This window comes from Protomyctophum bolini (genome assembly GCF_963924005.1).
Source record: "Protomyctophum bolini genome assembly, chromosome: 20".
Classification (NCBI taxonomy): Eukaryota; Metazoa; Chordata; class Actinopteri; order Myctophiformes; family Myctophidae; genus Protomyctophum; species Protomyctophum bolini.
Window position 1 is genome coordinate 25,073,843 of NC_137881.1, and position 71,648 is coordinate 25,145,490.

The 71,648-nt window shown below is 41.2% G+C and overlaps 5 protein-coding genes across 6 annotated transcripts in view; 1 reads left to right on the forward strand and 4 right to left on the reverse strand.

Moving 5' to 3' along the window:
- Window positions 1–2,318: 2,318 nt before the first annotated feature.
- On the reverse strand, window positions 2,319–6,248 carry LOC308335794 (bolA-like protein 2). Its single transcript, XM_080792996.1, has 3 exons — window positions 6,052–6,248; window positions 4,314–4,411; window positions 2,319–3,045 (listed from the first exon to the last, which is right to left on the reverse strand). Exons 1-3 carry the CDS (start codon window positions 6,112–6,114, stop codon window positions 2,943–2,945), a joined length of 264 nt encoding a protein of 87 aa, XP_080649122.1. The 5' UTR covers window positions 6,115–6,248; the 3' UTR covers window positions 2,319–2,942.
- A 477-nt stretch (window positions 6,249–6,725) lies between these two features.
- Window positions 6,726–16,565, forward strand: slx1b (SLX1 homolog B, structure-specific endonuclease subunit). Its single transcript, XM_080792995.1, has 6 exons — window positions 6,726–7,225; window positions 9,321–9,372; window positions 10,315–10,487; window positions 11,884–12,058; window positions 13,460–13,678; window positions 15,696–16,565. Exons 1-6 carry the CDS (start codon window positions 7,053–7,055, stop codon window positions 15,723–15,725), a joined length of 822 nt encoding a protein of 273 aa, XP_080649121.1. The 5' UTR covers window positions 6,726–7,052; the 3' UTR covers window positions 15,726–16,565.
- Window positions 16,566–16,702: 137 nt separating this feature from the next.
- On the reverse strand, window positions 16,703–31,182 carry LOC308335792 (lysosome-associated membrane glycoprotein 1-like). Of its 2 annotated transcripts, XM_080792994.1 has the most exons (7): window positions 30,848–31,182; window positions 26,965–27,292; window positions 26,727–26,928; window positions 24,597–24,716; window positions 22,825–22,891; window positions 20,906–21,076; window positions 16,703–19,047 (listed from the first exon to the last, which is right to left on the reverse strand). In XM_080792994.1, exons 1-7 carry the CDS (start codon window positions 30,894–30,896, stop codon window positions 18,908–18,910), a joined length of 1,077 nt encoding a protein of 358 aa, XP_080649120.1. In that variant the 5' UTR covers window positions 30,897–31,182; the 3' UTR covers window positions 16,703–18,907. The 2 variants fall into 2 exon arrangements, with proteins under 2 accessions (XP_080649120.1, XP_080649119.1); XM_080792993.1 differs by having other exon boundaries at window positions 26,727–27,292.
- A 30,372-nt stretch (window positions 31,183–61,554) lies between these two features.
- On the reverse strand, window positions 61,555–68,842 carry ing2 (inhibitor of growth family, member 2). The gene is made up of 4 exons (XM_080792030.1): window positions 68,562–68,842; window positions 66,990–67,198; window positions 65,794–66,094; window positions 61,555–62,993 (listed from the first exon to the last, which is right to left on the reverse strand). The coding sequence occupies exons 1-4, from the start codon at window positions 68,710–68,712 to the stop codon at window positions 62,623–62,625; spliced, it is 1,032 nt and encodes a 343-aa protein (XP_080648156.1). The 5' UTR covers window positions 68,713–68,842; the 3' UTR covers window positions 61,555–62,622.
- Window positions 68,843–71,581: 2,739 nt separating this feature from the next.
- Window positions 71,582–71,648, reverse strand: part of LOC308335456 (FHF complex subunit HOOK-interacting protein 1A-like) — a 15,256-nt gene continuing 15,189 nt past the window's right edge. Inside the window, exon 16 of the mRNA XM_080792497.1 lies at window positions 71,582–71,648. This exon is cut by the window's right edge and continues 252 nt beyond it. Coding sequence (XP_080648623.1) covers window positions 71,593–71,648 — 56 coding nt within the window. The 3' untranslated portion in view covers window positions 71,582–71,592.

Below are 71,648 nucleotides of genomic sequence, written 5' to 3' on the forward strand. Positions count from 1 at the left end.
TGAGGCGCCGCTACCTCCATTAGTACCATGGAAGCCCCTCACCACAGGGGATAAAGTAGTGGAACTAATCCTCCACACACACACACACACACACACACACACACACACACACTGTCACATTCTGGACTCGCTGTATCCTCGGCTGTCAGGTGGAAACCTTGTATGTCAGAAAACTGTATACCTTTCAGGAAAAATAATAATAATCTGTTTTGCGATGGCCCCAAGTTAGTTCTTTAGTCACAACAAGCTCTTGTGTTAATCGAAATGTAAAACCCACAGGCGTATACTTTCCCTTGTACTTTAACCCATTCAAGATATGAGGCCAATTCTACGTCGTCTTATGAGTTACTTGTGTTTCCGTGTCGGTGATGCTCAAACTTTTTCATGTCAAGGACCCCCGAAATTATATATATATTTGGCCCATTTCAAAATATTTAGTTCCAGGGCGATTTAAAAAGAAATGGGAGATCTACAAACTTGTAGCACAGCACAAAATAACGTGCAATGAGCTTGTAGATCTGCTCTGTTTGAATAGCTTTGTATAAATAAATAAATAACGGATTTTAGCTCAAATCTAAAACAATTGTGGGACATTTATTTTGTATTTTGGTTTCTATTTGGAGATACAAGGTTACAATGATATGCTCTCTCTCTCTCTCTCTCTCTCTCTCTCTCTCTCACACACACACACACACACACACACACACACACACACACACACACTGAAGGCTAACAACAAACAGGTTGTTTATCTTCCCAGATTATTTCAAGGAGACTGACAAGAGGAAAAACATCGCTTGCGTTCAGGATGGTATATGTTGCACAGTCTGAAATAATACTTCCGGTGATGTCAGATATTCCAAGCTAATGGAAACAATACTGCCTTTTCTCTTCCTGCACAATTAGCATGCTGAAATAGAACTGCTCTTGCATTTGAATCAGTGGTTTTCAACCCTTTTCATATCACGGTCCATTATTGAAGGGTGCAAACGTTGATCAAAATAACAATTATTCTACACTCTCTAATTGTGTAGACTTCTTGTAAATTAACTAAGTAATGCAGATGTTTAAACTAAAGGACAAGTTTGTTTTTTATCAACCAAGGTTCATGTTTTAGGTTGTTATTAAGAAAGTAAAAGATGAGTATTTATTTTTCTTTCGTTTTAGCGAGTTTAGCTATTTTTGACAGGTGGCTAAATATGTATTTCTTACGAAATGTTATGGCGATTTCTTTATTGTTATTTACTTTAGTCCTACTAGACCCCAGGGAATTACTAATCTACTAAATGTAAATTGTGATGTATTATAAGAGTGCCCCTCACTTCACACAAGTGTGCTTTTTTACTGTTGCATTTACCTGAGTAACTTTTTTAATACATTTTTCTTTAAGAGTTTCTCAAGTGCGTATATTTGTGAAGACAAATTGTTATTCTACCCCTTTGGATGATGGGCCAAATCTAAAGGAATACAAGTTCAAATGATTTGGCTACTTCTTGTTACTTTTCTTTTTGCATTCAATTTTCTTTTAATGAATGCACATTCTCAGAGACGTCGGCCATTTGTTTGTATTTCTGTCGAACAAGCACTTGTCAAATAAATAATAAATAAATCAAATTGTATGAAGTATGGCTCCGTCTGTCCTAACTTTTGTAGTAGTCTACAATCTCACAACGCACGTTGTGAGCTTGCCCAGCAAGCCAAATGACGTCATGATGACGTTATGATGACGTGCTCCGGTAACTCCGGTGACGTTCAGGACTCGGCCAGATCACAGCCCATATGGGGATGATCTTTATTCTTTACGTCATTTCCAGGATGTCTTCACCAGTTGAAATAATGTAGCTTATTCTGGTCCAGAACTGACTCGTTATGCAATGACTTAAGTGGATCTGGCCTCGATCGGACTCTCTTGTGAATCATCCAGGGACATCCGTCTTAGTGGGCAGAATGTGCTGTATGTTGGTTGAAATCAGGTGATATTCTTATTTTCTGGGCCAGATATGACTAGTCTTGGTTCGACTTGATCTGGCCACAATCAAGACGTCGCTAATTTGTCCAGGTCCTCACCGTGCATGCATGCTGGGTGTAGCCTTGAAATATGTATGTTAAACTATTTTCACTTGGGGGCACAAAGTATTTTCAGATGGGGTCCATGGCCAAGTACATATCAATTTGGGGGTGCTTGGCATGATTGTAGAATCACTAGGTTTATTGATCATGTGCCCAAAAAGCCTGCCAACCCTTGCTGTGAATGCTTACCAACAACAAACACTAGTACACAGACAACAATGACCTTTAGATATGATTTTATTTGTTTATTGTTTCATGACATTTAACTGTAGTATCTCTGATATACAGATGAGACAGCTTGTAGTTCTCTTCCCAAGCACTGCAGGTTCAGTATTTTGGGCCTGGCTTTAGCTTTATATACAGATAAGGTACATTTTAGCGCGGAATTGTAAACTTATATGAGGGTAATGTGGTTATGCACGCCTTAATGACACACACGCTGTTCCACTACAATGGTGTGCGTGTGTACACAATGTGTGTGTTGTGTTGCGTAGGGTTGAGATCTTTTAGGATTTGAACGATTCCGGTTCCTTAACGAACCTCTCAACAGTCCCATTCCTTAACTGTTCCCTTTAACAATTCCTACATGGGGTTATAAATGCACCCCTTAAGCTCCCTAACTCTGAGTGTCCCAAATGGCACCAAATGGGTCTGTAATGCTTGAGAGTGTACAAAATGGAACCAAGGAGTGTACAAATGGTTCCATTTGTATACTCGCAGAGTTATAGTGGCTTGAGAACCACTATTGCAATTGTATAGCAGACGTGTAGTCCACATAATGTGTGTGTGTGTGTCACTGGGTCTTCTGTTTTTCCCATTGCTCAGGAGTCAGCGTCTTCTGTTCTGTGTGTGTGTGTGTGTACATCAGTGTGTCACTGGGCTGTCTTCTGTTTTTCCCATTGCTCAGGAGTCAGCGTCTTCTGTTCAAAAGCATGGATCTCCTTCAGTTCTTCTGCTAGGCACGTGTTCACCAGCCTGTCACACAAAGGGTTAAAAGGTACAAGACACACATATCACACATCCAGCCATGTACTCTGCACTATTAAAAAAAAAAATGTGAAAACATGTGCAAATCTTTGAATATATATATTCTTTCCCAGTGAACGGATTTTCATTTTGTTTCACTTCATTATTCTGCGTGGCTAGCGATTCAGGGCTGGAGCCAGGCTAGACAATTACATATAATGCTGGGGGTCCTTGACATGAAATAGTTGAAAACCACTCAAATTATAGAAACATAGGTTTTTCTGAAAACTCAGGATTTAGAAGATAGTTTCTAGAATCTGGTCTCAGTCCTAAATGGCTTAACTAATAGAAGAATACAATCGTTTTCATGTTGAAAAATTTCCATAATTTTCAAAAAAATATATAGTATAATATATAGTGTAAATGATGTGTGCCATTGATTTATTTGTATGTTCTTTCTATTCTGGGGGGAAAAACCCCTTGGCGAAAAAAGAAAATCTTTAAGCTCAGAACGCGAGTTTGTAGATCTGCTATCTCTGAAGAGATGGTAGGCCTACTATGTTGAAAAGAGAGGGAGCCTAGTGATTAAACGTACGGCAACAGATAAGGGACAACTTCAGAATATATAAAACCTCTAAAACAATGTCAGTTGATCTTTTATATAATTATTATATGGAAATGACTTAATTACTGTTCTGTAAAGGCAAGTAACTGTTCAGGTGCTAGGGATGGATGGGTCAGAAACTGAATTATTATTTTTGATGGGCTATACTGCCACCCAAAGGCTGACCACAGTAACTACACATTAGGTTATGTGAAGTGAGAGTGTAATTATTTTGTTTCCATTATGCATTATCATCATTGGGGTTTTTTTAAGATATGTTTTGGGCTTTTTGCCTTTATTGATATTATATGCATGACTCACAAATGTGGTCATATTTCTTGAAGCTGGTGTTTATACGTACTGTATATGCACAGTCTTGTGAATGTTTGTGTAACTCTGAGAGTGGTTCTACTTCTATTTGTACACTCTCAGACTTACAAACAGCATAACATTGTTACTATATAGGCAGTGGCTCAGGAGGTGGAGCGGCCACTTGGGTTCCAGGTTAGATCCCGGGCTCCCACAGTGTCAGTGTCAAAGTGTCCTTGAGCAAAACTCTGAACCCCTAATTTCTCCCGATGTGCAGGTTGGTGCCTTACATGGTTTCCGGTGTGTTTGTGTGTGTATGCAAACTTGGGATAAATGTGCTATATAAATGCACCATTAATCATACCTGTGTCTCTGTAGCAGAGGTTTCCCTTCGAACTGTGACGACACGATGAGCACCTTGAAGCTAGCGGCACATCTGTTGGGCGAGGTGTCTTCCACTTCCTGTGAAACACACACGGTCAGTGTCACACTGGTCATTGCGCGCAGTACCACACCGTCCGCCCAGAGATGTTTTCAGGAGCACACTCACGCACGTGCATCGATTAAGAACATCCTCAACAGAGTTTACAAAGGCTGCCAAAGAACAAGACTCCTGTAGCTGTATTTTGCGTGTCTTAAGTACCAGGTTTTATTCCCTAACTTGAGTAAACTAAAGACCTGGAGGCGTGATCAATGCTCTTTGGCCACTCAGAATAGCCGAATGGCATTGATCACGCCTCCAGGTCTTTAGTTCACCACTGACTGCATCCCAGCAAGCACGGTCAGGAGTGGACCTGGACGAATTAGTGACGTCTCTATTGGGGCCAGATCAAGTCAAACCAAGACTAGTCAGATCTGGCCCAGAATATCACCTGATTTCAACCAACATCATAGATTCTGCCCACTAATCGCGGGAGGAATCAGAGAGTCCGATAGAGGCCATAACTTGTCAGATCTGGCCCAGAATAAGCTATATTATTTAAACTGGAAATGACGTAAAGATCATCCCCATATGAGCTGAGCTAGTCCTGAACGTCGTAGGACGTCATCGTGACATAATTTGGCTTGCTGGGATGTAGCAGTGTCGGAAAACAAGGGAGTGAGTTGATACATTTTTCAGGTACTGCTTCGTCTATTTCTCGCTCAAATGTTTTCAAAAACATTTTTGATAGCAATGTTTAGCTGTAAATGACATTGTGTGTGTGTGTGTGTGTTTTGGCTGTCATGTTGGAAACAGCAGTAAATCAAGCGGGCGCAGCAGGTGCTCCGAGGGTTTGATTAATTAGGCATCGGTCTGTTATAGAGCGGAGCGGTCATTATCAAGAAATAACAGACCACTGAATTCAGCGATTGACCAATCAGTATCAAGCATTCAACCAAGCCATGTAATACACTGTTATAACAACCATTATCACAGTAACACTGGTAGTGGTGGAAAGTAACTAATGTATGAGTATTTTTTACGTTTGTAGTGGTACATTGTAAGAAGGCAATATTTTGATTTGCAAATGTTTGAGAGCCAGTAATGTATAGGCGACAGCTGATGTAGGCTGTAGCATCAACACTTTCTTCCTGCCAGGGCTTGGGTGTGATTGCACTGGTTCTCAAAATTGGCTATTTGGAAGCTTTACAAGCTTTATAGATCTGCTATTTTCTACAACATTTAGACATTTACATGTGGAAATCACATAAGCTTGTTAGGGCAATTTTAGGGGGCATTGTTGACCATTTTCAACAACATAATTCTTCCGTTCCGGGGGTGAGTCCCTGGAACTACACTTAATTGTAAGGACTACAACTCCCATGAGTTTTGTCACTGACATTTATGGCACATACAGGTGTGACACATTGGACAATCAAGTGATGACACCCTGACCCCTTCACATTCACTAACTGCCTGCAGAAGGTCTATGACCCAAAGATACACGATCTGATCTCTGCTTTTAGTTTTACTATTCTAGTGGTTCCTGGCAAAAACTTATATTTCCAGATGGGGGTCTGCCAGCCTGCAGCCAAATATATATTCATTGGGCGGTCCTTGACATGAAAATGCTGGAGAATGTGCTTCTATGACTATGAATATAATCAATAAGTCGTCATACCACATGCACTGCTTCCAGCTCCTTGGTGAGTTTATCACGGATCATATCAGCTGTCACAGCCATGATGACGTCAGAAATCAATTAACAAGATGTTATCCTTATTGTTACAATGTTTTACACTTGAATCTGTCAAAGTATTGTTACGATCAATTCATTCCATGGAAACATTTGTATCCGTTGGTGTGATTCAGTGTGGGGTGGGGTGGATGGAAGTTGTGGGGGGGAGGGGTCGATAATCATGCGTCCAATCTCATTGCGGCAGCGACGAGCGTGACCAATGACAATCGTTTCATTGGAACGCGGAGGCGGGACGTGTGTCGGCGATGTGGCCAATCACGGGAGCCGATTCCCGGGGTCCTCCTCCACGCTGCGAGATGGCGTCGAATATTTTGCCTGACACAAAATATAATAAATAGGCTAAACAAACTAAAATATTTCCAACGCCAGCCCAGTATACAAAGTGAGTTGCGAGCCCCTGCTTTTGTCGATCTTTGGTTAAATGACATGTTCTACAGTTGAAAGTAACTAACTACATCCACCACTGGTTTTCAGTGTGATCTGTGAGTTTCAGTTTCAGACAGTAGAGTTTTAATCAGGCAGAGCGGCGGACAGTCCATTTGAAAAACTACAGCAGCATGCTAACGTTTATTAGCATTTAGCAGCAGATATTTGTGTACATTAAACCTAGTGGAGGAGAGCTATAGAGGAGAGCACCTTTTAAATCCAATTACATTTTATTTAATAACATGCATATCATTATCAACGGTTTGTGAAGGGTGAGAACACAGCTACAGAATGATAAAACGTGTTTTTTTATTATTTTAAATGTGTTTAATTTGTAACGGTAGCTCAACTTCACACATCTCTAACAGTTTGTTTACTAATTATACCGTAATGTCGGTACAATATGCCCAGCCAATATTGGGCTAGGTTTAAAGACAAAAGGGTTTTATATGACTCAGACCCCTCGGTGGTATTATTAATAATAGTAATAATAGATCATGGTGGTGGAGGTGGAGGGGTTCTTCGGGGTGTACATGCTGTACTGCACCAACCCTAAATTCAAGGGGCGCATCTACATCGGCTTTACGGTAAACCCGGAGCGGCGTATCGGCCAGCACAACGGAGGACGTCACAAGGGCGGGGCCAAGAGGACCAGTGGGCGAGGACCATGGTAATTTAACTGAGTACATTTACTCAAGTATTTATTGTCCTTGAGTAAGTAGGCTACTAAGTGGGGTACAGGGACTTGATTGATTGAATACTTTATGATTTGACTATGGACTGAATCTGTTATGACTTCTCCTCTGCATGCTGTAGTGTTTAGATGGTTCTGTTATGACTTCTCCTCTGCATGTTGTAGTGTTTAGATGGTTCTGTTATGACTTCTCCTCTGCATGCTGTAGTGTTTAGATGGTTCTGTTATGACTTCTCCTCTGCATGCTGTAGTGTTTAGATGGTTCTGTTATGACTTCTCCTCTGCATGCTGTAGTGTTTAGATGGTTCTGTTATGACTTCTCCTCTGCATGCTGTAGTATTTAGATGGTTCTGTTATGACTTCTCCTCTGCATGCTGTAGTGTTTAGATGGTTCTGTTATGACTTCTCCTCTGCATGCTGTAGTATTTAGATGGTTCTGTTATGACTTCTCCTCTGCATGTTGTAGTGTTTAGATGGTTCTGTTATGACTTCTCCTCTGCATGCTGTAGTGTTTAGATGGTTCTGTTATGACTTCTCCTCTGCATGCTGTAGTGTTTAGATGGTTCTGTTATGACTTCTCCTCTGCATGTTGTAGTGTTTAGATGGTTCTGTTATGACTTCTCCTCTGCATGCTGTAGTGTTTAGATGGTTCTGTTATGACTTCTCCTCTGCATGCTGTAGTGTTTAGATGGTTCTGTTATGACTTCTCCTCTGCATGCTGTAGTGTTTAGATGGTTCTGTTATGACTTCTCCTCTGCATGCTGTAGTATTTAGATGGTTCTGTTATGACTTCTCTGCATGCTGTAGTATTTAGATGGTTCTGTTATGACTTCTCCTCTGCATGTTGTAGTGTTTACTGTTTAGATGGTTCTGTTATGACTTCTCCTCTGCATGCTGTAGTGTTTAGATGGTTCTGTTATGACTTCTCCTCTGCATGTTGTAGTGTTTAGATGGTTCTGTTATGAGTTCTCCTCTGTATGTTGTAGTATTTAGATGGTTCTGTTATGACTTCTCCTCTGTATGTTGTAGTATTTAGATGGTTCTGTTATGACTTCTCCTCTGCATGCTGTAGTGTTTAGATGGTTCTGTTATGACTTCTCCTCTGCATGTTGTAGTGTTTAGATGGTTCTGTTATGACTTCTCCTCTGCATGTTGTAGTATTTAGATGGTTCTGTTATGACTTCTCCTCTGCATGTTGTAGTGTTTAGATGGTTCTGTTATGACTTCTCCTCTGCATGCTGTAGTGTTTAGATGGTTCTGTTATGACTTCTCCTCTGCATGTTGTAGTATTTAGATGGTTCTGTTATGACTTCTCCTCTGCATGCTGTATAGTATTTAGATGGTTCTGTTAAGACTTCTCCTCTGCATGCTGTAGTGTTTAGATGGTTCTGTTATGACTTCTCCTCTGCATGTTGTAGTATTTAGATGGTTCTGTTATGACTTCTCCTCTGCATGCTGTAGTATTTAGATGGTTCTGTTATGACTTCTCCTGAGCCCCTCTTATGCCCAGCTTTGTGTGTGTGTTTGTGTGTACCACGGTAGTGATGATTTGATTGGCTGACCACGGAATCTGATGTTGATGATAAGAGCGTCCCTCACTTCACACGAGTGTGATTTTTGAGTGGCCTATATCAAGCTGTTTGTGCGCACAAACTTTGTCCTCCACAAACATTACATTCTAGGGGTGAAAAATCGATTTTAATTTCAAGAATAAGAAGAAAGTATATCGAAATGAAAACGGCAACATTGACTATGTATTCATATCTTATCGTTTTGCAATGGAAATAATCGGTATTGAATCGTTTTGCTAAGCAAATAGCATAGTGTCTATTTGACGTCACGATGATGTATGATGATAAAAGCGCCCCTCACTTCACAGTCACACGGGTGTGATTATTTTGTAAATTACTCACGGGTATCTGATCGGTACTCAATATTCCTTTTATTTTTACACCTCTAGTTAGTAAACAGTGTATTACTCATGATCTCCATGGGTGTTTTTTATTGTATTAGATTTTTACATCTCTATTTTGTTAACCTAGTGTATTGTGTGTTTGTTTGTTCCTTTCAGGGAGATGGTTCTGATCATCCATGGCTTTCCATCGGACATCGCAGCTTTGAGGGTGAGATTAATTGTCATTCGTCTCTTTATAATCATATTAAATTTCAATTGAATTGAAATCGAATTGATGTCAAATGTCAATCGGCTCTCATTATTGCCGCTTGTCACCGCAGTTATGGTTGCCGCTCTGCGGATTCGTCTATAGAGGGAAATGATTGAAAAACACTATAAGTAACTACTTGACCACTGACTGAAGCCCTATGTTATGCTTTCAAAGATCTTTAATACAAATATAATGTTCACCTACAATGACATGTCGAAAACATGAACACCAGATTCATATAATACTTCCTCGTACAACAGCGTTGCACGGAAAATCCGATCAGCTTCCAAATCTGCTTTTTGAAAAGAGTTGGCCCATGTGAAAAGTCCTATCTGATTGTATTAAACTGCGTCAAACTCACCCACACTGCAGCTGTGCGAAAAGCTTGAATTATCCTCTTTCTATCTGCAAAGTGTTTGTTTCATAAAAATCCACTGTAGACTTGTTATGATGTGCTACTTCCTGTCCCCTAAGTATTAGAGTTAGTAAAGCAACCTCCTGCTGCCTCCTGCATTATGTGCAAATTCAAAACAGCTGGTCAGTGATATCCAACGAGCACTCCCAAACTCTGACACTAAAAATAACCAGCACAGAATTTCTTGACAGGAAGTAGCTCATAACATGTCTACGGTGGATCTTTATGAAACAAAAACTTTACTGGTTGAAAGAGGATAATTCATTTCAAGCTTTACGTATAGCTACAATGAGATACTTTTCTGTTTGGATGAATGGGCTGTCAATGGGAAGTTGCACCTAGTCAGCACCTTGCTGGCAAGATGGCCGCGGTCTGAATATCGTCAATTGGTAGTTTGCCTGGCCCATGTGACATGTCTCCTCCTGTCGTTCTATTGGTAGTTTGCCTGGCCCATGTGACATGTCTCCTGTCGTTCTATTTGGTAGTTTGAGTGGGCGTGGCAGCACCCCCACTCCTCCAGGCGATTGGCCCATGTGACGCGGCGCTCTAAGAAGGAGTCCAGCCTGCAGTTCCACTGGCGCGTGGTCTCCAACATGCTGCGGGTGGCGCCGTGGAGCCGCCTGCCCCTCACCACCCGCTGGCTCAAGCAGGAGTACAGGTAATCGCACTTACGGTAATACTTATTGGAGTTTTTTTTTTTTTGCATAATCGTTACTCAGAAGTCAGAATTGTCACCATTCATTGGAATAAATGTATCTGTTGAAAAATTGCGTAGGCTCGGATCAACAATGGAACATAGTGGAGCTTAAGCTCCAGGGCCCACAGCTTGCAGGCCTCGTTGCGGGAGACTATTACAAATGTACAGCTGTTGCATCCGTCGAAACCGTATTCATAGGTCACCGATTTCAATGTAATGCAACGCAGAAACCCCAGCTAGTGTTTTTGGTCGTCCAACAGTTTCTTAACCCCTCAGTGGGAGGAGACTCAGAAATAGCAGATCCAGCGTCGGGGAGCAGCCTGATAAGTTCTAACTCTATGGGAGCAGCGGGGATAGTGCTGGCGGTGCGCTGAGCCAGTGGTCCGGGGACCGCATGTGGTCCTTGTGGGCGTTCCAGGTGGTCCCCAGCTAAATGATGGAGAGTTGGTAACCACATTTTACTCTTGAGTGTAAAATGATATCCATTTTACACCCAAGAGTTAAATTACTGTTAAAACACATGCATTGCTTAAGAACAAAGGGAGTCTACCAACGCGCCTCAAGCCTGGAACGGCTGATCTGGTGCTTCACAGGTACAGGGACATAAGTTGCAGAAGGTGGAGAGGACACTGGAGGAGCTAAGTATACAGAACGACTAACGTTTCCACCTTGTGGTGGTCAAGGGTCAAGGGTTCAAGGTTAAGGTTAGCTTTATTGTCCCTTGCGGGAAATTGGTTTGCAGCCAGATCATAGTAAGAAAATACACACAACAACAACATTCAATACAAGACTAAGATCTAAGAACAGGGCACTAGAGACAGAGAATTCATGACATTCAATAGTAGCAAAGTCAGCAAAAGTGCATTAGTGGGCAGTATGTGCAAAGAGGCAAGAATAAAGTGCTATCTGCTGTTCAGCATTTGAATAGCAGCCGGGACAAAGGATAGTTTGAACCGATTAGTCTTTGTAGTGGGCTCAGTTCAAACTCAGACCGAAGTCGGTGATCCGATACCTCCAGGAGGGAGGAGGCTCTCTTAAGCATCGTCATAGAGGTGGCAGCATATGGGCATGTCTAGGCTATCAATGAGCCAATGACAAGAGGCCATGTTACGTGTAATAACCAGTTACTAGTACCAGTCTAAACAGTTAAGAGTGTGGCTATGGAACGCTGTTGAACAGTAAAATAAAAAAATATTGTCTTGGGTTTGAGAGGCTAAATGTCATCTAATGGTGGTCCATGGCTCAAATGCAGAATAGATAAGGAACCTTGTTAATATGAAAAGGGTTGAAAACCATTCATGGGACTGACATAAGGACTGACCAGGAAACTGTCATGATGGTGTTGTACACTCCACAGGATGGACTTTGAGCCTCTCCTCCAGCCTCCTCTCCACATCCCCATCGCGTTCGGCAGCGTCCGCGCCAAGAAGCAGCCGGCGGCGGCGGCGGCAGCAGCAGCGCCACCATCCGGCCAGGGAGAGGATGCACCCCAAGTGACGTCCCTGTGCTCCATCTGTAGGAAAGCTGTCCAGGTATGACAACAGCACGGGAGCCATCTATCCATCTATCCATCTATCCATCCATCCATCCATCCATCCATCCATCCATACACAATGTCTCTGTCTGTACGGCTGTAATCCACATAACTCGAGAACCGCTCCATGAAAGTCTCCATGGGGTGAGTAATCGATAGAAATACATTCATTTTGGGAGTGAACTATCCCTTTAATTTATTAACATAAAAGGTTGGAATGTTGACACGAGGTTTCTGTATGGCAGCAACGATACACAATAATAGCAGAGGTTCTCAAATGTTTTTTTTTGGCCCAGCAGGTACCCCTTGGAGGGAAGTACCCCCCCACCCCACCCCACCCTCACAACACCGATAAGCATGTACTTACAACCACATTTTGATGCCATTGGAACCATTTGTATTAAAAACATTTCAATCAAAATCATTCAGTACCATGTCAGAGCCATGAACGGAAAGCACTGCTGCAATTATGAATCATGTGTCAATAGTAATTTTATTCTCATTGATTGTGCGTCAAATCTGAATTATTTTGCGGTACTGTGTACAGAACACACAGTAAGCGGCTAACCGATCGTGTCCAATTAGTCTTATTGAACCGTCAGAGCGGCGGGCCATTGTATAGCTGGTAAATTACATTTTCATAGCTAGCTGCACAAAAGATAGTATGGATATGATATTTATATTGTCATATGAGATTAGATATATTGACCTGCATTTTGGATATTGTGTTATGGTGATATGGTCACTTAAGGCATATGTTTATCCTTAATAAAAAAGTGTAGATCTGCTATTTTGTGCTCTTTTATTCCCCTTTAAATAATCGTAATCGAGGCAAAACCTTTAAATAATCATGATATTGATGTGAAGTCATATCGCCCTATAGTTCAGTGGTTCCCAACCACTGGGGTCCAGGGACCCCCAGGGGTCCTTGAGTGAGTTCCAGGGGGTCCCCAGCTAAATGATAGTTAGGAACCAAATGGACCCTTATGGGTCTGTAACTCTGAGAGTGTACAAATGGAACCAAATGGACCCTAACGGTTCCATTTGGTTCCATTTGTACACCGTCAGTTAAATCAACATTGATTTTACAATATAAATTGGGGGTCCCAGAGATTGGAATGCCATAAAATGGGCGTCCGTAGACTAATGCATGTCAAACTGGGGGTCCTTGAAAATTAAACGGGTTGAGAATCACTGCTAGAGCCGTAAAATTCTTCTCTTATGGGGGTCCCTAGCATATCTTTTCAAATGGGGGTCCGCGGGCTAATTAGTGTCAATTTGGGGGTCCTTGAAATGAAAAAGTTTGGGAACCACTGCTCTAGTTCAACATGTCAACAACCTTCATCAACCCCAAACCTCCTTTAAACCCCCCCCCCCCCCCCCCCCCCTCCTCCTCCAGCCCGCAGATCAGCTGACCTGCTTCCACGCTTCCTGTCACATGAGCAGTCACATGACGTGCCTGGCCAGACACTTCCTGAAGGCGGAGCCGGGTGACATGCTCCTCCCGGTGGAGGGGGCGTGTCCTCGCTGCCGCCGGTCTATGCTCTGGGGCGACCTCCTACGACACAAGAACGGCTGCTACCGCGACCTGGAGGATGACATCACAGCCTCGCAACAGGTGAGCGGAGCATTCCGAACCCTCTACCACCACCATCAGCCCCCGATTCTATTCACACTCCTTCGTATGACCGGTGTCGTCGACGCGCTGGAAATCTGCAGACCTGCGAAATCGGCCTCGGGTCTTAAGGTGTTGAAGTTTACATGTTGTGTGTGAGTGGCAGACTGTGTGAATGGCTACCCGTTGGATTTAGAAATTGATTTTAAGATTTCATTATTTGTTTTTAGAACCCTAAATCAGGAGTTTTCAACTGATTGTGAACGAGATCACCCTGGAAGTCTAAGTCACCCTGACTTAGAATCAAACTGGGGACCACTGTTGTGGTGTTGTGTTGGGTGGGGTGGGGCTATGGGCTAAAGATTAGTGCCTTTGTAACACTTGCTATGCATCCCATGCGTATACATCCCACTGTTTCTCAACCAATGGCCCATTGGTTATGTCCTAATAATAATGGCTCAACCAGACCATCCGGTGCACTTCCCCCTCTTGAGATTCCAACTCCCCTTTTCTGTTGACTTTCTTGACCTCTAAATGGACGGTCATCACAGGTCACTAGGTCATTCACTTCACTGTTTCTCAACTAGAAATGATCACATAGTGATATTTGTCAGGTGAAAGAAGCACTGTCTCCGTTGTCTTCTTGTCTCCGTTGTGTGTCCCCCCGTCCCCCCATATTAGTATTATTATTAGTAGTATTTTAGTAACGTGTACGTTTGTGTGTCACAAATCCTACATTACTAAATGCATGGTCAGGGACCACATGCAATACCTTCATGGACAGACCACCAGTTAATTAACCACCAGGGTTAATTAAATTGTGCAATACCTGTCTTTTTCTTTGTTGTTTTTATATTCTCCCATTTTGTTTCCATGTTCACTGTATGCTCTATAAATACAGTTTGATTTGACGAATGGCTGACACAATGTCATGATGAGACCATGTGGTGCCATTTCACACTTGCCATGTAAACCATCATTTCACCTTACTGTTTGTTTAGGCATAATTTCACCTTACTGTAAGCCATGTTGATTTCGTTGACTAATACTATGACGAAAAATGTTCGACTACCTTTTTTCACTGACAAAAACGAAATGGAAACTAAGTGATGACTAACACTGAGACTAAATATATTGACAATTTTGTCAACAAATACAAACTAGACTAAAATGTTAGGAAGGTTACCAGTATAAGTAAAAGACACAAGTCATTTTACACTTGGTTGCATGCTGAAAATAGCTGATCTACAAGCTTACAACACGTCGCGCTGCGACGCAGCCATCAAGGCCTGCCAAAATATATGTTAGTCTACTATATCTACTGTAGAGTTAGTCGACTAAAACTAGACTAACACTAAAACATTCCAGGTGACTAAAATGTGACTAAAACTAATTGAAAACTATTCAAAAGACTATGACTAAAACTAAAATCCAAATTTGCTGTCAAAAACAACACGACTGCTTTGATTGATTGATTGATTGAAATATTTATTAACGGAGTGGAGAATTACAGTACATTTCAAGCACAACTCAATACAAAACTGTTAACTGTGGACGACACCATAAAGCATTCCACTTGTTTACAATAGGGTCCACCATGTTCAATTCATCATAACATTTAGAGACGTACAAATATACACTTCTATAGCCAAAAACTGGAAATCATAGAGGAGGTAAAAAGGGAATAAAAAACATATACAGTGAGGGGGGAAAGGGCGGGGGGCTAGAATCAGATTTTACGGGGGCCAGTTTCCGTCCGTAAGTGCATTTGAAGGAGTCAAGGGATTCGCATGTCTTAAGGTTCCACATTTTGGTGGCCTAGGAGCGAAAATAATTTAGTCCCTTGTTTGTGCCGAATCTGGGTTTCACATGGTTTGTTGAACTCCCTCACTGTTATGGGTGTGGACTTCGTGTGGACATTAAGGAAGTATTTAGACAGGTACATGTAAGTACTGTAAGTCAACTTGGAATGTGTTTGTTTAGTGTTCGTCTCCTCATATTGTGATGTTTTTTTCTACAGAGTCACTGGACAGACCAACTGCAGATCTGAGCCACAGATGCATGCGTGCTTGCGTGTGGTTCCTGCTCTTGGATCAATGCTACATGAAATCACAGTAAGGACAGATTACCCACTGGGGCCCTTGGAGGGAACTGGTCCGCAAGGACATCGGCAATTTACTCTACTAAAAATGAAATGCAGGTTAATTAAATAATACATTTGTTGTGGGCCCCTCTGTATACAGCAGTGGTTCTGAAACACTAGCCTGGTGAAACCACTCCCCCTGCTGGACAACATTTGTATTCTGCCAGCAGGGAGAGTCTGGGAACTCTCAGGCAGAGATGATGTACTCCGGTCCAATTCTGGCCGGAGCGATATGTATGAGGCCGCTAGAGGCGGGATCAACGCGATAATTATGACATATTGAAGCGCTGCCACAGCGTAAACACAACCTAACAAGACTACAACTTGAAATTATTATGGAGATATCAAATGTTTGTCCCGCTGCTTCCGTGTTCATCGTTTCTGCTTGAGAAACGATGCAGGCAGGAGGAGGGAACTGGTGAACTCGATACTGCCGCAATCTGGCGGAGTCAGGTTACTGAAACACAGGGACTGGGGTGAAATGCGACCGGCCCAGGAGTCCGTGCGGGGGTTAATCCCCACATTTGCACATTTGTAGAAATGAAATGTCAATATGTGCGCGTGTGTGTATTTATCTGTAGATTTCACAGAATTGTCGAGGAACAGAGGCAATGTGTTGATCTGGATGTATACAACATACCTTTTGTGTGATTTGTACTTTTATAATTGACTTGAGTTGAATATAGCAGATCTACATGCTCACATGTTATGTGTGAGCATGTAGAAATTCATCCTAAATAATGCAATGATAATAATATAAACTATAATAGTGTTGATGTTGTTGGTTTTTTCCGGCAAATAGAAATATCAATGTATTTATCGATTAATAGAAATATATGTTGTAAACGGTTAAACATTCCAGTTCATATTGACATAGCCAGACATCTCCTAATAAACTCTTTATTAGCAGAAAACACTTAATAAAATGGTGACAGAACTGTACATTTAAGTCGATCAATTTTATCTATCAATTTAACAATGCAAACAAATGCCAGAATATGCATACCGTACTACTGCAGAACTGAAAATATAAAATCATTCAAAACATATCGAGTGATCACGTATTCCCTTTTCAAACACACGAGAGACAAAATAACAATTTTTAGCACGTTTACAATTATTCAACCTACATGTCTTCCATTTAACATCCCATAATAATAATAATGTTCAGGATCCAATGTCAGGGGAAATTGTGGGTTTTTCAAAGTGGGTGCCGTCGCGCCACCCTAGGGTAAGTCCACGGGTGCCTCAGAATGCTCATTACTTTAGTTTAACCACTTCTTAGAGACCATGTAGACTTCCTTTTAAATCTACAGTACACAAAATCTCTTCACCAAAAAGAGCAGGCCTACACTCTATCTCTAGATCTGCTATTTTTGTCAAATGTTCTCCCCAGAATAAGAATGCTGGGGTTCAAGTGGTTTAATGCCAAGTATAAAAAAAACAAGTTCTGTCCTAATGAAGATGGATATTCTATCATGTTTTCCTGTAGACTGTAAAGTCATACCGAGGATTTTCATAGTGGGATCCGCAGCCCACCAGAGGCCGCCAACAGTGAGGGAAATAATAATATTACATGCATTTATAAAATGAGAAATTATATTTAAAATCAGATCATAAGATCATTGTGCCGTATTAACCACTTGGCGTCCCTATTTTGAGCATTCCATTTGTGAAAAAAATTCAAGCATAAATGAAAACGACCGTGGAGATGTGACACATTGGGAACATTAAATAATCATCAAATACTAGGGATGTCCCGATTCGTTCCCGATACCACAATTTCTGTGTTACCAGTGTTGTGATCTTGTGTTGTGTTTATAGCTATCTATAGCTATATATCTCGTGTTGTGTTTATAGCAGACTCCTCACTCAAATGTGCACTTGCAGTTTGGGCAACTTGAAAGCCAGTCCACAATGCCCCAACATTTTATTTACTTGCCACCGATATGACCCGATATGACAAATAAGAGCCGATACAGTATCGGGACTCAGTATCTCAGTATATCAGTATCTCTCAAATACTGTCCCTTTAGTTTGTTTTTTGGGGGTTCCACCACGGGAACACCCCACTACACAACAGACAGATTATAACATTCAAAATCATGTATAAAAAATAAACTCCCTAATTAATTCCCTTTCATATTTTTGTTTTGTGCCAAAGGTGTCCAAAGTAATTTAAGTGACATTGATTGTAAACATTAAACGGTAAAGCAAGAGGAACAAGTAAAAACAGACAGCGTGGAAGTGCAGTTTGGCACCAAATATTGTGATATTTTGGACCAAATACATCGGTTTTGCGAGGATAAGATCGCCCCCCCCAACGCCCCCAAAGATTGTCCATACTAGCCTGATCTCTAAGTTCACATGATGTGTGAAGTATAAAATAAGGCGTAAGTGGTTACAACCAGGAAAACACTTAGTCACACAACCTTACAGTATCCAAACTCTTAGACCATGTCTAGTTGTCTATAGTCTCATATCACAGTATGGATGTGATGTGGATACATTAACGCAGCCTAGATGGATGGTTCTCAAACTTTTCAGGCCACAACGATGATTTTAGCCATTTGTCTATCTTTCGGAGTGTCTGGTGGAAACGCTTTCGCGCCAGTTTCGATGCTTTTGTGTGACTGTAGTGTGATCAAGTAGGACGTTTATTCACGAATTATATTAAAACACAAAACCTTTAATGGAGATAAAGGTTTCTGCTCGACAGCAACCAGATTTATATATATATATATACGTTTTTTCAGAAAGCTGTTTTAGAAGGATTTAGAAGGAATTTGTAGACTCGGCCTTGTGGGTTAAGCGAATCATTGGGGGACACCCTCTGGGGATCCTGACACAGTTTGAGAACCAGTAGCCCTAGGGCTTCCCAAACAGTGGGCCGGGACCCATTTGCGGGTCACGGACCAATTTTTATTATTGGTCACGAGTTAAAATCCCATTTTCTTTTCCTACATTTAAAAATATATATTTAAAGTTTTTAAAAAAGCGCGCGTGACTCATGGCAGTGTGACCTGAGTGTGTGTGTGTGTGTGTGTGTGTGTGAGAGGGGGGTAAACATAGGGCCCCCGGGGGCCCACTCAGAGGGTCTGGTATCCACTGGTCCTCTGCCTTCGTCCGATCAGGTAGACGACGACCACGATGATGATGAGGACTAGCAGGGTGACGCCCACCGCGATGGCCACGCGGTAGTCTGGTCCGTCTGCCTTGCACATGTCAGCTGAAAAATACATATTAAATATATTTATTATAACCAGTAAGACACCTGAGGGTGAGAAGCGACCTCGCGAGGCCTGGGTGACAGCAGACTGCTGGGCATGGGGGGGGGGGGGGGGTCAGATCAACATAATGGAATGAATTCTGTACTGGCCATATATGGAGCGTGTCTTTAGTGTACAGGGTTTGATCAGAGCCCAGGTAGGGCCGGGCCTGTTGAGAACTGTAGTTTTTGCCGACTGCCTGGCGTGGCTGCATTAATAACTTTGGGGAAGGCCTGTCTAGAGTTTAAAACTTTAAATGGACAGGTATCAGTCAAAAGGGTTTGGAGACATCGAAGCGGAAGGATGGATAGGGAAGGTGATGTATTCACGTGAATGTCTGTGAAATTTAATTGAATTAATTAATTTGATATGTAGTAGTAGTAGTAGTACAATTTGTAGATGCGTTGCTTACAGTGTGTTAGCACAAGTGCTAGTTTTCACCACCTGTTCCTGGTGGAAGTTATAGAGCGTCGCAGTCCTGAAAGGGGGGCGCCCTTTCAGAACGACAAGGGCACCAGGAAAGAATTCCCCATTCATTTTCACCATAGACTTTTGTGTAAAAAGAACTCATCCGCTGAAAAACTTAAGTGAGGTGCTGGAGCCACAAAGGGAACATGAGAAAAATAAAGGGACGCTCCGCACACTCAGATCTGCGCACAATCAATGTATTTATTTAGCAAGCTTTCGGTCTACTGACCTTCAGCCATAGACTTTTCAAAACGTATTTATTTAAAGACCTTTAAAGCCTCGGACAAAGCCAAGTTGAAAAATCATGACGATAAACAAAAAAAATTGGGCGGAACACATAATTAGAAAGACGATAAAAGGGCAGGGTACAACACTTACTTTGTTTTTCTTCTAATTATGTCTTCGGCCCAAAAATATGTGTTGTCATGATTTGTCAACTTGGATGTTGACTTTGTTCGAGGCCTTTAAGGTCTTTAAATATATACTTTTTGAAATATCTATGGGGAAAAGTAATGGGGAATTATTTCCTGGTGCCCTCGTCGTTCTTAAAAAAAAATCGATCAAAGGTTAAAATGGAATCTGTAACAGATGCCATGTTCATGTGTTGACCTGGCATCCTATCGTTTGTAGTTTCAATGTACAGATTATTGATTTTTTTGAGGCGCTAGCCACTCCCAACGTCTGGCTTTGTGTGTTCCACCCGTGACGTCATGTGTGTGTGGCCATGTCTATGGACTTTTAATGATGTCATTTGCGTGACCAAATCTATGGATGGGATTTTTGTTCCGTACAAACTTTCAGGCCAAGTCGATGAAAGTCATGAATGCAGAGAGTATTCATAGTAAACTATAGGATGCCGGGTAAACAAATGAACCTAGCGTTTGTCTAAATAGCATGCTATCTATATGACATTTTAACATTTTGTATAAGACTGTCAAGGCTAGGCCAAGTGCTACGTGACCAACCAGGCACACAGACTCAAGGCTTCAAGGTGGAGCAAATCTGTTTATCTATTGCTTTGAAAGAAGTAGCAGGAATGTGTGGAAATGAGTCAGCATAACTAGTTCCTGAAATGGGGCTGACAGATAAGAATGCTGGTATCCTAACTACACACAGTGTTGCCATGTCTGCTCGTTATAAGTGACTTTGGGCTTATGTTTCCTGTAAAGTGGCTTATAGTTATAGGTGTTTTTTTGCTCGCTAGTTGCATCTTTTGGGCTTGTTTTCATAGACCTGGCAACAATGTGCAGGTGAAACGGGGTCATAGATTTTCTGCTGCCACTTGGTGTTGTAATGATGATGGGGTGTGCGTGCATGCGTGTGCGTGTGAGCGCGTGAGTCCAGACTTACGTTTACCAAACTCCTTGGCCTGGGTCAGGTTGAACGCCTGCATGTGTGTTTGAGTGAAGTCCAGGAACAGCGCGTTGCCCATGCTAACCGAGTCCGTCTTACAGGAGTACGAGTGACCGATGGCAGCGTTGAACAGTTCAACAGAGTTGATGGACTGGGAGAAGGCACTAGCTGTGAAAACAACATATAAACGGCACATCAGGAGTGATTTAACCCAAAAATAGCAGACCTATCGTTGCTATTCTACTCAGGCTTATGTGAACATTTTAAGTTGTTAATAAGATTAAGTATTTAGATATTTGATTTGATTCATTTTACTGCCCCGCCCCCTTCCTATACAAACCCATTATAACTTAAAACTCCATTTTAACCATGATAGATTTATAATTTTTTTAATATATTTTTTATCCCACGATTTTGTAACCCATTTTTCACCCCTGTGTCAATCATCTAATGTGATCCTGGGCTCTACACACCCTCCACCAACCTATTCCCCATATATGGGGGACAAGGGGAGAGCAACGGACTTGAACTCATGCTTTATGATAGATTTATTCTGTTGACTGATATTGTCCTAAGACGTGAGAGGGCAGTGGTTTTTCATTTACTGTTTTCATTTATTTTTAATAATTCCTTTTAGATTTTTTTGAGAGGCGCTGGAGGAGGTTCTTTTCCAAACATAATTATTAAAAATAAATTGAAACATAAGATATTCGATGATAAATCACAATTCTTTATTGACAGATGTAGCCACCGAAAATGTCCCATGCAAACGCCTAGCTTAAGTAGTCACTCAACCAAATCGTCTGTGGGACTGCCCAGCACAGCTGTTTTGATTAGGCGTTCCATTATGCTCATTTGCACGGGTAGAGAGCTATTTCAATCTTATCAGATTGCTTCCTCGGAACTATTAAACTGTTGCATGATTGAGCATTATTAGTAAGGACCAATTCTATAAAGACAGATCGGTTGAAAACGGCTGAAGTGCTTCCTTTAACCCACTGGTTCACAAACGTTCTTAGTTCGAGACTCAAAGGGGACTTTTGGTGTCTGCCTGGTACCCAAAGCTAGTGAAAATAGCCGATCTACAAGCTCACAGCGCATCCACGAAGTGACATGTTGTGAGCTTCTATATCTGCTATTCTCACTAGTTCATAGACTTTCTTTATAATGGAATTTCTTTCCCTAACCCAAACATTTTTTGTAATGTATGGAATTCTGCATTCTTCTGAAAGTCGTGCAATCTTTTGAAATAATAATTAAAGAAATACATTCTAAATGGAATAATAAAAACGATTATTTAGTCTTGACTCGTGTGACCCAAAACAATGTGGAGGGAAACCTTGCTGTAAGTAAGAAAATCCGAGCTCTTCTTTCAACACTCCTGTATAGCAGTCAAACCGGCCCGGCTGCATTGCACCAACATGTAGACTGTAGGTCGTTCCCCTGGGGCAAATTGTGAGATATTTGTACTTTACTTGAATGCGTCACATTTTCAGTACTTTTACTTCTACTCCACTACATTTCAGAGGCAAATGTTGTACTTTTACTCCACTACGATTATTTGAAATCCTTAAGTTACTACTTACTTTGTTCATTTTGGTTAGTGTTACAAAACATAAATAGATTAACCACTACATTAACCACGCTCTATATACATTTCGGCCATTTGAAAATACCGGTTGGCGATCACAAAGCGTCCCTATTTTCAAAATATGTTCCATTCATGAACTTGTGAATTGAGACATTCTGCATGATGAGTACTTTCTTCTTTTGGTATTTTTTGTACATTTTGATGCCATTTGGACTTTTTGATATTATATATTGTATTTATACATTGCAGTATTGATACTTTTAATGGTCCTCTGGGGACCCCTCTGAGGGTCGTGACCCACAGGTTCGGAGCGTCAGTCACTCACCGTCGCCGAGAGGGTAGGACAGGTTGAACGCTACTGAGTCCACAAAGACGTCATTATCAGCTTTACTCTGGGGAGACAAGAAGAACAGACATGACACATTGTGTATTATTGTGTTGATTATTTATGCTACAGTATTTTGAGGAAATGCATATAGGACTACAATGGAAACATTACTGTCTGACTGTACCTCTGTGCTGTTTACATTTCATAATATTTGAATATATAGCATTCATGACACATTGATAGATAGATACCTTTATTATCCCACGGAGGTTAAATCAGTAATGATCGTCAAATGATCGGCTATTTTCAGCATGTATAAAATCAGCCATTACGACGGCATCAAGGCCCTCCAAAATCCAAATCCAAATCCTTTTGTTGACTAAATCAACTGTGCATTTAGTCGACTAAAATCTTATATTTTGTCTATACTAAACAATATGACTAAACTAAAATCTAAATTTGCTGCCAAAATCAACACTATGACGCGGGGAGAGCGTCACGTTAGTCACACGACCGACAGCCCTTGTGATGTGAGCTTCTGCACCCAGCTGTGCTGACTCAGTGATCAGTGCATGTTTCGTGGTTTCACACACAGACTGCTTGTTGGAGGATACCGAAAGTTCACGGCAGGACTTCCTGGTTCGATTACCAGCTCCGAGCTCCCCTTGGGTTAGTGTCGAAGTGCCCTTGAGCAATACGCTGGACCCCACCTAACTGCTCCCAAAGAGCAGTTAGGTGTGCGTGCGTGTATGTGTGCGTGCGTGTATGTGTGCGCGCGTGTATGTGTGCGCGCGTGTGTGTTTGTGCGTTGTCATCGCCTTGTTTGTGTATTCTACAAAGCACAGCAGATTGCTGTCTTCATATATACGCACACAAGCATGCACGCAAGCACGCATGCACACACACACACACACACAAAGTTCCCCCACAGTCACAATAATCAGAGGATCTCCAACTTCCCTTTACTCCAACCACCTCTCACAGCCTGACTTCCACTATGAGCAACACACTGTAAATCTACAACGGATGTGTGTGTGAGTGCATGTGTGTTTGTCATGCAAGCCATCATTTTACCTTAAGTCAACTTAGAATGTGTTTAGTATTTGTTTACTCATGTTGTGATGTTTTCTTCTACAGAGTCACTGGTAAGACCAACTCCAGGTGTAGGTGTGTGTGTGTGTGTGTGTGTGTGTGTGTGTGTGTGTGTGTGTGTGTGTGTGTGTGTGTGTGTGTGTGTGTGTGTGTGTGTGTGTGTGTGTGTGTGTGTGTGTGTGTGTGTGTGTGTGTGTGTGTGTGTGTGTGTGTGTGTGTGTGTGTGTGTGTGTGTGTGTGTGTGTGTGTGTGTGTGTGCGTGCGTGCGTGTGCCCCTGTAATTTGTGCAGGCACTCTGAAAATGTTGTAGAGCATGTTATTGTAAGGTAAAGGTGAGAATAGGTGTTATTTTTAAGCCGCTGACCCATCTCCAACTTCCTCAACACACACCTGCTTGTTTGTATAATAATAATACACATAATAACGTTATCATCCACGGCACCCCTGAATTACATTGTTACTTTATAGAACCGTATGTCATATTAACCCTTAAAGATATAGTAGTATGTCGAGAGGAAAACTGGAGAGAATATTTGTTTCCATTTCCAAACTGAAAATAGCTTTTATAGTTGGAGTTTAACCACTTTAAACCCCACCAATGCTATTCTGGGGGGGAACGTTTAGTCGTTCACCCAAAAACGACGTGGTATAATGACGTGGTATAATAGATGAGTTACCCTCTTGAAGGTGAATGTGATGTCTCCCTGCTTGAAGGACAGGGTGAGCGTGGCTTGGTCCGCTGTGCAGCCGCCGCTCGCCTTGGTGTCCCCGGGTACGACCGTAAACGGAAAGCTGGTCTGTGGAACAAACAGAGGGAGGAAGTTGTTAGATGTGTCACATGCAATTTACAATCAGACGTTCTTATCCAGAGTGAATAAGCAAGGTAAACGCATGCATAGAATGCAGAGAGACAGTGTAGTGTCTCAGTAAACTATAGGATCATAGAATGCAGAGAGACTGTGTAGTGTCTCAGTAAACTATAGGATCATAGAATGCAGAGAGACTGTGTAGTGTCTCAGTAAACTATAGGATCATAGAATGCAGAGAGACTGTGTAGTGTCTCAGTAAACTATAGGATCATAGAATGCAGAGAGACTGTGTAGTGTCTCAGTAAACTATAGGATCATAGAATGCAGAGAGACTGTGTCGTGTGACTCGTGTCTCAGTAAACTATAGGATCACATAGACCAGGTGTTCCCAAACTTTTTTGGACCAGGTACCCCTTTTGGGGTAGATATTTTTCCAGGTACCCCCTCATCCTCGCAACACGGATAACAATATATTTACAACCACAAGCAGTGTTTCCTGCAGGAAAAAGCTTTGGCATGGTGCTGGGCACAGGCCGCAATTTTAAATGTAGACGTCTAAATGTAGACGTCTAAATGTATACAGACGTCTAAATGTAGACGTCTAAATGTAGACGTCTAAATGTGTACGTCTTCTCTTATGGGGGTCCCTGGCATATCTTTTCAAATGGGGGTCCACAGGCTAGGTAGTGTCAATTTGGGGGTCCTTGACATGAAAAGGTTTGGGAACCACTGCTTTAAACACTTTAGCACTTTATGAACATGAACAAAATAGATGGGTCCCCCCTGGAACTCCCTCAGGTACCCCTGGGGGTCCCCGGACCCCACTTTGGGAACCACTGACATAGACTGTCCTATGTCCTATGATTTTCTAGTTGCTAGGTTCATTGTTTAACTGCCATCCTATAGTTTCATAATGTACATAATGTTATTTAGATAGCATGTTGTTTATTGACATAAACATGGGTCTGTGTGACCCATGTCAAGTTGAATAACTGAAGACAACCTTTTTTGCTGGAACCTTGTCAGAAGTTGTTGACGACAATAAATAGTGTTTTCTTTAGTACGCTTATTCCAATCTCAAACTTGACCTGTTAATCTGGGACAAGTAACTGACTCTCCCCTGATAGGATATCATCAGACAGTCACATGATAAACAGTCAGGTGTCATTCACATTATTGCTAATTGCTCTGATAAAGTCGACGCACTGTTGTTGTCCAACTGGGTGGGTCATGTTGATAGCACGTCAGGTCAACCACTATCAGGTTGCGTAGAATACCTTAAAGTGCTATTTCACTTAAACACTTCTGGGTTCTATTCAGACAGTATATACAATATTTATATACAATATTACATTTTATCAGACCCCACACCCATGTTAGACTCATTGAAAACATGTCTCTGCTTCTGGTGACTGATATTGTCCTTCTAATGAATGTTAGACTCATTGAAAACACACGTCTCTGCTTCTGGTGACTGATATTGTCCGAACATGGTTACTTTTTAATTTGGGCCTCACCTCTCACCTCTTCAGACTCCACTTGCCCTAGCCTCGACGACCGTGCAGATAAAAGGTTAAATCTGTCATGTTATGTAAACAGATGCCAAGTCATTGTTGATTTGGCATCCTATAGTGTTTATAGTTTAATTGTACAGATATTCTACTGTTAGACTGATGATAGGTCCTTGGTTTACTTAGGACCCTAGATGCTATTTCTATATTTACTAAACCTGTACGTGCAAGTTATGTGCATTACAACCGTACACACACACACACACACACACACGCACACACGCACACAGAGACGTGGTGCATTTATAGTAGGATGTATTCTACTGTTAGACTGATGATAGGTTATTGGTTTACTTATAATCCTTGATGACTATTTGATGTATTACCATGTGTTGGTCTTGGCTTAAAATTGTAAATTGTAAGTTTTCCATTCCAATGCGCTCCGCTTCGGTTCGACGTAGAAGACCCACTGGAAACCGCACGTTACCTTGGCGTCCGTCTGCCGACGGATCTGCACGGCCATCTGACACAGGAGGCAGGTGGCGCCCGCCGCATCCGTGACGTTGTAGTTCCCTGCCGTCAGGTTGGTGGGTTGCGTGGGCCCGGGGGTGGTCGGGGGGGCAGCCGTCGTGGGCGTGGTGGGCCCGGGAGTCGGCGTTGTAGGCTTGGGTGGTGCGGTGGTCGTAGCCGCAGTGGTCGGGGCTGCAGTTGTTGTTGTTGTTGCTGCAGTGGTCGGGGCTGCAGTTGTTGTTGCTGCAGTGGTTGGGGCTGCAGTCGTTGTGGCTGCGGTTGTTGTGGCTGCAGTGGTTGTGGCTGCAGTGGTTGTGGCTGCGGTGGTTGTGGCTGCAGTGGTTGTGGCTGCAGTGGTTGTGGCTGCAGTGGTTGTGGCTGCGGTGGTTGTGGCTGCAGTGGTTGTGGCTGCGGTGGTTGTGGCTGCGGTGGTTGTGGCTGCAGTGGTTGTGGCTGCAGTGGTCACGGGGGTAAATTCTGCCGCAGGACCTACGGTAGCCGCCGGTTGGTATTCAGGACTCCCCTCTTCAGCGGATGACAGAACTACACACACACACACACACACACACACCAGAGAGAAGGTCCGGTCTGTTACGATGTGGTGGCACTGGCAATTTGGGGTCCTTGCAAATAAAACATTTGAGAACCACTAGTACCAGTTGGACCTGTAATATGCCATAGTTTTGTTGTAAATAAGTGTCATACATGTTCTGAAGAAAACCTGGAGACTTGACATCCAATAATTAGCCCTTCGCTAAGTCCCTCCTCAGCCCGTCCTTGTCCAATAGGTCCATTAGCAGCGAGGAGACAGGGCAAGCTGTCCTTCTCCCCCATAGAAGGATTTCTCCATAAACATAATTGATCATTTCAGTAGGAAGAGCATCAAAATGTCTTCTAAATCTAGTCAACCAGGCCTGCAGTAGACAATGCACTGGACAAATGTGCATGACATTATAAATAAACTAGAAAATGACAGAGGGAGAAATCAACTTTCAACAGGAGTTTTCATGTAATGCACGGTAAGACTACGGTGATTAGTATATTGCCATCACCTGGGTGGGTCAGGTGTGTAACTTTCCCAACGTTAAGCCGTGTATATGTTCAACAACACAGCCATGCAAAATAATGAACATTGACAGCTATTGGCGAAAGCTTGACCTGCATAGCAACAGTTGCTAAACTATTTGGATTGGCATTGGACAATCGCTTTTTGGGGTGGGATTTAGCGAAGGGCTAATTGGGTATCTTGATCAAAATAAGAACATCATAAAAAAAAGACCAAGTCTTTGCCACAGACACATTTGTCCCTGTACAGACGTATTGATGACCGCTGGGTTTCTGCCCGACGGCGACAGCAACAAATCAGGTCAAAATCTATGTCCGATCGGGACGGTATCAATAACAGTATTCCCACATCAAGGGAAGTAATATCAACCATGGCCTTTTGTCTGAATAGCAGCTTTCTCAACTTTTTCAGGTCGCGACCCCCCAAATAATCACACGTGAACTGGGGACCCCCCCTCCCATCACCGTGACAAACACTTGGAATTGTAGGAGTTGAGGCATTTAGTTCGACTCTGTTCCAATTGTTGTGAGAAGAATAATCAATCTACAATCTACTCATTGATCTGCGACACAAGCTGCTTCCACTCTGTTGCTCATTGAGATCTGCGACACAAGCTGCTTCACTGGCAAGTTCATTCACAGTGAGTCCTGTGTCCCTACTCAGAACATCTGGAAATGTGAGTGGTCTTGTTCCTCTTGATGGACAGGTTAGTCTCTACAGAAGAATATCCACAATAACCTGGTCTTTTGCTCTGTGGCAGTGTCCAGCAAAAATGAGTCTGCTTTGTGCCACAACAACTGAGATCGCCTAATTGCAATTATTTGAGATAATCGCAAATGTTTTTGCGTAGTCGTCATAATCATTTCCATGCTCAAACATTTTCCAAACAGCAGATCTACAGGCTTGCGACACGTGTTTGTAGATGAGCTATTTCAGCAATTTTTTAATAAAGTATATTTTAAAGTAGGATTCTGAGTAAATATGTCAGAAATCTATTTGTACATTAAGTTATTTGTCATATCTGCCCAGCGAAATTTGTTATGAAGCCTAAAAACCAAACAAAAAATAAATTTGTGTTCATATGTCCACACAATTAGGTCGTTAATTGCAATTATTTGTGTTACAATGAATCGCCAACATGACAGCGTTCTCAACCATGGCTTTAATGTTTGAATAGCTGACAGGAGGGTCAAAGTACAGCCGTTTATGATGATGCATGTTATGGTCACAGACAGTAGCCTAGTGGTTAATATTAAACATGAGACTCCTTTTACACAAACATGAACACAGTGGGAAAGCGGCAGTCCACGATCAAAAACAAACCCATGTAGGCCTACCTGTCAAAATACTTCCTTAATGTCAACCTATGCCATTAAAATGTGGAACACGCTACCGAAAACCGTTGATAAATGTGAATCCCTAGTTTTGCATATAGAAATGTCTGTAGGTCTTTAAATGTTCTGATGAATTGAAAATGGAGGACCCTGAAGTCTTAATCTGGTTTTATCCTTTTAGCAGATTTTGTATTGACCTGTACTTTTGTTGAACTGTAGGACCCATTCTACAAACTGTTAATAACATTTTCAATCAAACAATAATATGTAAACCAACTCGACTGTAAAGTTTAGAGATATGTATATGTATTTATTTATCAGTGATTCTCAACACAGGGTTCGGGTACTGTCAGCGCCATGAGGGCGTTCCCATGGGGTCCCCCAGGTAAATGATTGATAGTTAGGAGGATTCCATTTATTTTGTAGGCCTAAATGGAACCAAATGGACCCTTACGCGTCTGTAACTCTGAGTGTACAAATGGAACCAAATGGACCCTTATAGGTCTGTAACTCTGAGCGTGTATAACAAATTAAACCAAATGTTTTCCACTGCATGTGAAAACTTGCGGAGTGAGCCTTTTTGCGGTTGCCACACTTGTGACCATGGAAGCATGTGACCATGGAGCTGCAGATTGCGGAAACTCATGTCATCGATAAACCCTGAACCATCATAATCATTTGCTCTACAGCCCGTTACGTACATCTACGTTCATATTTCAAATATAAAGTTCTCACCCCAGGGCCACGGATGTTACAATCCTCGTCGGGTGGGTATAAGTACCAGTAGCTTCCGTATTGTTCAACAAAAAGCATTTTAATCAGATCCGTGGCCATTTTCTCAGTCTTTTCTCATTGTGCTTTAAGTTTCAACCACTCGACCCTATCGGTTGATAGTTGTATTGCACTCCGATTACAATATAACTCTAATGTTAAAATGGCCCCAGATGATCTGATTCAAATGCTTTTTATTGAACAACATGGAAGATACGGGAGCATTTGTAACATCCGTGGCTCTGGAGTGATCGAGCACTTTTTAAATACACACACAATTTTAAATATGAGCTTTTATGTAGATGTAAGGGCTGTAAATGGAGCAATTAAAGTGTACAAATATAGTTTGAAGTTCCGCCATGATGGACGAGCGTCGTGTGATCCAATCGTCCAACATGAGGAAGTTACAAACACTGTAAAATAATGTTATAAAATAACCGTTGAAAACTGTTTGTTTCATTAAACGTTACCACCAGGTATCCCCTAAACAACTCGCATATCATCATAGGCATTTCCCCCATTCCCACACACGTGTTTAATGGGAATAATACTTTTAGGATAATTAGATGTTACTTGTAGGGTTGATCTTATTGTTGTTGTTATTATTGGACTATAATTATTCATTACACAGATATGTAGGCTGCAGCTATAGGTTACGCGCGCGCACGCACAACCACACACAGAAACACCACGAAAAAACCGTCCGGTCAAAGTCAAACACAACCAAATCGTGACAGTCTGTTACTTTGTTTCCATTGTGTTCTAAAGAAACACCCACAGAAACATGCACGCGTGCAGAATTAGAAAAGCACCGAAAATGGAACATTTTGTCCACAAACAGCATTTATAAGTCACAAGTGAAGTGGGAAGGAGAAAAGAACCCTGTGAAAACAGTTCAGTAGAAAAGACAGTTGCATAACTTCTTACCTGACACCGCAGCGCATACGACACAGAACAATACGAATCCCGTCTTCATCGTGCCAGATCGTTATGATTGATTATTATTATTGTTATTGATCCAATTGATTCGTGGTGTCTTCCTATGGCTGCAGCCTGCACTTTGTGTGTGTGTGTGTGTGTGTGTGTGTGTGTGCGAGAGGGAGCAGAGTGTATGTGTGTGCGCTGCTCTCCTCTTCAGAATGATTGACTGACCTCAGCTCTGTGCTGTGTGCTGAAGAGTTTAAGTATCACTGCACTGGAAACGAAACTAAAACGACAAAGATACGCGTGGTGGACCGTGGAACAAGTGATACAGGTCAGTACCTTAAAGGACCACTTCACCACTTTTCATTGTTTTCAACTGATCTTCGTATATTTGGTCCTCCTCCCCCTGAATTCAACTAGTATGCTTTTATTTTTCGCAGAACAAAATAGGCTTTTTACTATAATGAGGTTAAAGAATATTCACCATTACGCTTATTTGCAGTTATTGACAATGCAGTGTGCATATCACCTGTTAATGTTCGAGTTTAAAAAGTGGAGTTAAGATACCCCGATCTATTTTTGTACAGTTGTACAAACTTGGTTTGTGTATTTTACTTTGTTAGACATGGTTGTGCATGGCTAACCTGACGCTGCCAGATCCAAAAAGCATGCATGTAGTCAGTATTAGGCCATTCTATATCAAAACAGACAGTTTTAATTTGCACAGTATTCAAAGTGAAGTTATATCAATATGGCTTGATAGCTTCCAGGTCATCTAGAGCGTAGATGTTTTATACTCTTTCAATTTGAAACAAACATTTAGGTGTTTACCAATTAAGTGTTTTTTTTTTAATGAGGTAAGTAGCAATACTGGAAATAATTCAATGCAGTTACCCGATTGGTCATGCAGTAGTGTGCTGTGTGCCGGCAATCTGACCAGCTTTTTAAAATGAAATGCAATGACATTATTGATTTTTTAATTCATTGTTAATAGGACAATGTCACATATGGTCTGATGAAGACCTACTATTAGGTCAACACATGTTGGTCATACTGTTGCCTTGCTCAAAATAAAATGGAGAATTATTTTCATTAAATATGGAGTGCATTGGAATTATTTTTCTACTGTCCACACACCACTTGGGAGTCAAGCAGAGGCAGTTTTAATATATGCTTATACCTGATTTTCTGCTGGGATTTTCTAGCAATTTGCGTTAAGCGTTGTACACAGTATGGACCATTATTTTAAATCCCAGTTGAAGAGAAGTTTGTACGTGGTGATGCGCGCAGGGTCCGGCCCATTCCTCTCTGTTATGTCATATGACGAGCATTTAACTTTTAATATCACAATTATTGTAGCTAATCTTTAACTGAATCTGGAAGTATTCCTTTATTAAATGATTCTTCATAGTCTGGAATTGTAACTGATCAATTTTCTTTTGTGACTTTCGCCTTTATTTTATATGGAGGGACAGTCAGTGGTGTAAACTTTATTTATATAGCACATTTCATACATAAAATGCAACTCTGTCACATTCTGTCTCTCCCTCAGTCTCCACACTGGCCTCCCATATCCCATTCCAGCACACCCAGTTCCATTTACACACCTGTCAACTACCTAATCAGCCCAGCAGTGAACACTTCTCCAATCAACCTGCTCACTATAAAACTGGACTCAGTACAAACACTCATTGTCAGTTCATAACCTGTGTCACAGATGTCCTGCCTGTTCATGTGTTGACTTTGATGTCATTCTGATTCATGCCTGATTCCTACCTGCATTCCCCTGTGTAAGATATCTCGTAATTCTTTATTAAATACTTTATTATTATACTCTAGTTTGTTGTGACTTTGCTCCTGGGTTCAACTCTGTCTGCATCCTTGACAACTAAAGTACTTCACATATTAAACTTTATTTATATAGCACATGTCATACATAAAATGCAACTCAAAGTACTTCACATGAAAATAAAATAAAAAATAACAAGCAGCGGAATGCCAGAAACAAAAAGTAGGTCAATCTACAATTAGCAAATAAAAATAGCAATACAAAACTAAAACATTAAAAATGGTAAGGAAATTTGTATTGGATAATACATTTTAAATTGATATTATTAGATATTCAACTTTATTGACATTTATAATTAAATTGGTGTCTTTACACTGTAGAATCCATTGTTGTTTGTTTCTGTTGCTTAACTCTGTTGCTTTAACTACATATAAGTGTCTATTTGTTTGTCTCTAAATGTTTTGATGAATTGAACAATGCCCTTTGTTCAATTCATGCCATACTATAGCACGCCGTTTTTCATCATTTTTGAGGATTTGAAGAAAATTCAAAATTTCAAAAAACATGGGTTATAGCCCATCGTTTTTTGAATTTTTGAAAAAAATGTTATCCTCATTTTTCATCATTTTTGAACATGGGCTATAGCCCCTACCGTACGGCATACTATAGCACGCCGTTTTTCATCATTTTTGAGGATTTGAAGAAATTTCAAAATTTCAAAAAACATGGGTTATAGCCCATCGTTTTTTGAATTTTTGAAAAAAATGTTATCCTCATTTTTCATCATTTTTGAACATGGGCTATAGCCCCTACCGTACGGCATACTATAGCACGCAGTTTTTCATCATTTTTGAGGATTTGAAGAAAATTCAAAATTTCAAAAAACATGGGTTATAGCCCATCGTTTTTTGAATTTTTGAAAAAAATGTTATCCTCATTTTTCATCATTTTTGAACATGGGCTATAGCCCCTACCGTACGGCATACTATAGCACGCCGTTTTTCATCATTTTTGAGGATTTGAAGAAAATTCAAAATTTCAAAAAACATGGGTTATAGCCCATCGTTTTTTGAATTTTTGAAAAAAATGTTATCCTCATTTTTCATCATTTTTGAACATGGGCTATAGCCCCTACCGTACGGCATACTATAGCACGCCGTTTTTCATCATTTTTGAGGATTTGAAGAAAATTCAAAATTTCAAAAAACATGGGTTATAGCCCATCGTTTTTTTAATTTTTGAAAAAAATGTTATCCTCATTTTTCATCATTTTTGAACATGGGCTATAGCTCCTACCGTACGGCATACTATAGCACGCCGTTTTTCATCATTTTTGAGGATTTGAAGAAAATTCAAAATTTCAAAAAACATGGGTTATAGCCCATCGTTTTTTTGTCAAATCATCAAAAATGATGAAAAACGGCGCGCTATAGTATGCCGTACGATATGGGCTATAGCCCATGGTCCAAAATGATGAGAAACGAGGATAACTTTTTTTTTCAAAATTTCAAAAAACATGGGCTATAACCCATCGTTTTTGTCATTTCGTAATTTTTTTCAAATCTTCAAAAATGATGAAAAACTGCGCGCTATAGTATGCCGTACGATATGGGCTATAGCCCACGGTCCAAAATGATGAGAAACGAGGCTAACTTTTTTTTCCAACATTTCAAAAAACATGGGCTATAACCCATCGTTTTTGTCATTTCGTCATTTTTGTCAAATCATCAAAAATGATGAAAAACGGCGCGCTATAGTATGCCGTACGATATAGGCTATAGCCCATGGTCCAAAATGATGAGAAACGAGGATAACTTTTTTTTTCAAAATTTCAAAAAACATGGGATATAACCCATCGTTTTTGTCATTTCGTCATTTTTTTCAAATCTTCAAAAATGATGAAAAACTGCGCGCTATAGTATGCCGTACGATATGGGCTATAGCCCACGGTCCAAAATGATGAGAAACGAGGCTAACTTTTTTTTCAACATTTCAAAAAACATGGGCTATAACCCATCGTTTTTGTCATTTCGTCATTTTTTTCAAATCCTCAAAAATGATGAAAAACTGCGCGCTATAGTATGCCGTACGATATGGGCTATAGCCCACAGTCCAAAATGATGAGAAACGAGGCTAACTTTTTTTTTCAAAATTTCAAAAAACATGGGCTATAACCCATCGTTTTTGTCATTTTTTCATTTTTGTCAAATCATCAAAAATGATGAAAAACGGCGCGCTATAGTATGCCGTACGATATAGGCTATAGCCCATGGTCCAAAATGATGAGAAACGAGGATAACTTTTTTTTTCAAAATTTCAAAAAACATGGGCTATAACCCATCGTTTTTGTCATTTTTTCATTTTTGTCAAATCATCAAAAATGATGAAAAACGGCGCGCTATAGTATGCCGTACGATATAGGCTATAGCACATGGTCCAAAATGATGAGAAACGAGGATAACTTTTTTTTTCAAAATTTCAAAAAACATGGGCTATAACCCATCGTTTTTGTCAATTCGTCATTTTTTTCAAATCTTCAAAAATGATGAAAAACTGCGCGCTATAGTATGCAGTACGATATGGGCTATAGCCCACGGTCCAAAATGATGAGAAACGAGGCTAACTTTTTTTTTCAACATTTCAAAAAACATGGGCTATAACCCATCGTTTTTGTCATTTTGTCATTTTTTTCAAATCCTCAAAAATGATGAAAAACTGCGCGCTATAGTATGCCGTACGATATGGGCTATAGCCCACGGTCCAAAATGATGAGAAACGAGGCTAACTTTTTTTTTCAAAATTTCAAAAAACATGGGCTATAACCCATCGTTTTTGTCATTTTTTCATTTTTGTCAAATCATCAAAAATGATGAAAAACGGCGCGCTATAGTATGCCGTACGATATAGGCTATAGCCCATGGTCCAAAATGATGAGAAACGAGGATAACTTTTTTTTTCAAAATTTCAAAAAACATGGGCTATAACCCATCGTTTTTGTCATTTCGTCATTTTTTTCAAATCTTCAAAAATGATGAAAAACTGCGCGCTATAGTATGCCGTACGATATGGGCTATAGCCCACGGTCAAAAATGATGAGAAACGAGGCTAACTTTTTTTTTCAACATTTCAAAAAACATGGGCTATAACCCATCGTTTTTGTCATTTCGTCATTTTTTTCAAATCCTCAAAAATGATGAAAAACTGCGCGCTATAGTATGCCGTACGATATGGGCTATAGCCCACGGTCCAAAATGATGAGAAACAAGGCTAACTTTTTTTTTCAAAATTTCAAAAAACATGGGCTATAACCCATCGTTTTTGTCATTTTTTCATTTTTGTCAAATCATCAAAAATGATGAAAAACGGCGCGCTATAGTATGCCGTACGATATAGGCTATAGCCCATGGTCCAAAATGATGAGAAACGAGGATAACTTTTTTTTTCAAAATTTCAAAAAACATGGGCTATAACCCATCGTTTTTGTCATTTCGTCATTTTTTTCAAATCTTCAAAAATGATGAAAAACTGCGCGCTATAGTATGCCGTACGATATGGGCTATAGCCCACGGTCCAAAATGATGAGAAACGAGGCTAACTTTTTTTTTCAAAATTTCAAAAAACATGGGCTATAACCCATCGTTTTTGTCATTTTTTTATTTTTGTCAAATCATCAAAAATGATGAAAAACGGCGCGCTATAGTATGCCGTACGATATAGGCTATAGCCCATGGTCCAAAATGATGAGAAACGAGGATAACTTTTTTTTTCAACATTTCAAAAAACATGGGCTATAACCCATCGTTTTTGTCATTTCGTCATTTTTTTCAAATCCTCAAAAATGATGAAAAACTGCGCGCTATAGTATGCCGTACGATATGGGCTATAGCCCACGGTCCAAAATGATGAGAAACGAGGCTAACTTTTTTTTTCAACATTTCAAAAAACATGGGCTATAACCCATCGTTTTTGTCATTTCGTCATTTTTTTCAAATCCTCAAAAATGATGAAAAACTGCGCGCTATAGTATGCCGTACGATATGGGCTATAGCCCACGGTCCAAAATGATGAGAAACGAGGCTAACCTTTTTTTTCAAAATTTCAAAAAACATGGGCTATAACCCATCGTTTTTGTCATTTTTTCATTTTTGTCAAATCATCAAAAATGATGAAAAACGGCGCGCTATAGTATGCCGTACGATATAGGCTATAGCCCATGGTCCAAAATGATGAGAAACGAGGATAACTTTTTTTTTCAAAATTTCAAAAAACATGGGCTATAACCCATCGTTTTTGTCATTTCGTCATTTTTTTCAAATCTTCAAAAATGATGAAAAACTGCGCGCTATAGTATGCCGTACGATATGGGCTATAGCCCACGGTCAAAAATGATGAGAAACGAGGCTAACTTTTTTTTTCAACATTTCAAAAAACATGGGCTATAACCCATCGTTTTTGTCATTTCGTCATTTTTTTCAAATCCTCAAAAATGATGAAAAACTGCGCGCTATAGTATGCCGTACGATATGGGCTATAGCCCACGGTCCAAAATGATGAGAAACAAGGCTAACTTTTTTTTTCAAAATTTCAAAAAACATGGGCTATAACCCATCGTTTTTGTCATTTTTTCATTTTTGTCAAATCATCAAAAATGATGAAAAACGGCGCGCTATAGTATGCCGTACGATATAGGCTATAGCCCATGGTCCAAAATGATGAGAAACGAGGATAACTTTTTTTTTCAAAATTTCAAAAAACATGGGCTATAACCCATCGTTTTTGTCATTTCGTCATTTTTTTCAAATCTTCAAAAATGATGAAAAACTGCGCGCTATAGTATGCCGTACGATATGGGCTATAGCCCACGGTCCAAAATGATGAGAAACGAGGCTAACTTTTTTTTTCAAAATTTCAAAAAACATGGGCTATAACCCATCGTTTTTGTCAATTCGTCATTTTTTTCAAATCTTCAAAAATGATGAAAAACTGCGCGCTATAGTATGCCGTACGATATGGGCTATAGCCCACGGTCCAAAATGATGAGAAACGAGGCTAACTTTTTTTTTCAACATTTCAAAAAACATGGGCTATAACCCATCGTTTTTGTCATTTCGTCATTTTTTTCAAATCCTCAAAAATGATGAAAAACTGCGCGCTATAGTATGCCGTACGATATGGGCTATAGCCCACGGTCCAAAATGATGAGAAACAAGGCTAACTTTTTTTTTCAACATTTCAAAAAACATGGGCTATAACCCATCGTTTTTGTCATTTCGTCATTTTTTTCAAATCCTCAAAAATGATGAAAAACTGCGCGCTATAGTATGCCGTACGATATGGGCTATAGCCCACGGTCCAAAATGATGAGAAACAAGGCTAACTTTTTTTTTCAAAATTTCAAAAAACATGGGCTATAACCCATCGTTTTTGTCATTTTTTCATTTTTGTCAAATCATCAAAAATGATGAAAAACGGCGCGCTATAGTATGCCGTACGATATAGGCTATAGCCCATGGTCCAAAATGATGAGAAACGAGGATAACTTTTTTTTTCAAAATTTCAAAAAACATGGGCTATAACCCATCGTTTTTGTCATTTCGTCATTTTTTTCAAATCTTCAAAAATGATGAAAAACTGCGCGCTATAGTATGCCGTACGATATGGGCTATAGCCCACGGTCCAAAATGATGAGAAACGAGGCTAACTTTTTTTTTCAAAATTTCAAAAAACATGGGCTATAACCCATCGTTTTTGTCAATTCGTCATTTTTTTCAAATCTTCAAAAATGATGAAAAACTGCGCGCTATAGTATGCCGTACGATATGGGCTATAGCCCACGGTCCAAAATGATGAGAAACGAGGCTAACTTTTTTTTTCAACATTTCAAAAAACATGGGCTATAACCCATCGTTTTTGTCATTTCGTCATTTTTTTCAAATCCTCAAAAATGATGAAAAACTGCGCGCTATAGTATGCCGTACGATATGGGCTATAGCCCACGGTCCAAAATGATGAGAAACAAGGCTAACTTTTTTTTTCAAAATTTCAAAAAACATGGGCTATAACCCATCGTTTTTGTCATTTTTTCATTTTTGTCAAATCATCAAAAATGATGAAAAACGGCGCGCTATAGTATGCCGTACGATATAGGCTATAGCCCATGGTCCAAAATGATGAGAAACGAGGATAACTTTTTTTTTCAAAATTTCAAAAAACATGGGCTATAACCCATCGTTTTTGTCATTTCGTCATTTTTTTCAAATCTTCAAAAATGATGAAAAACTGCGCGCTATAGTATGCCGTACGATATGGGCTATAGCCCACGGTCCAAAATGATGAGAAACGAGGCTAACTTTTTTTTTCAACATTTCAAAAAACATGGGCTATAACCCATCGTTTTTGTCATTTTTTCATTTTTGTCAAATCATCAAAAATGATGAAAAACGGCGCGCTATAGTATGCCGTACGATATAGGCTATAGCCCATGGTCCAAAATGATGAGAAACGAGGATAACTTTTTTTTTCAAAATTTCAAAAAACATGGGCTATAACCCATCGTTTTTGTCATTTCGTCATTTTTTTCAAATCTTCAAAAATGATGAAAAACTGCGCGCTATAGTATGCCGTACGATATGGGCTATAGCCCACGGTCAAAAATGATGAGAAACGAGGCTAACTTTTTTTTTCAACATTTCAAAAAACATGGGCTATAACCCATCGTTTTTGTCATTTCGTCATTTTTTTCAAATCCTCAAAAATGATGAAAAACTGCGCGCTATAGTATGCCGTACGATATGGGCTATAGCCCACGGTCCAAAATGATGAGAAACAAGGCTAACTTTTTTTTTCAAAATTTCAAAAAACATGGGCTATAACCCATCGTTTTTGTCATTTTTTCATTTTTGTCAAATCATCAAAAATGATGAAAAACGGCGCGCTATAGTATGCCGTACGATATAGGCTATAGCCCATGGTCCAAAATGATGAGAAACGAGGATAACTTTTTTTTTCAAAATTTCAAAAAACATGGGCTATAACCCATCGTTTTTGTCATTTCGTCATTTTTTTCAAATCTTCAAAAATGATGAAAAACTGCGCGCTATAGTATGCCGTACGATATGGGCTATAGCCCACGGTCCAAAATGATGAGAAACGAGGCTAACTTTTTTTTTCAACATTTCAAAAAACATGGGCTATAACCCATCGTTTTTGTCATTTCGTCATTTTTTTCAAATCCTCAAAAATGATGAAAAACTGCGCGCTATAGTATGCCGTACGATATGGGCTATAGCCCACGGTCCAAAATGATGAGAAACAAGGCTAACTTTTTTTTTCAAAATTTCAAAAAACATGGGCTATAACCCATCGTTTTTGTCATTTTTTCATTTTTGTCAAATCATCAAAAATGATGAAAAACGGCGCGCTATAGTATGCCGTACGATATAGGCTATAGCCCATGGTCCAAAATGATGAGAAACGAGGATAACTTTTTTTTTCAAAATTTCAAAAAACATGGGCTATAACCCATCGTTTTTGTCATTTCGTCATTTTTTTCAAATCTTCAAAAATGATGAAAAACTGCGCGCTATAGTATGCCGTACGATATGGGCTATAGCCCACGGTCCAAAATGATGAGAAACGAGGCTAACTTTTTTTTTCAAAATTTCAAAAAACATGGGCTATAACCCATCGTTTTTGTCATTTTTTTATTTTTGTCAAATCATCAAAAATGATGAAAAACGGCGCGCTATAGTATGCCGTACGATATAGGCTATAGCCCATGGTCCAAAATGATGAGAAACGAGGATAACTTTTTTTTTCAACATTTCAAAAAACATGGGCTATAACCCATCGTTTTTGTCATTTCGTCATTTTTTTCAAATCCTCAAAAATGATGAAAAACTGCGCGCTATAGTATGCCGTACGATATGGGCTATAGCCCACGGTCCAAAATGATGAGAAACGAGGCTAACTTTTTTTTTCAACATTTCAAAAAACATGGGCTATAACCCATCGTTTTTGTCATTTCGTCATTTTTTTCAAATCCTCAAAAATGATGAAAAACTGCGCGCTATAGTATGCCGTACGATATAGGCTATAGCCCATGGTCCAAAATGATGAGAAACGAGGATAACTTTTTTTTTCAAAATTTCAAAAAACATGGGCTATAACCCATCGTTTTTGTCATTTCGTCATTTTTTTCAAATCTTCAAAAATGATGAAAAACTGCGCGCTATAGTATGCCGTACGATATGGGCTATAGCCCACGGTCCAAAATGATGAGAAACGAGGCTAACTTTTTTTTTCAAAATTTCAAAAAACATGGGCTATAACCCATCGTTTTTGTCAATTCGTCATTTTTTTCAAATCTTCAAAAATGATGAAAAACTGCGCGCTATAGTATGCCGTACGATATGGGCTATAGCCCACGGTCCAAAATGATGAGAAACGAGGCTAACTTTTTTTTTCAAAATTTCAAAAAACATGGGCTATAACCCATCGTTTTTGTCAATTCGTCATTTTTTTCAAATCTTCAAAAATGATGAAAAACTGCGCGCTATAGTATGCCGTACGATATGGGCTATAGCCCACGGTCCAAAATGATGAGAAACGAGGCTAACTTTTTTTTTCAACATTTCAAAAAACATGGGCTATAACCCATCGTTTTTGTCATTTCGTCATTTTTTTCAAATCCTCAAAAATGATGAAAAACTGCGCGCTATAGTATGCCGTACGATATGGGCTATAGCCCACGGTCCAAAATGATGAGAAACAAGGCTAACTTTTTTTTTCAAAATTTCAAAAAACATGGGCTATAACCCATCGTTTTTGTCATTTTTTCATTTTTGTCAAATCATCAAAAATGATGAAAAACGGCGCGCTATAGTATGCCGTACGATATAGGCTATAGCCCATGGTCCAAAATGATGAGAAACGAGGATAACTTTTTTTTTCAAAATTTCAAAAAACATGGGCTATAACCCATCGTTTTTGTCATTTCGTCATTTTTTTCAAATCTTCAAAAATGATGAAAAACTGCGCGCTATAGTATGCCGTACGATATGGGCTATAGCCCACGGTCCAAAATGATGAGAAACGAGGCTAACTTTTTTTTTCAACATTTCAAAAAACATGGGCTATAACCCATCGTTTTTGTCATTTTTTCATTTTTGTCAAATCATCAAAAATGATGAAAAACGGCGCGCTATAGTATGCCGTACGATATAGGCTATAGCCCATGGTCCAAAATGATGAGAAACGAGGATAACTTTTTTTTTCAAAATTTCAAAAAACATGGGCTATAACCCATCGTTTTTGTCATTTCGTCATTTTTTTCAAATCTTCAAAAATGATGAAAAACTGCGCGCTATAGTATGCCGTACGATATGGGCTATAGCCCACGGTCAAAAATGATGAGAAACGAGGCTAACTTTTTTTTTCAACATTTCAAAAAACATGGGCTATAACCCATCGTTTTTGTCATTTCGTCATTTTTTTCAAATCCTCAAAAATGATGAAAAACTGCGCGCTATAGTATGCCGTACGATATGGGCTATAGCCCACGGTCCAAAATGATGAGAAACAAGGCTAACTTTTTTTTTCAAAATTTCAAAAAACATGGGCTATAACCCATCGTTTTTGTCATTTTTTCATTTTTGTCAAATCATCAAAAATGATGAAAAACGGCGCGCTATAGTATGCCGTACGATATAGGCTATAGCCCATGGTCCAAAATGATGAGAAACGAGGATAACTTTTTTTTTCAAAATTTCAAAAAACATGGGCTATAACCCATCGTTTTTGTCATTTCGTCATTTTTTTCAAATCTTCAAAAATGATGAAAAACTGCGCGCTATAGTATGCCGTACGATATGGGCTATAGCCCACGGTCCAAAATGATGAGAAACGAGGCTAACTTTTTTTTTCAACATTTCAAAAAACATGGGCTATAACCCATCGTTTTTGTCATTTCGTCATTTTTTTCAAATCCTCAAAAATGATGAAAAACTGCGCGCTATAGTATGCCGTACGATATGGGCTATAGCCCACGGTCCAAAATGATGAGAAACAAGGCTAACTTTTTTTTTCAAAATTTCAAAAAACATGGGCTATAACCCATCGTTTTTGTCATTTTTTCATTTTTGTCAAATCATCAAAAATGATGAAAAACGGCGCGCTATAGTATGCCGTACGATATAGGCTATAGCCCATGGTCCAAAATGATGAGAAACGAGGATAACTTTTTTTTTCAAAATTTCAAAAAACATGGGCTATAACCCATCGTTTTTGTCATTTCGTCATTTTTTTCAAATCTTCAAAAATGATGAAAAACTGCGCGCTATAGTATGCCGTACGATATGGGCTATAGCCCACGGTCCAAAATGATAAGAAACGAGGCTAACTTTTTTTTTCAACATTTCAAAAAACATGGGCTATAACCCATCGTTTTTGTCATTTTTTCATTTTTGTCAAATCATCAAAAATGATGAAAAACGGCGCGCTATAGTATGCCGTACGATATAGGCTATAGCCCATGGTCCAAAATGATGAGAAACGAGGATAACTTTTTTTTTCAAAATTTCAAAAAACATGGGCTATAACCCATCGTTTTTGTCATTTTTTCATTTTTGTCAAATCATCAAAAATGATGAAAAACGGCGCGCTATAGTATGCCGTACGATATAGGCTATAGCACATGGTCCAAAATGATGAGAAACGAGGATAACTTTTTTTTTCAAAATTTCAAAAAACATGGGCTATAACCCATCGTTTTTGTCAATTCGTCATTTTTTTCAAATCTTCAAAAATGATGAAAAACTGCGCGCTATAGTATGCCGTACGATATGGGCTATAGCCCACGGTCCAAAATGATGAGAAACGAGGCTAACTTTTTTTTTCAACATTTCAAAAAACATGGGCTATAACCCATCGTTTTTGTCATTTCGTCATTTTTTTCAAATCCTCAAAAATGATGAAAAACTGCGCGCTATAGTATGCCGTACGATATGGGCTATAGCCCACGGTCCAAAATGATGAGAAACGAGGCTAACTTTTTTTTTCAAAATTTCAAAAAACATGGGCTATAACCCATCGTTTTTGTCATTTTTTCATTTTTGTCAAATCATCAAAAATGATGAAAAACGGCGCGCTATAGTATGCCGTACGATATAGGCTATAGCCCATGGTCCAAAATGATGAGAAACGAGGATAACTTTTTTTTTCAAAATTTCAAAAAACATGGGCTATAACCCATCGTTTTTGTCATTTCGTCATTTTTTTCAAATCTTCAAAAATGATGAAAAACTGCGCGCTATAGTATGCCGTACGATATGGGCTATAGCCCACGGTCAAAAATGATGAGAAACGAGGCTAACTTTTTTTTTCAACATTTCAAAAAACATGGGCTATAACCCATCGTTTTTGTCATTTCGTCATTTTTTTCAAATCCTCAAAAATGATGAAAAACTGCGCGCTATAGTATGCCGTACGATATGGGCTATAGCCCACGGTCCAAAATGATGAGAAACGAGGCTAACTTTTTTTTTCAACATTTCAAAAAACATGGGCTATAACCCATCGTTTTTGTCATTTTTTCATTTTTGTCAAATCATCAAAAATGATGAAAAACGGCGCGCTATAGTATGCCGTACGATATAGGCTATAGCCCATGGTCCAAAATGATGAGAAACGAGGATAACTTTTTTTTTCAAAATTTCAAAAAACATGGGCTATAACCCATCGTTTTTGTCATTTTTTCATTTTTGTCAAATCATCAAAAATGATGAAAAACGGCGCGCTATAGTATGCCGTACGATATAGGCTATAGCACATGGTCCAAAATGATGAGAAACGAGGATAACTTTTTTTTTCAAAATTTCAAAAAACATGGGCTATAACCCATCGTTTTTGTCAATTCGTCATTTTTTTCAAATCTTCAAAAATGATGAAAAACTGCGCGCTATAGTATGCCGTACGATATGGGCTATAGCCCACGGTCCAAAATGATGAGAAACGAGGCTAACTTTTTTTTTCAACATTTCAAAAAACATGGGCTATAACCCATCGTTTTTGTCATTTCGTCATTTTTTTCAAATCCTCAAAAATGATGAAAAACTGCGCGCTATAGTATGCCGTACGATATGGGCTATAGCCCACGGTCCAAAATGATGAGAAACGAGGCTAACTTTTTTTTTCAAAATTTCAAAAAACATGGGCTATAACCCATCGTTTTTGTCATTTTTTCATTTTTGTCAAATCATCAAAAATGATGAAAAACGGCGCGCTATAGTATGCCGTACGATATAGGCTATAGCCCATGGTCCAAAATGATGAGAAACGAGGATAACTTTTTTTTTCAAAATTTCAAAAAACATGGGCTATAACCCATCGTTTTTGTCATTTCGTCATTTTTTTCAAATCTTCAAAAATGATGAAAAACTGCGCGCTATAGTATGCCGTACGATATGGGCTATAGCCCACGGTCAAAAATGATGAGAAACGAGGCTAACTTTTTTTTTCAACATTTCAAAAAACATGGGCTATAACCCATCGTTTTTGTCATTTCGTCATTTTTTTCAAATCCTCAAAAATGATGAAAAACTGCGCGCTATAGTATGCCGTACGATATGGGCTATAGCCCACGGTCCAAAATGATGAGAAACGAGGCTAACTCTTTTTTTCAAAATTTCAAAAAACATGGGCTATAACCCATCGTTTTTGTCATTTTTTCATTTTTGTCAAATCATCAAAAATGATGAAAAACGGCGCGCTATAGTATGCCGTACGATATAGGCTATAGCCCATGGTCCAAAATGATGAGAAACGAGGATAACTTTTTTTTTCAAAATTTCAAAAAACATGGGCTATAACCCATCGTTTTTGTCATTTCGTCATTTTTTTCAAATCTTCAAAAATGATGAAAAACTGCGCGCTATAGTATGCCGTACGATATGGGCTATAGCCCACGGTCCAAAATGATGAGAAACGAGGCTAACTTTTTTTTTCAACATTTCAAAAAACATGGGCTATAACCCATCGTTTTTGTCATTTCGTCATTTTTTTCAAATCCTCAAAAATGATGAAAAACTGCGCGCTATAGTATGCCGTACGATATGGGCTATAGCCCACGGTCCAAAATGATGAGAAACGAGGCTAACTTTTTTTTTCAAAATTTCAAAAAACATGGGCTATAACCCATCGTTTTTGTCATTTTTTCATTTTTGTCAAATCATCAAAAATGATGAAAAACGGCGCGCTATAGTATGCCGTACGATATAGGCTATAGCCCACGGTCCAAAATGATGAGAAACGAGGATAACTTTTTTTTTCAAAATTTCAAAAAACATGGGCTCCCTTCACATTCAGTAGATCCTGTGAACTTTTGTGGCCAGATGTAATTTCTAGGTCTAGTAGGTCTATAGTAAATCATTTAAAAATGTCTACATGGGCTATGGGCATGGGTCCGAGTGGGCCGTGCACCCAGTTTTCACAAAGGGTCCACCCGTGTTAGCCCATATGGGCTTATGCGGGTTTCTAAGTGGGTCCAAATGGGCCATTCTATTTCAGAACCATGTGTGCGCCACCTGTGTTTGCCTGTATGGGTTTGAACTGGGATCTGATTGGGCCTTAAGTGGGTACCAGCTGGGCGAATTATATGTGACCCATGTAGGCCACACTTGTGTCCGCCCTCATTGTCTTCCGTCCTGTTTCTTGCAAGCCGAAATAGCTCAGTTGGTAGAGTATTAGATTAAAGGTCCCTCAACCTGGGTTTCGGCAGTTGAAATGAAATTAGATATTAGATATAGAAAACCGTATGACTCTCAGGCTGAAGTTTGTTCAGCCAAATTTGTTTAAAAAGTAAAAATTAATTCTGGCTATAAAATAATTGTCTTGTAGAGCAGTGGTTGTCTGTGGAGCGAGGGGTAGGGCAGAGGGCGAGGGGTAGAATCCCCTTCGTTTGAAGGGATGTCTCGACGGGACTTAAAACGGAGCAACATCACTGAGGGCTGAAAGGTGGACGAGGTAAGAAGCCTTTTATGTACTTTATTATGGAAAAATATTATAATAACCAATATTATATGAATGTATTAACAATCTGCATCGCCAAAAATATCGCAATCTCTAGCAAAGGTTAACGTTACCTCACATGAACTAACGATATGATACGGCGTTGCATTCATACAACGTTACCCATTCATTTGGCGCCGCATCGGCGCTTTATTCTTTTTTATTTATCGCCGGTGCCCCGGTGATAGGCTACAACTCGGAAGCAAGCTAGCTTATTAGCAGGCATCAGTCCGACCCCCCTGACCACGATATGTCAACATTCTGCAGTTTTGGAGCTCTTAAAAGCCGTGAAATAGCCTACTGTACCTACATAACGCTGTCGCTGCATAACGTTGGCTACTCGCTGCAGTGATAGCTATGGTTTTATCATGACCAATGTTAAGCTAATCCCCACAAGTTGCAAAACTTACATAACTAATTAGCAATCTTGTTGTTTTTTCCCCAGGCAAACCAGCTATGGAAACAGATTGCAAGCTGCTGTGCAGACTGTACATTGGATGGAGATGAATCACGATGGCATTTTCATTGATAGAAAATTACTCTGTTCTTAATGATATTAAAAACGATGACCAGTGAGGCAGTGACCACAGCCCCTTCTTTCTATACTGTAAATAGTTTTTCCTTTTTCTAACCCTATATCTGTACCCAAACCAATAATCAATGAATCAGGTACAACTGTTGAGCAGGTGTCAGAATGAGCTATATCTAGCTGAATTACATTCTGCATGGTGGGCTACCAACATGAGACAAAACTACAATATATTTATTTCATCATAACCACAGCAATGTTATATTTACGTTGCATCTCTACAGCTTAAATCAAATGGAAAGTAGTTTCCAAAGTGGGTTATGGGCTAAATGATAGTTTGTACACTCAGAGTTAATTAACATTCATATAACAATATAATTTGGGGGTCCTAGAGACAGAAATGCCATCAAAGTTTGGGGACCACTGGCCTGCAGTGAGCTTGCAGATCAGCTATTTTCTGAGAACAGGTTGTATATCAATATCTACAAGGGACGTTCAATATTTAGGGACGTTCCAATTCCTAGGGGGATGATTTATCTCCCTACCCCTTGACACTCATTATGTAGGGACAAGGGGCAAGGGCTGAGGGGTAGGGTTAAAAAACGAATTGGGATTGGGCCTAAATGTTCAAATCCCACTCTTCCTAAAGTTTAATGCTAGTTATTGAGCTTCATTTACTGCTATTCTAGCAGTGGCTCACAGCCTCAGCCTCAGCCTGACTACCTCAAAACTCTAATTGTCGTAGTGGTTAAGATGTTGGCTTTCCACGTGGGAGACCAGGGTTCGATTCCCGTCTGTTACACTGTCATACAAAAGAAGACCTCAACAGCGCTAAGAAACATCTGATTAATATAATGCTGTGTTATTTAAACTTTACTGAAGGCTAACGAACAAAAGATCACTTCAAAATTACCAGGAAACTTTGCCTGAGAGTGTCTGACTGATGGTGCAGTGGTCTAATCTTCAGGCTTTCAGTACAGACATTCCATGTTGGCCGGTTCAAGTCCCATGTCATGACATCAAGGTGCTGGAGGACCATCGGGAGTTCCTCCTACAACTCAATGCTGCAGTAATTTGAACTTTTCAAGGATTGAATACAAAATAAAAACTCAAAAGCACCAGGAGACATCTGCTGAATGCCCCAAGGTGCCTTGGCTCAATGGTGTAGAGCGCTTGACCCGTTGCCTCTGCTTCAGACGGTTGGCCGGTTCAAGTCCCATGTCATGACATCAAGGTGCTGGGAAGGACCATCGGGAGACGGTGCTCTCTCCCCCTGTTTCCTGAAAAGTAACGGTTGGGGGTTATGTCTGAAAGAACCCTGTCCACCTAAATTTTTACAGATAAGAATTAGGTCAAACGTTTAAAAATAAAATAGCAATGCATTTTGGCCCATCATCTGACAGAATAGTCTGTGTTTTTGCATACTGGGGCCCGATTATAATCGTGGACAATGGCAATGTCATTTTCTTGAATTTTGACAATGAAAAACTACCGCAATTTCCGCAATTCCGCAATTTCCGCAATTACCATTTCCGCAATTTCCATTTCCGCAATTTCCGCAATTATCATTTCCGCAATTTCCGCAATTTAGCAATTTCCATTTCCACAATTCCGCAATTTCCGCAATTTCCGCAATTAACATTTCCGCAATTTCCGCAATCTCCGCAATTACCATTTCCGCAATTTCCGCAATTTCCGCAATGAACTATAGTTCATGGTTTTCGCAACGATTTAAAAAACAAATGTGAAAATGATAAAAAAAACGACATACTATAGTTCAAAAGTTTAGCTGGACAGAGTTCTTTCAGACATAACCCCCAACCGTTACTTTTCAGGAAACAGGGGGAGAGAGCACCGTCTCCCGATGGTCCTTCCCAGCACCTTGATGTCATGACATGGGACTTGAACCGGCTAACTGTCTGAAGCAGAGGCAACGGGTCGAGCGCTCTACACCATTGAGCCAAGGCACCTTGGGGCATTCAGCAAATGTCTCCTGGTGCTTTTGAGTTTTTATTTTTTATTCAAGCCTTGAAAAGTTCAAATTACTGCAGCATTGAGTTGTAGGAGGAACTCCCGATGGTCCTCCAGCACCTTGATGTCATGACATGGGACTTGAACCGGCCAACATGGAATGTCTGTACTGAAAGCCTGATGATTAGACCACTGCACCATCAGTCAGACACTCTCAGGCAAAGTTTCCTGGTAATTTTGAAGTGATCTTTTGTTCGTTAGCCTTCAGTTAGTAAAGTTTAAATAACACAGCATTATATTAATCAGATGTTTCTTAGCGCTGTTGAGGTCTTCTTTTGTATGACAGTGTAACAGCCGGGAATCGAACCCTGGTCTCCCACGTGGAAAGCCAACATCTTAACCACTACGACAATTAGAGTTTTGAGGTAGTCAGGCTGAGGCTGAGGCTGTGAGCCACTGCTAGAATAGCAGTAAATGAAGCTCAATAACTAGCATTAAACTTTAGGAAGAGTGGGATTTGAACATTTAGGCCCAATCCCAATTCGTTTTTTAACCCTACCCCTCAGCCCTTGCCCCTTGTCCCTACATAATGAGTGTCAAGGGGTAGGGAGATAAATCATCCCCCTAGGAATTGGAACGTCCCTAAATCCCACTCTTCCTAAAGTTTAATGCTAGTTATTGAGCTTCATTTACTGCTATTCTAGCAGTGGCTCACAGCCTCAGCCTCAGCCTGACTACCTCAAAACTCTAATTGTCGTAGTGGTTAAGATGTTGGCTTTCCACGTGGGAGACCAGGGTTCGATTCCCGCCTGTTACACTGTCATACAAAAGAAGACCTCAACAGCGCTAAGAAACATCTGATTAATATAATGCTGTGTTATTTAAACTTTACTAACTGAAGGCTAACGAACAAAAGATCACTTCAAAATTACCAGGAAACTTTGCCTGAGAGTGTCTGACTGATGGTGCAGTGGTCTAATCATCAGGCTTTCAGTACAGACATTCCATGTTGGCCGGTTCAAGTCCCATGTCATGACATCAAGGTGCTGGAGGACCATCGGGAGTTCCTCCTACAACTCAATGCTGCAGTAATTTGAACTTTTCAAGGCTTGAATAAAAAATAAAAACTCAAAAGCACCAGGAGACATCTGCTGAATGCCCCAAGGTGCCTTGGCTCAATGGTGTAGAGCGCTTGACCCGTTGCTTCTGATTCAGACGGTTGGCCGGTTCAAGTCCCATGTCATGACATCAAGGTGCTGGGAAGGACCATCGGGAGACGGTGCTCTCTCCCCCTGTTTCCTGAAAAGTAACGGTTGGGGGTTATGTCTGAAAGAACCCTGTCCACCTAAAATTTTACAGATAAGAATTAGGTCAAACGTTTAAAAATAAAATAGCAATGCATTTTGGCCCATCATCTGACAGAATAGTCTGTGTTTTTGCATACTGGGGCCCGATTATAATCGTGGACAATGGCAATGTCATTTTCTTGAATTTTGACAATGAAAAACTACCGCAATTCCGCAATTTCCGCAATTACCATTTCCGCAATTTCCATTTCCGCAATTTCCGCAATTATCATTTCCGCAATTTCCGCAATTTAGCAATTTCCATTTCCACAATTCCGCAATTTCCGCAATTTCCGCAATTAACATTTCCGCAATTTCCGCAATCTCCGCAATTACCATTTCCGCAATTTCCGCAATTTCCGCAATGAACTATAGTTCATGGTTTTCGCAACGATTTAAAAAACAAATGTGAAAATGATAAAAAAAAACGACATACTATAGTTCAAAAGTTTAGCTGGACAGAGTTCTTTCAGACATAACCCCCAACCGTTACTTTTCAGGAAACAGGGGGAGAGAGCACCGTCTCCCGATGGTCCTTCCCAGCACCTTGATGTCATGACATGGGACTTGAACCGGCTAACTGTCTGAAGCAGAGGCAACAGGTCGAGCGCTCTACACCATTGAGCCAAGGCACCTTGGGGCATTCAGCAAATGTCTCCTGGTGCTTTTGAGTTTTTATTTTTTATTCAAGCCTTGAAAAGTTCAAATTACTGCAGCATTGAGTTGTAGGAGGAACTCCCGATGGTCCTCCAGCACCTTGATGTCATGACATGGGACTTGAACCGGCCAACATGGAATGTCTGTACTGAAAGCCTGATGATTAGACCACTGCACCATCAGTCAGACACTCTCAGGCAAAGTTTCCTGGTAATTTTGAAGTGATCTTTTGTTCGTTAGCCTTCAGTTAGTAAAGTTTAAATAACACAGCATTATATTAATCAGATGTTTCTTAGCGCTGTTGAGGTCTTCTTTTGTATGACAGTGTAACAGCCGGGAATCGAACCCTGGTCTCCCACGTGGAAAGCCAACATCTTAACCACTACGACAATTAGAGTTTTGAGGTAGTCAGGCTGAGGCTGAGGCTGTGAGCCACTGCTAGAATAGCAGTAAATGAAGCTCAATAACTAGCATTAAACTTTAGGAAGAGTGGGATTTGAACATTTAGGCCCAATCCCAATTCGTTTTTTAACCCTACCCCTCAGCCCTTGCCCCTTGTCCCTACATAATGAGTGTCAAGGGGTAGGGAGATAAATCATCCCCCTAGGAATTGGAACGTCCCTAAATCCCACTCTTCCTAAAGTTTAATGCTAGTTATTGAGCTTCATTTACTGCTATTCTAGCAGTGGCTCACAGCCTCAGCCTCAGCCTGACTACCTCAAAACTCTAATTGTCGTAGTGGTTAAGATGTTGGCTTTCCACGTGGGAGACCAGGGTTCGATTCCCGGCTGTTACACTGTCATACAAAAGAAGACCTCAACAGCGCTAAGAAACATCTGATTAATATAATGCTGTGTTATTTAAACTTTACTAACTGAAGGCTAACGAACAAAAGATCACTTCAAAATTACCAGGAAACTTTGCCTGAGAGTGTCTGACTGATGGTGCAGTGGTCTAATCATCAGGCTTTCAGTACAGACATTCCATGTTGGCCGGTTCAAGTCCCATGTCATGACATCAAGGTGCTGGAGGACCATCGGGAGTTCCTCCTACAACTCAATGCTGCAGTAATTTGAACTTTTCAAGGCTTGAATAAAAAATAAAAACTCAAAAGCACCAGGAGACATCTGCTGAATGCCCCAAGTTGCCTTGGCTCAATGGTGTAGAGCGCTTGACCCGTTGCTTCTGCTTCAGACGGTTGGCCGGTTCAAGTCCCATGTCATGACATCAAGGTGCTGGGAAGGACCATCGGGAGACGGTGCTCTCTCCCCCTGTTTCCTGAAAAGTAACGGTTGGGGGTTATGTCTGAAAGAACCCTGTCCACCTAAAATTTTACAGATAAGAATTAGGTCAAACGTTTAAAAATAAAATAGCAATGCATTTTGGCCCATCATCTGACAGAATAGTCTGTGTTTTTGCATACTGGGGCCCGATTATAATCGTGGACAATGGCAATGTCATTTTCTTGAATTTTGACAATGAAAAACTACCGCAATTTCCGCAATTCCGCAATTTCCGCAATTACCATTTCCGCAATTTCCATTTCCGCAATTTCCGCAATTATCATTTCCGCAATTTCCGCAATTTAGCAATTTCCATTTCCACAATTCCGCAATTTCCGCAATTTCCGCAATTAACATTTCCGCAATTTCCGCAATCTCCGCAATTACCATTTCCGCAATTTCCGCAATTTCCGCAATGAACTATAGTTCATGGTTTTCGCAACGATTTAAAAAACAAATGTGAAAATGATAAAAAAAACGACATACTATAGTTCAAAAGTTTAGCTGGACAGAGTTCTTTCAGACATAACCCCCAACCGTTACTTTTCAGGAAACAGGGGGAGAGAGCACCGTCTCCCGATGGTCCTTCCCAGCACCTTGATGTCATGACATGGGACTTGAACCGGCTAACTGTCTGAAGCAGAGGCAACAGGTCGAGCGCTCTACACCATTGAGCCAAGGCACCTTGGGGCATTCAGCAAATGTCTCCTGGTGCTTTTGAGTTTTTATTTTTTATTCAAGCCTTGAAAAGTTCAAATTACTGCAGCATTGAGTTGTAGGAGGAACTCCCGATGGTCCTCCAGCACCTTGATGTCATGACATGGGACTTGAACCGGCCAACATGGAATGTCTGTACTGAAAGCCTGATGATTAGACCACTGCACCATCAGTCAGACACTCTCAGGCAAAGTTTCCTGGTAATTTTGAAGTGATCTTTTGTTCGTTAGCCTTCAGTTAGTAAAGTTTAAATAACACAGCATTATATTAATCAGATGTTTCTTAGCGCTGTTGAGGTCTTCTTTTGTATGACAGTGTAACAGCCGGGAATCGAACCCTGGTCTCCCACGTGGAAAGCCAACTTCTTAACCACTACGACAATTAGAGTTTTGAGGTAGTCAGGCTGAGGCTGAGGCTGTGAGCCACTGCTAGAATAGCAGTAAATGAAGCTCAATAACTAGCATTAAACTTTAGGAAGAGTGGGATTTGAACATTTAGGCCCAATCCCAATTCGTTTTTTAACCCTACCCCTCAGCCCTTGCCCCTTGTCCCTACATAATGAGTGTCAAGGGGTAGGGAGATAAATCATCCCCCTAGGAATTGGAACGTCCCTAAATCCCACTCTTCCTAAAGTTTAATGCTAGTTATTGAGCTTCATTTACTGCTATTCTAGCAGTGGCTCACAGCCTCAGCCTCAGCCTGACTACCTCAAAACTCTAATTGTCGTAGTGGTTAAGATGTTGGCTTTCCACGTGGGAGACCAGGGTTCGATTCCCGGCTGTTACACTGTCATACAAAAGAAGACCTCAACAGCGCTAAGAAACATCTGATTAATATAATGCTGTGTTATTTAAACTTTACTAACTGAAGGCTAACGAACAAAAGATCACTTCAAAATTACCAGGAAACTTTGCCTGAGAGTGTCTGACTGATGGTGCAGTGGTCTAATCATCAGGCTTTCAGTACAGACATTCCATGTTGGCCGGTTCAAGTCCCATGTCATGACATCAAGGTGCTGGAGGACCATCGGGAGTTCCTCCTACAACTCAATGCTGCAGTAATTTGAACTTTTCAAGGCTTGAATAAAAAATAAAAACTCAAAAGCACCAGGAGACATCTGCTGAAAGCCCCAAGGTGCCTTGGCTCAATGGTGTAGAGCGCTTGACCCGTTGCTTCTGCTTCAGACGGTTGGCCGGTTCAAGTCCCATGTCATGACATCAAGGTGCTGGGAAGGACCATCGGGAGACGGTGCTCTCTCCCCCTGTTTCCTGAAAAGTAACGGTTGGGGGTTATGTCTGAAAGAACCCTGTCCACCTAAAATTTTACAGATAAGAATTAGGTCAAACGTTTAAAAATAAAATAGCAATGCATTTTGGCCCATCATCTGACAGAATAGTCTGTGTTTTTGCATACTGGGGCCCGATTATAATCGTGGACAATGGCAATGTCATTTTCTTGAATTTTGACAATGAAAAACTAGCGCAATTTCCGCAATTCCGCAATTTCCGCAATTACCATTTCCGCAATTTCCATTTCCGCAATTTCCGCAATTATCATTTCCGCAATTTCCGCAATTTAGCAATTTCCATTTCCACAATTCCGCAATTTCCGCAATTTCCGCAATTAACATTTCCGCAATCTCCGCAATTACCATTTCCGCAATTTCCGCAATTTCCGCAATGAACTATAGTTCATGGTTTTCGCAACGATTTAAAAAACAAATGTGAAAATGATTAAAAAAAACGACATACTATAGTTCAAAAGTTTAGCTGGACAGAGTTCTTTCAGACATAACCCCCAACCGTTACTTTTCAGGAAACAGGGGGAGAGAGCACCGTCTCCCGATGGTCCTTCCCAGCACCTTGATGTCATGACATGGGACTTGAACCGGCTAACTGTCTGAAGCAGAGGCAACGGGGCGAGCGCTCTACACCATTGAGCCAAGGCACCTTGGGGCATTCAGCAAATGTCTCCTGGTGCTTTTGAGTTTTTATTTTTTATTCAAGCCTTGAAAAGTTCAAATTACTGCAGCATTGAGTTGTAGGAGGAACTCCCGATTGTCCTCCAGCACCTTGATGTCATGACATGGGACTTGAACCGGCCAACATGGAATGTCTGTACTGAAAGCCTGATGATTAGACCACTGCACCATCAGTCAGACACTCTCAGGCAAAGTTTCCTGGTAATTTTGAAGTGATCTTTTGTTCGTTAGCCTTCAGTTAGTAAAGTTTAAATAACACAGCATTATATTAATCAGATGTTTCTTAGCGCTGTTGAGGTCTTCTTTTGTATGACAGTGTAACAGCCGGGAATCGAACCCTGGTCTCCCACGTGGAAAGCCAACTTCTTAACCACTACGACAATTAGAGTTTTGAGGTAGTCAGGCTGAGGCTGAGGCTGTGAGCCACTGCTAGAATAGCAGTAAATGAAGCTCAATAACTAGCATTAAACTTTAGGAAGAGTGGGATTTGAACATTTAGGCCCAATCCCAATTCGTTTTTTAACCCTACCCCTCAGCCCTTGCCCCTTGTCCCTACATAATGAGTGTCAAGGGGTAGGGAGATAAATCATCCCCCTAGGAATTGGAACGTCCCTAAATCCCACTCTTCCTAAAGTTTAATGCTAGTTATTGAGCTTCATTTACTGCTATTCTAGCAGTGGCTCACAGCCTCAGCCTCAGCCTGACTACCTCAAAACTCTAATTGTCGTAGTGGTTAAGATGTTGGCTTTCCACGTGGGAGACCAGGGTTCGATTCCCGGCTGTTACACTGTCATACAAAAGAAGACCTCAACAGCGCTAAGAAACATCTGATTAATATAATGCTGTGTTATTTAAACTTTACTAACTGAAGGCTAACGAACAAAAGATCACTTCAAAATTACCAGGAAACTTTGCCTGAGAGTGTCTGACTGATGGTGCAGTGGTCTAATCATCAGGCTTTCAGTACAGACATTCCATGTTGGCCGGTTCAAGTCCCATGTCATGACATCAAGGTGCTGGAGGACCATCGGGAGTTCCTCATACAACTCAATGCTGCAGTAATTTGAACTTTTCAAGGCTTGAATAAAAAATAAAAACTCAAAAGCACCAGGAGACATCTGCTGAATGCCCCAAGGTGCCTTGGCTCAATGGTGTAGAGCGCTTGACCCGTTGCTTCTGCTTCAGACGGTTGGCCGGTTCAAGTCCCATGTCATGACATCAAGGTGCTGGGAAGGACCATCGGGAGACGGTGCTCTCTCCCCCTGTTTCCTGAAAAGTAACGGTTGGGGGTTATGTCTGAAAGAACCCTGTCCACCTAAAATTTTACAGATAAGAATTAGGTCAAACGTTTAAAAATAAAATAGCAATGCATTTTGGCCCATCATCTGACAGAATAGTCTGTGTTTTTGCATACTGGGGCCCGATTATAATCGTGGACAATGGCAATGTCATTTTCTTGAATTTTGACAATGAAAAACTACCGCAATTTCCGCAATTCCGCAATTTCCGCAATTACCATTTCCGCAATTTCCATTTCCGCAATTTCCGCAATTATCATTTCCGCAATTTCCGCAATTTAGCAATTTCCATTTCCACAATTCCGCAATTTCCGCAATTTCCGCAATTAACATTTCCGCAATTTCCGCAATCTCCGCAATTACCATTTCCGCAATTTCCGCAATTTCCGCAATGAACTATAGTTCATGGTTTTCGCCATGATTTAAAAAACAAATGTGAAAATGATAAAAAAAAACGACATACTATAGTTCAAAAGTTTAGCTGGACAGAGTTCTTTCAGACATAACCCCCAACCGTTACTTTTCAGGAAACAGGGGGAGAGAGCACCGTCTCCCGATGGTCCTTCCCAGCACCTTGATGTCATGACATGGGACTTGAACCGGCTAACTGTCTGAAGCAGAGGCAACGGGTCGAGCGCTCTACACCATTGAGCCAAGGCACCTTGGGGCATTCAGCAAATGTCTCCTGGTGCTTTTGAGTTTTTATTTTTTATTCAAGCCTTGAAAAGTTCAAATTACTGCAGCATTGAGTTGTAGGAGGAACTCCCGATGGTCCTCCAGCACCTTGATGTCATGACATGGGACTTGAACCGGCCAACATGGAATGTCTGTACTGAAAGCCTGATGATTAGACCACTGCACCATCAGTCAGACACTCTCAGGCAAAGTTTCCTGGTAATTTTGAAGTGACCTTTTGTTCGTTAGCCTTCAGTTAGTAAAGTTTAAATAACACAGCATTATATTAATCAGATGTTTCTTAGCGCTGTTGAGGTCTTCTTTTGTATGACAGTGTAACAGCCGGGAATCGAACCCTGGTCTCCCACGTGGAAAGCCAACATCTTAACCACTTCGACAATTAGAGTTTTGAGATAGTCAGGCTGAGGCTGAGGCTGTGAGCCACTGCTAGAATAGCAGTAAATGAAGCTCAATAACTAGCATTAAACTTTAGGAAGAGTGGGATTTGAACATTTAGGCCCAATCCCAATTCGTTTTTTAACCCTACCCCTCAGCCCTTGCCCCTTGTCCCTACATAATGAGTGTCAAGGGGTAGGGAGATAAATCATCCCCCTAGGAATTGGAACGTCCCTAAATCCCACTCTTCCTAAAGTTTAATGCTAGTTATTGAGCTTCATTTACTGCTATTCTAGCAGTGGCTCACAGCCTCAGCCTCAGCCTGACTACCTCAAAACTCTAATTGTCGTAGTGGTTAAGATGTTGGCTTTCCACGTGGGAGACCAGGGTTCGATTCCCGGCTGTTACACTGTCATACAAAAGAAGACCTCAACAGCGCTAAGAAACATCTGATTAATATAATGCTGTGTTATTTAAACTTTACTAACTGAAGGCTAACGAACAAAAGATCACTTCAAAATTACCAGGAAACTTTGCCTGAGAGTGTCTGACTGATGGTGCAGTGGTCTAATCATCAGGCTTTCAGTACAGACATTCCATGTTGGCCGGTTCAAGTCCCATGTCATGACATCAAGGTGCTGGAGGACCATCGGGAGTTCCTCCTACAACTCAATGCTGCAGTAATTTGAACTTTTCAAGGCTTGAATAAAAAATAAAAACTCAAAAGCACCAGGAGACATCTGCTGAATGCCCCAAGGTGCCTTGGCTCAATGGTGTAGAGCGCTTGACCCGTTTGCTTCTGCTTCAGACGGTTGGCCGGTTCAAGTCCCATGTCATGACATCAAGGTGCTGGGAAGGACCATCGGGAGACGGTGCTCTCTCCCCCTGTTTCCTGAAAAGTAACGGTTGGGGGTTATGTCTGAAAGAACCCTGTCCACCTAAAATTTTACAGATAAGAATTAGGTCAAACGTTTAAAAATAAAATAGCAATGCATTTTGGCCCATCATCTGACAGAATAGTCTGTGTTTTTGCATACTGGGGCCCGATTATAATCGTGGACAATGGCAATGTCATTTTCTTGAATTTTGACAATGAAAAACTACCGCAATTTCCGCAATTCCGCAATTTCCGCAATTACATTTCCGCAATTTCCATTTCCGCAATTTCCGCAATTATCATTTCCGCAATTTCCGCAATTTAGCAATTTCCATTTCCACAATTCCGCAATTTCCGCAATTAACATTTCCGCAATTTCCGCAATCTCCGCAATTACCATTTCCGCAATTTCCGCAATTTCCGCAATGAACTATAGTTCATGGTTTTCGCAACGATTTAAAAAACAAATGTGAAAATGATAAAAAAAACGACATACTATAGTTCAAAAGTTTAGCTGGACAGAGTTCTTTCAGACATAACCGCCAACCGTTACTTTTCAGGAAACAGGGGGAGAGAGCACCGTCTCCCGATGGTCCTTCCCAGCACCTTGATGTCATGACATGGGACTTGAACCGGCCAACCGTCTGAAGCAGAGGCAACGGGTCAAGCGCTCTACACCATTGAGCCAAGGCACCTTGGGGCATTCAGCAGATGTCTCCTGGTGCTTTTGAGTTTTTATTTTTTATTCAAGCCTTGAAAAGTTCAAATTACTGCAGCATTGAGTTGTAGGAGGAACTCCCGATGGTCCTCCAGCACCTTGATGTCATGACATGGGACTTGAACCGGCCAACATGGAATGTCTGTACTGAAAGCCTGATGATTAGACCACTGCACCATCAGTCAGACACTCTCAGGCAAAGTTTCCTGGTAATTTTGAAGTGATCTTTTGTTCGTTAGCCTTCAGTAAAGTTTAAATAACACAGCATTATATTAATCAGATGTTTCTTAGCGCTGTTGAGGTCTTCTTTTGTATGACAGTGTAACAGCCGGGAATCGAACCCTGGTCTCCCACGTGGAAAGCCAACATCTTAACCACTACGACAATTAGAGTTTTGAGGTAGTCAGGCTGAGGCTGAGGCTGAGGCTGTGAGCCACTGCTAGAATAGCAGTAAATGAAGCTCAATAACTAGCATTAAACTTTAGGAAGAGTGGGATTTGAACATTTAGGCCCAATCCCAATTCGTTTTTTAACCCTACCCCTCAGCCCTTGCCCCTTGTCCCTACATAATGAGTGTCAAGGGGTAGGGAGATAAATCATCCCCCTAGGAATTGGAACGTCCCTAAATATTGAACGTCCCTTGTAGATATTGATATACAACCTGTTCTCAGAAAATAGCTGATCTGCAAGCTCACTGCAGGCCAGTGGTCCCCAAACTTTGATGGCATTTCTGTCTCTAGGACCCCCAATTTATATTGTTATATGAATGTTAATTAACTCTGAGTGTACAAACTATCATTTAGCCCATAACCCACTTTGGAAACTACTTTCCATTTGATTTAAGCTGTAGAGATGGAACGTAAATATAACATTGCTGTGGTTATGATGAAATAAATATATTGTAGTTTTGTCTCATGTTGGTAGCCCACCATGCAGAATGTAATTCAGCTAGATATAATGGTCCGTGGCTCAAATGCCAAATAAATAATGGGCCTTGATATGAAAAGGGTTGAAAACCACTGGTTTAATTGAAATAAAGGGACAGACAACATAACAAAGGACAGAGGACAGCCTTCATTGGGGCGAGGACCTTGTGCCACTGAGAAATTAAATAACCACACATATCAAATCATATTTAGAACAAATATTGCTGATGTAGGTTAATCCAATAAGAGTTTATATCCCCCCCCCCCCACACACACACACACACACACACACACACACACACACCAGGGTTTCCCTAGGGTTAGATAGTTAGGGTTAGATTAAAACTAAATCCTAACCCTTAGTTTTAAATCTATTAACAACAACAATATATAATAATTGACTAAATACATCAGCATGATTATTAACCACTTGACCCCTTTTTACTTCGGCGTCCAATTTCTTTTTAGTGAAAATAGCCGATGCGCCTTGCGAGCTTGCAGATCTGCTATTTTCACTTTTCTCGAGGCAAAAGTTTGAACTAATGGGGATGCTGATATAGCCCGGCCCTAGGGCTGATATAGCCCGGCCGTAGGGCTGATATGTGTGACCCAAAATATAAGAAATACATTCTGTTCTGTTTTGTTTTGCTCTTCATTGTAGACAAAATGTCTACAATGAAGAGCAAAAAAGAAAAGAAAAATGAAACAGTAAACAACAGTTACAGAATATGGCAGCTTGTGGATCATGATTGTTAGGCTTTCTGATAAACACTGTTATTAAAACACGATTTTTAGGACTGACTATTAAAAACTAAAAAACTATCCGATTCCAAACTGAATATGTGCCAGTGTGAAATTAACAGTAGTAGGCCTAGTATACAGTATGAGTGAGTATATGAGAGTGATGTCACCCTACCAGTTAAGCACTGCTACAGATTCAAGGTTTCCGGTTCCCAAAGTGGGGTCCGGGGACCCCTAGGGGTCCTTGAGGGAGTTCCAGGGCGTCCCCAGCTAAATGATAATCAGGAACCAAATGGACGCTTGTGGGTCTGTACTCAGAGTGTACAAATGGAACCAAATGGACTGTTAGGGTTCCATTTGTACACTGAGTTAAATTAACTTTGATTTTACATTGGGGTCCCAGAGATATAAATGCCATTAAATGGGGGTCCGTAGACTAATTCCTCTCAAACTGGGGGTCCTTGAAAGTAAACGGGTTGAGAATCACTGCTAGAGCCGTAAGAATATTCTCTCATGGGGGTCCTTGGCATATATTTTCTAATGGGGGTCCGCAGGCTAATGAGTGTCAATTTGGGGATCCTTGACATGAAAAGGTTTGTCTTAGAGCACACTGACAGAGTCCACACATACAGTCACGTCTTTTTAGAGCACGGCTTTAGAATGACACAGAACGTCCATTGACGAAGCAGGAGCGACACCGAGGGGTAACCTATTGTAAACATGTATTGTGATGACACGCATTTTGCAATTGTTTGTTATCAAATAATTTGACCGTTCTAGAAGAAACACAAGTCCGTTTTTATTCATTTATTATTAAACTCGTCAGTGTTAACACATTCGCTTGTTTTGCCCAAAAACAAATGCAATCTGGAAAAATTATCCAGAGAAAAATGCATTTAACGTTCAAATTGTGCTTTCACATCGATCTGGTACCGTTTATGACCGACGCCGATCGCCAGGCTCAACTCTCAAACGGCAGAAACTGGTTGACTTGACCCGGCCAGGGCCTCTTGATCCGGTGTTACGTCAGAACAGGTGACCTGGTGAGTTATGTGACTCCCAATTACACAGTCAAATCCTGAGTCTTCATTTATTTGAGCGTTTATTTGAGTGTGCAAATTAAACCAAGTGGACGCGTTAAGCACCCCGAGTTACACACTCGATTCCGTAGACCCCCGTGACACATAATTCAACAAGTCACCAATTTTGGTGTAGCCGGTTCTGAAAATATCAAGAACTAACTAACTAAGTCAACAGGTCTGATTGACCTGCTCTGTTACATCAAAACAGGTGACCTGGTGAATTCTGTGACACCAATTACACAGTATAAGTGTGTTTCACTTAAAGGTCCTTTCAGATGGGGAGCGGCTGCTGGCTGACACCTGTGTTGTCGCCTGGATCAACGACAGGTCTGCTCATGTGGAACGCGTAGCGGAAAACAAGAAAAGATCAACACAATCCAGGTCTAGTCGCCACCGGGCGTGTGCACGAGACGAACACACGCACAATTTCACGGGACCGCGCCCGCGAAAATTACGCTTGAGTCGACCGCCCCTCAACTCCGCTGCACGTCCAAAATGAACGCACGCCTCTCATTGAAAGTGAATTCCTAGGTGCGTTGGTCACTGCCCGTCTGAAAGGACCTTAACTCCGGGGCATGCAAATGGGAACACCTTCCTTGGCCCCAGTGGCGCATAATTCAGCAAGTCACCAATTTCGGGGTTGCCGCCGGGCTCAGAAACATCGAGACCTGTAACTCGGTCAAGCCGGAGGGAGGGGAGGGGAGGGGCCGACCGGACTGGAACGAGCACTACCTGGAGCGGCGCTCCTTCCGGCTCTTGTCCAGACTCTTGTCCATGGTCTTCTCGCTGTCCCCGCGGCACTTGGGACAGAACCACTTGCCCTTGGGCTTGTACGTGAGGCCCACGCACGAGAAGTGGAACCACTCGATGGGACACTGCTCGTTGTCGCAGCCGATCATCTCGCCGTACGACACCTGCTCGCACAGGCAGTACGTGGGCTCGTTGGGGTCGATGGCGAAGTCCACCGGCGAGGCGTCGCGCTCCTGCTTGGCCGACTTGCGCTTCTTCTTCTTGGCCGACTTGGACTTCTTGTCGCTGCGGGGCTGCTGCTGCTGCTGCGCCGACGAGGAGGAGGAGCCTCCGGCTACGGACGCCAGGGCTGCAAACACAGTTGTGTACAATTTAGATCATTTAGCACAGCACAGCAACAGATCGTTGGCTGCCCTCTCCCCACACTGGAAGAACTACACAGAGACCGCTGTCATAAAAAAACTCTGAACATTATGAAAGACACTTCCCACCCCGCTCACTCACTGTTTGAACTGTTGCCATCAGGCAGACGGCACAGAGTGATCAAGTCCAAGACCAACAGATTCAGTAACAGCTTCTATCCCACAGCGGTAGTTGCACTCAATGCTGCTAAAAAATGATCTGTTGCTGTGACACTTTTAGTTTTTTTTTATCTGCTATCTTAAAGTACAATAAGGGTTTGTTGTGCGATAACAGATGAAATTACTGTTTGTGCATTAGTGCTGCTGGGGTTGTGCATGTGTGTTTTGTTTTAGCTTGTATACAGTATGTTGTCTTGTGATATAATGCACTGATTGGTTGGCACTTTTAATTTCGTTGTACACGTTGCAATGACAAATAAAGATCTATCTCTATCTATCTATCTATCTATCTATCTATCTATCCCAAAGTGGGGTCCGGGGAACCCCCTCCGGGGAACCCCCAGGGGTCCTTGAGGGAGTTCCAGGGGGTACAAATCCGTTTGCTTGCATTTGTACACTCTCAGAGTTAAATTAACTTTGATTTACAATATAAATTAGGGTCCCAGAGATAGAAATTACATTAAATGGGGGTCTGTAGACTAATATGCATGTCAAACTGGGGGTCCTTGAAATTAAACGGGTTGAGAAACACTGCTAGAGCCGTTAATAGGGGACCCTGGCATATCTTTTCAAATTTGGGTCCGCAGGGCTAATTAGTCAATTTGGGGGTCCTTGACATGAAAAAGACCACAAGGCAATACATCACACGCATATAAATAGTCATCTAGGATCAGAAGGAAACCAAGAAGCTATCATCCGTCTAACAGTAGAATGTCTGTACAATGAAACTATTCAGTATTTAAGTCCGACGTCATTTTGTAGTGCTACGTTACGTCCAGGGTCCAAGTGGCACCAGCTCCCGTCCACATCTCATTGTAAATAGAATATCTAAACGCGTGTATCTTTTTACAATGACGTTATTTTTCAGAAAGGAAGCCATTGAGAGGGTTAAAATGGGTCTTAATGCTTCCAACTAGAGTAGAATTGTCCATGACAACAAAATATATATGATGTGGAGACAATAAAGACTATTATTATCATTATTATGACACAATAAAAATAAAAGTATTCCATGTGGGGCAGAAGGCCTGTCACAGCCAGATTTGGGAGAGCAGCGCAGCTTTGTTGTTGCGAGGAAAGCGGTAAAATTTGACTTTCGTGGTTGTTTTCGTCTCAGATTTAGTCCGACAGAGCGTCACAGTATAACTCTATGGGGACACAAAAGCGACACAAAAGTAGGACCCGGAAGTATCTCAGGAGGGGGCGCTCACGTCACAGATAAAATACTGAATGAGTAAACATAGTAGACATAGAATGCTATGAACATGAAATGCTATCTACATGAATTTTTTAGCTTTTGCGTACGCCTGCAAGGTCGTCGAGGCTGCGGCAAGTGCTGCGGGCTAAAGGTGGAGTCTGAAGAGGCGAGTTTTCAGACTACGGCGGGTGTAATAAAGTAACTAGTGTAAGTGCATTTACTCAAGCGTTGTACTGGAGTATTTCCAATGTTCTATACTTTCACTTCTACTCCACTACATCTAAGGGACAAATATTGTACTTTTACTCCACTGCAATTTGAAAAATGTAGTTAGTAGTTACTTTGTAGCTTTTCATTGTTATTACAAAACGTACATTAACCATTTCAGCCCTGTATACATTTCAGCTATTTCAAAATAGCCGCTTAGCAGCTTTGTAGATCTGCTTTGAAAACTTGTGAAATGGGACAGTCTGCATAATGAGTACTTTCTACGTTTGGTACATTTTGATACTTTTGTACTTTTATACTCAAGTGACTTTTGTATTTATACATTGCAGTATTGGCACTTTTACTTAAAGGGACATTTCACCGCTGGAAGAAACTACTACAAATACCATTAACATTGAGTGACTGCAGAGAACAGTAGCACAATTTGAAATTTGCACCCTACGGCCAGAAAAGTCTGTGTGTTTGACTAGGGTTTGGCTGGATTCCTACAATGACCATCAATGCTCTGGTGCACTGCCCCTCCTTGTGGAGAGGGGAGAGAAGCTGCGTGGAGGTGTGACTTGTAGTCCAGGAAGGAAGTGAGACCATGAACATGGCGTCATGACTAAAATATCTAGAAACACATATTACACCCAGTAAAGTGTTTCTTGTGTCCTACACATTAAAATAAGATCTGGTTGCCCTTTAAAACTCCTTCAGTGCCATGTTTAATATCAAGTGTTCGTCGCAAATTGCCACGCTCTTCAGCCGCCGAGAGTAACAAGCGATCATTTTCCTCGCTAGATACTTTCGCCGATACGACACCACGGGGTCGCGGGCACTTTTTATTGAGCTCCTAAAACATCAATGTTGTCATCAATGTCAATCTGAGACTCAATTTCCGAGATAAACGCAGCTAAAGACCGCCGCTAAAGACTAGTGTGGATGGAGGGAAAAGAATCAATGACGTCTCCAACGCAGAAACAAACCCGTCGCCGGGGGGGAAGGAGATGCCGAGAGCCGGTAAAAAATGATTCGATTCGATCTAGGACTTTGATAAAAGGTCATCCAATGTCACCCTAGGCATAGAATGAGTTCAGTAAAACCTGTGAATACGTTTTGTTTCCCCACCACTGAATAATAATAGTGACGGGGCGCCTTACCGGACGGGCCCACGGGGTCCTCGGCGGCGCCTCCGCCGGGTTCGTCCGCGCCCGCCAGCGAGGAGGAGCCCCCCCCCCCGCCGCCGCTGCCGCCGTTGGGAGGAGCCAACGAAAGGGAGGCGGAGTCCCGGCTCTCGCTGGTGCGCTGCTGGCGTCGGGGCCGACGGGCCGAGGAGCGCTGCTGCTCCGAGGTGGAGGAGGAGGAGGCCTCGGGGAGGAGCGTGCTGCCGCTGGCCGAGCGCCGGTCCGTGGCTGTGGAGGTAGGCCGGTCCGGGGTGTCGCCCCCGCCAACGCCGGGCTCCTGGAGGGAGACGGGACAAGAACACGAGTGTTGATTTGGACAGCAAAATTCCCTTCAAAAAGGGGACAACCGGAAGTTCACGGAATGCATTGGAGTCCATGGGCTCGCCCGAGTATATATGGACCTCGTGACCAGGCTTGTTTTCTGCCCCCTCAATGTCGTAACTCTGTCTATTCTAAGGGTCTGCATGGTTTCAGTGTTAGTCTAGTTTTAGTCGACTGAATCTACAGTTGCTTTATAAGGGACAGTAGGGACTAGTGGATTTAGTCCACTAGTCCCTTCCTAACATTTTGGTCTAGTTTTTATTTGTTGACGAAATTGTCAATATATTTAGTCTTAGTCATCATAGCTTAGTTTCCATTTAGTTTTCGTCAGTGAGGAGAAAAGGTAGTCGACGAGCATTTGTTGTCATAGTATTAGTCGACGAAATCAACACTGGACAATAATCATTAGGATCACAATAATGATCACAATCACTTGCCATCTTACAATAAATGCACCAAAGTCTCTGCACGTGTGTACGTCTGTAATCCACGCAACTAGAGAACCGTTCGCCCCACCGACTTCAAATTCAACTGAACACGCGGCGTTCCACACCACCACGCGGAGTGCAGTGTCCGGCCTCCAGCCTCTGCCTCAGCCATGGTAACCCCACACCAGCCATTTGATTACTTACAGACACAGGCGGACAGATACAGAGATCTCCATGTAATCGGCACAAATGGGACACAGACAGACGGTTAAAACGGGTGCTATGACAACGGGTATTGCATACTAGGTTCCCAATTTGCAAAGTGAAATATCCCTTTACAATTCCAATTGTAAAATTGTAAAAGAATACGTCCAGGAAATGTCATTGCAGCGGTGCGAGGAACCATCCCGTCCCCGACCATACCTGGAGGCCCTGCAGCGAGTGAGAGTCCATCTGCCGCGAGCGGTTCTCCACCAGCTCCGTCATCTGCGTCACCACGCCGATCTTCTCGTCGCCCAGCTCCTGGCTGACGATGAGCGCCCGCTGCAGCTGGAGCTGGAGCCGCTTCCTCTGGGACGCATCCTGCTCGCCCTGGTACCTCTCGTACACCTCGTCCACCTCCTTAAGAACCTCTGGAATAAACAACACAAAGAACGTGCATGAGCACACCATCCATTCCTCTGAGACGCATCCTGCTCTCATACACCTCGTCATCCTTAAGAACCTCTGGAAGAAACAACACAAGGACATACATGAGCAGACCATCCACCTCCTTCAAGTCAACACCTGTGGAGAAAAAACATGCACGCGCACACACAGAGTAACACACTTGCGCAGAAGCTTCCCTATAACATCCGGGTTTTGTTTTGTCTGGTTGAATTGTTTGTAAAAAAAAGTGTCTAAGTATACTTCGTGAATTGCGGACCCCCTTGAAAACGAGATGGTTCATCTCAAGGGATTGTTCCTAATAAAGACATTAAATAGACAAATGTACCTTTTACCTTGGAGTCTAAAGCAGGGCAGCACATTTATTTGCATATCCAGAGAGAAAGACTCCACTACCCAGATACTAGCCCCTCTCGGAACCCTCCGCAAAGCTTTTATGAAATTTGGACTTAGCTTTGCGTAGGGTTCCTGGACATTACTAAATTTTCGAATGCGGATCTTGGAACGCGGACATAAACAAACTCCTCATTAAGTCGGTCTGCGCACTCTGACGATTTTTTTTCTCGTGATGGCTTCTGAATGTGCGAACTATAAGTACCTATACATACCTATACATACCTCTGAGAATATCTCCTGTGTCGCGGAAGCCGTTAAGTATTTTTAATCCATGTTTGATTAAAAATGACAAGCAGAACCCAATGGTAGTAAAGTTTCTGACATTTTTAAGACTTTATACCATGGGGTTCTGCTTGTGGGGCTACCCAGATACCAAACACAGCTAGGCTACTAATTGCACACATGTACTGTATGTGCATTTATACTTTAAACTGATTAATTTACCTTGGTATTTGGAGGTAGTTTTACTATTTTGTCAATCTCCCTCAGCAGAGACACATTTTCTTTACATTATCCAGAGACAGAGACTCCACTATAGTACTCACATACCACACGCACAGGCTGCTGTTCATGAATGCATGTGTACTGTATGTGTTAATGTATGGTATTTGGAGTCAATATCCAGGAACAGGGACACATTACTTTGTATATCCAGAGACAGAGAACAATACTCCACTCACATACCAAACACACGGCTACTATTCTACTACACATGCATGTGTACTTATTTATTCATTAAATACATTACATTAAATGTTTAGCTTGGTATTTGGAGTCAATCTCCCTCAGCAGAGACACATTTTCTTTGTTTTATCCAGAGACAGAGACTCCACTATACTAGTACTATTACTCACATACCACACACAGCTAGGCTACTGTTCATGCATGCATGTGTATTGTGTACTGTATGTGTATATTTATACATTAATGTACCTTGGTATTTGGAGTCAATCTCCCGGAGCAGGGACACATTTCTCTGGATGTCCAGCGGCAGACTCTCCACGCACTCCAGGTAGTCCTGCACGTAGCTCACCAGCTGCTGCTGCGTCCTGTTGTCATGGTGATGGTGGTGGTGTCCCAGCATGGTTGGTCCGGATGCATCAGATCATCAGGGTTATTAATGAATATGACAACAGCGGCTTTAATTCAATCGAAACACTTTGAGTGCTGAATGAGTTTGTGGGCTTTCTTCTGTGCTCTGTCTGCTCGCTGCTTTGCTTCACTTCAAACAAAAACGGGGGACGGTGCGCATGCGCGGGGTTGTCCTTATATGGCAATGCGCCTGTTTCCTCTTCCCGTTAGGGCAACCGGAGGGCGGGGCGCGGTTTGTCGTGTTTCGGAGAAACCGGTGTCCTGGATTATTATGTGCCTTAAAAGGCACATCATTAAAAAGCACATAATTACATTAATCCGAAGCGTTAATATAACTCTTGGGAATGCAAATGGAACTAAATGGACCCGTGTTGGTTCCGTTTTGCACACTCAAGAGTTATAAAGGTGTGTGTGGTGTGGGCACTTGGGACGTGACACACTATTCAACAGGTCACCGGTTTCGGGGTAGCCCCGGAGCCCTGATTGGTGCACAGCCACATAAAGGGACATTTCACTGCACTGGGAGGTTTCCCTCTCGGGAATTAAATGAAACAAAAATGGACACACAATCACATGATGCAACTAAATCAACTTCGATGTTACTGATCATTTGTTTATATAAAATATGACATTGTTTCATTTTGTTTGTCAAATATGTTCGTTCATTCGTATTCGTTCTCTGTCTGTAACTCTCTCTCTCTCTGTGTGTGTGTGTGTGTGTGTGTGTGTGTGTGTGTGTGTGTGTGTGTGTGTGTGTGTGTGCGTGCGTGTGTGTGTGTGTGTGTGTGTGTGTGTGTGCGTGTGTGTGTGTGCGTGTGTGTGTGTGTGTGTGTGTGCGCGCGCGCTGGTGGGAGTGTAGCCTAGTGTGTTTAAAACTGTGACTGGTCAGTGGTCATGGACAGACTGGAAAACTGCTGTTTGGCCGCCATCTAGTGTTCATTATCAGCCACTACATGTGTCTGTAGTGTAGATTATATATGGAAGATGTAAATCAGTGGTTCTCAAACCTTTTCATGTCAAGACCCAAATTAAGGGACAGGGACAGCCATCTGGAAATATGTTGGCCACAATGTTGGCCTACAAGCTCACAATGCGTCCATCGCCACATATTGTGAGCTTGTAGATCTGCTATTTTCAAAATATTTTTTTCTTCTTTTTAAATTCTGTTTATTGATAAGCTCATTTATACAGTTGTACAGAACTCAAAAGATTTTAATTCATTTTGAATACTTGAAATGGACCATTACGCATGATGAGTATCCTACTATATTAGCTTACTTTTTTGATGCCAATACTTTTACCCATTTACATTTTGAATTCTGGACTTTCAGTATTTCTATTCTATTTAGCAGTATTGATACTGAGTAATTTGTCCACCAGTGAACAATTAGAAATACATTTGATCAATATGTTACTTGAGGATATATAGCCTGCCTAAGTAAAGGTATAGCCCTAGAATGTCTGAGTTATATTTCATATATTTCTTAATACACATTCATGCGCATCATAAATGTGGCCGGCGCTCCGTGTGTAATACATACTGTAATTCCAAAGACTTGGAGTCACACCTGGTCCTCTAGTTTCATATCCATGTGAAAGTTCTGGCAGAAAATATGTGTTTAGTCAAATACACACGGACGACATTCAACTCGCCACCTATGAACCTATGATGAATTGAAAAAGGTGCACCCTCTTGTAAACAAGTGTAGTGCTCTTTCCTTTCAAACTGGAAGAAAAGGTGTTGAAAATGGATGCATAATTAATTATGTGCTTCTGACATCATTAGTCACAAGGCGTCTGCACAAACAAAACGTTGTCAAAAGCCGTGTATTTGACATGTGACTGGTCAAGTTGTCAACACAAGGATCTGAAGGGAACGAACACTTTGATTAAAATAAGGTGACCATCATTGAAAATGATTAAGCGACAAAAACAGAACATTAAAATAACCAAGAATCTAACATGACTAAAATGCAATTATGAGTTATCACAAGACATAAGACACAATAAAACAAGCATCTTTATGTACTGTATCAGCCAAAAGTATGGAAATCATATAAAAGCTATGGATATCATTTGTAATCAAACCGTACAATTTATTCAGTTAAATACAAAAATGTACCAGTCTGTTATGTAAAGGTATTCACACTGCCACAAAGTAATATATTAAGAGATTAAGAGTCATTCAAAAATAATCATTGTGTTTACAGTATAAATACACATTATAAATTATCAATAGAAATAATCAGTTGTTTTCCCCCCACACCAGTGCAGACGGGAGTACTTGATACTGCATTATAAAATACAACATATTAATGTAAATGGCTGATAAGGCCACTGCGGGCTGATGGCTAGATAATGATTTTATGATAGCCCAGAACAGAAATCTCACAAGTAAAATTCCCAGGCCAGCCAGTTTATCTACCCTGGCATTGTTTCCTTGACACAGTACCTCTAAGTACTGCTGGTTTTATGTCCTACCAGGACCTCTAGTACTGATGGCTTTATGTCCTACCAGGACCTCTAGTATTGCTTTGAATGGTAGGACAGATCTGTCTAATGTGTCTGTGATTACACCATACCAGGAGAATACCAGGTAAGACACAATTAGGACTGAGACCAGATGTCTTCTAAATCACGATAGCTTTCTGAAAAACTATGTGGTGCTCAAACTAGTTCATGTCAACCCCAGATCTACAAGTGTAGTGCGACACTCGGTGCTGCGCTATGAGCTTGTAGATCTGTTATTTTTCAATAGCTAGCATAATGCTTAAAACACCAAAAGGGGTTCCCGTCCTGAATGGGTATTAGATCCTTGATGTACACAGTGAAACAGACCTGAGTTGCGACGTGTAGACGTTTCCTTCTACAACTAAATCTCTCCGTCGGAAATAGCTGATCTCCAAGTCTCACCCCGAGAACGGTGAA

What these genes read in the sequence shown, in the direction of transcription:
- LOC308335794 (XM_080792996.1), bottom strand. Translation starts at nt 6,114, where the DNA reads ATGGCTGTGACAGCTGATATGATCCGTGATAAACTCACCAAGGAGCTG. An exon ending in AGCTGGAAGCAGTGCATGTG is followed by an intron (nt 4,412 to 6,051) that starts GTATGACGACTT and finishes TGTGTTTCACAG; the next exon opens with GAAGTGGAAGACACCTCGCC. An exon ending in CCTCTGCTACAGAGACACAG is followed by an intron (nt 3,046 to 4,313) that starts GTATGATTAATG and finishes TTTGTGTGACAG; the next exon opens with GCTGGTGAACACGTGCCTAG.
- slx1b (XM_080792995.1), top strand. Translation starts at nt 7,053, where the DNA reads ATGGTGGTGGAGGTGGAGGGGTTCTTCGGGGTGTACATGCTGTACTGC. An exon ending in ACCAGTGGGCGAGGACCATG is followed by an intron (nt 7,226 to 9,320) that starts GTAATTTAACTG and finishes TGTTCCTTTCAG; the next exon opens with GGAGATGGTTCTGATCATCC. An exon ending in TGGCTCAAGCAGGAGTACAG is followed by an intron (nt 10,488 to 11,883) that starts GTAATCGCACTT and finishes TACACTCCACAG; the next exon opens with GATGGACTTTGAGCCTCTCC.
- LOC308335792 (XM_080792993.1), bottom strand. Translation starts at nt 30,896, where the DNA reads ATGAAGACGGGATTCGTATTGTTCTGTGTCGTATGCGCTGCGGTGTCA. An exon ending in GTCGGCAGACGGACGCCAAG is followed by an intron (nt 24,717 to 26,726) that starts GTAACGTGCGGT and finishes TTTGTTCCACAG; the next exon opens with ACCAGCTTTCCGTTTACGGT. An exon ending in TCACATTCACCTTCAAGAGG is followed by an intron (nt 22,892 to 24,596) that starts GTAACTCATCTA and finishes TTGTCTCCCCAG; the next exon opens with AGTAAAGCTGATAATGACGT.
- ing2 (XM_080792030.1), bottom strand. Translation starts at nt 68,712, where the DNA reads ATGCTGGGACACCACCACCATCACCATGACAACAGGACGCAGCAGCAG. An exon ending in GATTGACTCCAAATACCAAG is followed by an intron (nt 67,199 to 68,561) that starts GTACATTAATGT and finishes TGTTTATTCCAG; the next exon opens with AGGTTCTTAAGGAGGTGGAC. An exon ending in ACTCGCTGCAGGGCCTCCAG is followed by an intron (nt 66,095 to 66,989) that starts GTATGGTCGGGG and finishes GTCTCCCTCCAG; the next exon opens with GAGCCCGGCGTTGGCGGGGG.